At 36.3% G+C, this 72089-nt stretch overlaps 3 protein-coding genes across 3 annotated transcripts in view; all 3 read right to left on the bottom strand.

Moving 5' to 3' along the window:
- Positions 1-5150: 5150 nt before the first annotated feature.
- LOC132159274 (ribonuclease inhibitor-like) lies at positions 5151-45655 on the bottom strand. The gene is made up of 11 exons (XM_059568807.1): positions 45648-45655; positions 45251-45424; positions 39680-39853; positions 32816-32977; positions 28481-28654; positions 24322-24495; positions 17441-17602; positions 9623-9784; positions 6242-6344; positions 5426-5605; positions 5151-5309 (listed from the first exon to the last, which is right to left on the bottom strand). The coding sequence occupies exons 1-11, from the start codon at positions 45653-45655 to the stop codon at positions 5151-5153; spliced, it is 1632 nt and encodes a 543-aa protein (XP_059424790.1).
- A 2781-nt stretch (positions 45656-48436) lies between these two features.
- On the bottom strand, positions 48437-60185 carry LOC132159383 (NLR family CARD domain-containing protein 3-like; the record flags this gene model as incomplete). Its single annotated transcript, XM_059568884.1, has 7 exons — positions 60142-60185; positions 56405-56509; positions 56111-56195; positions 55646-55841; positions 53723-55553; positions 50110-50280; positions 48437-48596 (listed from the first exon to the last, which is right to left on the bottom strand). Coding segments are annotated over exons 1-7 (2592 nt in total), but the record flags the coding sequence as incomplete, so codon positions are not given.
- Positions 60186-65327: 5142 nt separating this feature from the next.
- Positions 65328-72089, bottom strand: part of LOC132159275 (NACHT, LRR and PYD domains-containing protein 3-like) — a 62113-nt gene continuing 55351 nt past the window's right edge. Inside the window, exon 13 of the mRNA XM_059568808.1 lies at positions 65328-65496. Coding sequence (XP_059424791.1) covers positions 65328-65496 — 169 coding nt within the window. The remainder of the gene's footprint in view (positions 65497-72089) is intronic.

The raw sequence follows: 72089 nt of genomic DNA on the forward strand, positions 1-72089 counted from the left end.
AAAGACTATACCACGATCTACGGCCACTGATGGACAGTTGTTTAATTCACCCTCACTCGATACTACTGCCTGGTTATCTTTTTAATTTTTTTTTTTTGTGTAAATATGTTTTTGTGTAAATATGTTTTTGAAATAATTGTGTTGTGTTATGTATTACGTTTTTGATGTTAATAAAAAAGATGGAAAAAGAGATCTGTCTATACATTGTCTTTATTTATACAGTACAACCATATTGTTAATACATTCAAGATTACATAGCATTTTATTTATTATTAAACATAAAATAATACCACAGTTCTAGGCGTACTACAGACACCTTTTACAATTTTGTACACACTTAATACAATTAAATGTATCACAGAGAGAAGGTTTCAGTCACTTTACAAATCGTGCAACCATGTTATCATTTTTAATCAGATCATCATGATAAATTTTAACAACATTTTCATAATCATAACCCTTTGACATGTGATACAGAAAAAACACACAATGTTGTCCGCAAGTGTCTGATGTGAAGTCTTGAACCTGTTTGTTAGAGTATTGTACACAGATAGAATTGTTTTTTAAAAAGGTTTGTACGGTCTTTGGAAAACGAGGGTCTTTTGGAGATCCTCCAAAGGTATCAAAAAAGCAGCTCACGCCATCCTTGGTTATGTAAATTGCTAACCAATGCAACCCCGGTTTTGTGGAGGGGTCCGAGTTAAAAATAAGCATAGACGGGGTATTCTTTACGGTCACTTTGGGTAGATAATCGCTGGGAAGCACTCCTAAAAAACTTGTATTGTAATTTTATCCATAACAGACGTTAGTTGAACCGTATTCATTTTCCCTCCTCCTCAGTAATAATCCACTAACACCTGTCTTCGATTGGATATTTCAACAATTGAATCAAAAATCGCATATACGATAATGGTTATGGATTGTCTGAGAGGTTGTCTGAATCGTGCTTCTAGTCTAATATTTCCCGATTTAATTAGTGAAACATGATTCGAACAATCTTCATCAGGGGACAAATTAAAGGCATAGAGCGTGTAGCCGTTTAGAAAATCCTGACGATCTATTACAAGAGGTTGATTTTTAAGATGTCTTCCGGTAGCCGTCACGAGTTGATAAAAGTCCCTAACGGCTGATCCGCTTTCATATTCCAGTTGAAACGGTTTGGATGGAATTTGGACGCCGTCTTGATATAAAGCCAAAAACTCCAGGTTAAAATGTTTAAAAGCAAAGGGGTTTTTATCATACGCTCCTGAAAAGGCTGAATTTTCGGTCATTGCTAAAATTATTGATTTTGGTAGTGTACCGAGAAAAAGATTTTCTTGATTAGATACGCGAGAACCAGCTGGGATAGAAAAATTCTTCACACACACACGGTCTATGGGGTATTTAGCAGTAGTGCTTAGAAGCGCCTGAGCATGCCCCAACCGGACTCCTGGTGAAACAGTAACTTTTTTGACAAAAAGAGATGCTGACACAATATTGAGTTTATAACCAACAGCGTCATCTCGCATTAGGCAGAACTCATCTTTAGCTCTTGTCATCCTTATTTTTATATCTACACCATTCAACATTAATTTTTCTTGAAAGAAAATGTTGCTGTGAATGGGGGCTAGTAATTCTATCACATTACTAGCATTGGTAAATGCAGCTCTCTTCATTAACCCCGTATTTTCTCCAGCAGGGTCAGTAGCATCCATGTGACCCGGTGTATCTTTGTAGAACAAACCGGCTGAAAAGAAACTTTCGAGTGTATCTTTTCCAAAATTAATCAGAGCTTCAATCAAACATCTGTAGGGGTAGGTACTGGAACTCTGGGTTATCAGACGACCCCCCAGAGAGACATCCACCTGTGAGAATATACATGCTCCCGGATAGTTTATTAAACCAACAGGCGATCCGTCTGGTATATTAGAACCGTCGGGTCCGGTTATTTTGAGTCTAGTATATAAAAGAGTGTTATTAAGATCCAAATAATCCTCTCCCGTGCCAGCGATAAAAAATTCTAATGGTGATGAATCGGTTATTGCGGATAGAGGCGGTATTTCGACGTAAGTATTTTTTTCAATGGACGTCTGTGTCATGGGGATCGTGAATAAATCTAACTCTGATTTAATACACTCCTCGGACATGCGATGGAATAGAGCCATGTTTAGAAAATAGTGTTCAGAAATCTTTTGGTACGGACGGTTTTCTTTACACGTTTAGTGCGGGGACGCCGGTTACATTTTGGGGCCGCGCGCTTGTTACTGCGACGTTTAGCTTTCTTCACACGGCCACTCCCCCTATGTAGACGCTCTCCCGGTGGTTTAAAAGAACCTCGTGACATCACCATTAACCCGTTGCCATTTTGTCCATTATTATTATTATTGTCGTTATACGATCTTGATAGTGCGCTGGTCACAACATCGCTAGCTATATTTCTAGCAGCAGTTTTTAGATGTGGTTTTACTATACTAAAACCTCTTTTCAACAGCGGTAGTGCCGTCCTAAAACCACCCGCGTAACCTGGTAACCCGTTACCCGCCTGGTTCCGGTAGTATGTAACATATCGCTCGGGATCCATAGTTGCGTAATAGTTTGCTAAAACTAAAACTTATTTCACCGGTCTGAAGTGAAGTTTAGCCACAACTTTACCATACGTGAAACGCACGTGTTTGTTCTGATCGTCTTTAACCTCAATGCAGATATCTGTAATATTAGATTTATTCACAGGTACGTAATGCGGCTTGTCGAATCTAACACTGACGCTGTCATTAGATGTACCGTCTATATGTACAGTTCTCAGTAGCGGTACGTACGAATCACCTACTGCTTGATATTCGATCATATCACTGTATATGTACATGCTATAAAATGCACCTCTTATGTCAGCTTGATGCGGTGCATATGTGACGACAGGTGCGCCGTCAGAACTATTTTTGGTGTGCTGTTTTGCAGTTCCTAGAGACACACCAGACTTTAATCCTAGAATAATAGCCAACTTCCCATAAAATATCAAAGATGTGTTTGTCGGTGCTTTTAGAAATATCCTGTTTTTGATGTGATTGTAACCAAGTGAGACTTTCGGGGGAAGGTTGGCGTTGATTTCTCTAACCAGAAATAGTACATCTTCATAATAACCCGGTTTTAACGTATTGCACACTTTAGATACATTTTGTCGATTTTTTTCTTTAATGTAGATAATCACATCGCTGTCCTCTTCGTAATGCGTCTCATCATATCCCAGTATATTAGGGTCGGTGTTAATAATAAAGGCGGCATCATCCTCATTAAACGTATACCAGGAAATAGGATAATAAAACTCGATTAAACCGACTTCCCATTGACCTTTGAGGTTCATACTTCTTGCTAGTCTCGTTTTGTAATTTGAGATACGATTGTCAGGGTAAACATCCATAGATGCATTACAAGGTAGCGTGATATAAAAGCCGCCCTCACTCATGGTGTAGTTTTTCACAAATGCTACTTATGACACCTCCGGTTGTTACTTTAATGGATTCTGTATGTCCACGATCTCCTTTTCTGGTAACCATGAGGAAAACTTAGTAGGCCAGCCCAGCCACTTGAGACAAAGCACTTGGCGGCCGCTTTTTTTTCGATCTAAAATCTTTTCTATTTTAAACGATTTGTCTTGGTTCACAATGATTTTTTGTAATTATTTTTCATAAAAGCAACCGTCGATAACATCACCGTCATAATCTTGTAGTCTGTACACTGGAGGGTTTCGTGGTATACGAGCGGCTATAGTGAAATATTCCTCGGTGTAATTCTGTTCATAACCCTTCGAAAATACACCTCTAACTTTTGAAACTCTAACTACATCCCCTATTTTATACTTGAAGACAGGTGTTCCTTTACATAACTTTCCATACAGATTATTGAACACATCTGTCTCATTTTCTTTATTGACGTCCAACGGTCGCATTTTAATACTTTTGTGATAACTGGCGTTATATCCTTCTATAAGATCTTGTAAGATATTGTAGTAACGCTTTGAATTGATAGCCGTTAAAAACCGAGCCATTTTCGATTTAAAAGTGCGATTAAATCGCTCCACACAAGACGATTTTACATCACTTGCTGTAGCAAAATGATGTATGTTATACTTTTTCATCAGTTGTTGGAAATGTTTGTTGAAAAATTCTGTACCTTTATCGGTCTGTAATTTTTGAGGTATATGGTCTTTTTTGAGTATGGAGTCGAATGCTTTCGTAACCTCTACACCTGTTTTATTCTTCAGCGGACGTACCCAAGCATACTTGCTAAAAACATCTATATATGTCAGTAAAAATTTGATACCGTCGTTTTCTTTCGAAAAAGCAGACATGTCAACAAGATCTGCTTGAAACTGTACATCTTTTCCGTACACTATCACTCTATTCCGTTTGTATTTGATAGGTGCTGTCTTGTGTAATGTATAAGTGTCCTGAGATGCTAGCCAATCTGATATTTCTTTATCCTTCAGAGTTACCCCGTATTCCTGTAGTACACCGCGTTTTAATCGTTCTTTACCTCCCAAAGAACCAGGGTGCGCTGGGTTGTAGTACACTTTTTTCATTAATTCAGACATCTTACCACCACTAATGTTTACACAAAACAATGACAGAGTTATTAGGGTCAAAAGCTTTTTATTAGCAATCGTTGCAGAAGACGCATACGAGTTCAATTTGATTGGTCATACATTATTTAATTATACATCATCTAGATATTGAAGGAATTTCACACACATTAAAACATTTTTCGCTATCATAAGCTCAACTAGCATGTCAATAATTTTATATACGTCTATCGGATCATTTCTTGACAACAACATTACACACACATCGGTTACATAAGTACAAAGACATAAAATGTTACCTATTTTAAGACTTTCTTCACATTCAGGCATAAGTTCAAGAATATTTTTAACAGTCATGCGCGGGTTATACGTGTTTGTGAGGCAGTGAGTTGTCATAACACACCACTCCTCCGACATTCCCCTCACAAATAACATTTGTTTTTTTAATTTCATTAAACGTTTATTGTCCACATAACATTCACTCTCATCATCTATAATCTTATACAATAAAAAAGTTATTTCACTCTTAATTCTTTGTTTAAATATGAGTTTTCCCAGACAGTTTGTGCTGCAGAGGTTACCCATGTTCCCACGGTTAATCAGAATCAGAAGGTGTACTCTTCTTCCAGCTGTCAACAGCATCGTAAATGGCCTGCTCGCAAGTTTCATCCACAAGTTTCGTCCGGAGTTCTGCCAGACCTTCCACTATGTACATCTCATCTCTGAGGTCACACAGAACACCATCGACAACCCCCTGAATTCTTGTGTAAATTTACACAATTTATGCGAGAGTTGTTCAAAACATCCCAGAAAATAGTATGTAGGTGCCTCATAGAGACATGAATGTTGTGTTTGCGAAGGATGATTGACCTGACATCCGTAACAATCTTTCTTCAGCTGTTTGTCAACCAGATGTTCCAGAATTATGGCAACAACAGCTTTAATGATCTTATGTCCGATCACCCCAATGCAACCGTCGACGGTGTCCGAGACGTTTTCAGAATTTGCTGTGCCAGATGGACCAACGTGGGGAGGTGGTGGCGGATTGTACTTTGAGAGGAAAGCGAGGTTATGGTATCCGAGCTCTGTACAGAATTTGTTCAGCCAGGCGTCATTGTCCGTCGCTGACCACGGTGCGGATGCGTTGTCATCGCATACAAATTGTGGAGCTGTCAAGGTATTTTCTTGAGTCATGTTGGTGGTGGTGATGTCGCTCGAAGTCTATTTCCACAGAGGCCCCTGACGTGCGTATTTAATGATTATAGATGGTAGGCGGGGCCACATGAACCCCTCTCCGGCTGGCCACACACCATTCAGGGTGAAACAGCTTCACTTGTATGTTGTTGTTTCTGTCAAACGTCTCGCACCACTTAAACATTTTGTCTATCTTTCCAAATATCTCCTCTAACGCAGGCACGTCTTTCCACTGAAACAAAAATTTTATCTTATAGTATTTAAGATGGTCCTCTTCAGATATTGGCCATGCTCATTCAGGTAAATCCAGGAGACGGTCGCTGCAAAGAATATATATATATAATCATCAGCATAGTTGTTAATGTGATCTCCGAGCACTCTGTAACGCATTCCTGGAGTGATACCGTTCCATTCGCCTATGAATAGAGGATCGTCGCCTCCATCTTTTAGATCACGCCAGACATAATTGTAAAATAAACACCAATCTTTTACTGTGAAAAACAGATCAGGATCCTCGGCTGTGTCGTACGTGACCCTTTCATTACTGTCCACGGTGCTCAGTCTGACCTCGCGGTTGCACTTGTCAAAATCGTAACTGCAAATACGATTACCGGATAGATGAAACTCACGCTTAACATTGTCCAAAGGTTCGTGGAGGAAATTGGCCAGACACGGCCCATGTTTTATCTTCCTCGGGGCCAACATTAGCTGTTCCATAGCTAACTCAACACTCTTCTCAGGAGTTTTAGGTGATGATGTCGTGGCCATTGTTACAGAATAGCTCTCCAATTTTTCCAATTCACAAAACACCGTTCGTATTTTACAACTAGGTACGGATAAATTAGTTTCAACAAAAACCTCTTTTTATACACTTGTTACAGCCAAATTGATGCTTCTATCACGCCTCCTGCCCGGCCCTCTCTAGCGCTGGAGGCGTGGTTTTTTCCGGAGCATTCCCGAGCCTCATTCTAACTGTGTTTGCGGTGGTGGTAGGTTGTTTTACGGACGCTTCACAACTCTGCCGGAGGATCTTTTTTTTTTTCTTTTGTCTAACAGTCTCGCTTTTTAAAATTGTAGTTAGTGGTAAAGTACTGCATAGATTTGACAAGTATCTTGTCCGATGTATTTTATTTTAGATCCGCGTAATGCCTACCATCTTTTTTCTTTTGTTTTAACTTTTCTCTAACATCGTGACAAAACTCCTACTTTTCTGGTTTGTATCGCTGCTTTACATTCGTTTCTTTTATTCAGTTTGAGGTAAGGTACAAATGCTAAAACACTATTACCTAGTTTTCTTTATTGTCTAACCTAGTTTTATTTCATTTGTAACAACTTTAACAACGTTGTTACACTTTTCCAACTACGAAAACGATCATTACATTGTTTCCATTGCTGCTATGTGTTTATAACCTTTTTCTTGAAATACACGGTTTATTTAAAACCTTAATAAAATCATCCCTTACACCATTTTCATGATTTCGTCCTTTTCAAAGTTTAAAAAAAGCACATAGCTTCCCACAACTTCTCCCCCCTCCAAAATTCCTCCTTGGTTCATAAGTTCATATTTAGGTCACTGGAGGGTGTACAGGGAGGGGAGGGGGGTGTACAAACAGGTGTCCAGAACAGATGGCTTTTATGACCCTCATCAATCAAATTTTTGGAGACAAGGCACCCTGGATCCTCTCTTATGTACATTAACAACACACACACACACAACTAAATATAAATGAAAATATAACAACAATGTGTAGAAAACATGAGAAGTTTCAAACATTGTAGATTTGCTTTATATCTTTTGATACATTTAAGCGCTGCATTTGACAATCACATTTAAACATCTGAATCATTATGAATGAGTTTAATAGAAATATTATTAAACTAAAGAGCCAGACAGACTCATCTGAGCTTCTTCCTCCTCTGTTCCAGCTTTACATTAAACACAATGATCATCTGCTTGAATACTAAAGCAACATTAATCATTCAATATCATGTTTCTAACACACATGCTGCATTATTTGATTGTAAAGTCTGAGTCTCTTCACCTGTATGGATCACATTTACACATTTATCACACATTTATTTCTCCTCATAGACACAGTAGTGAAGCTCTTCTGTGGATCTTCAGCTGATGTTTACTGCTCCTCTCAAGATCACTTCACTTTATGAGATACAGCTTTCATCAGCTTTTGGTAATTTAACTCTATCAGAGACTCTTGGAAATTAATCTTCCTCTTCGTCTACACTGTAAGGTGGAACAGAAAAGTAAAAAATTAAAATAAGTAAAATAAAATTAAAATTACTATTATATTTATAGTTTCTTTTTAAAATGTTATTTACATGATCTTGCATAGAAATTTCTAAAACTATATTTGTGTTTTAAATACATTTGAACAATTCCGTTCATATGTTTGTCTGAATGAAATACTAACAAGTGTACACCAAATATAATAAATGACAAGGAACAAACACAAATGTGATTTAGTCTTAAAACACAAATCTTTCAGTTAAATGTGTCACTAGTTAAAGCTGTTTGTCTCTAGTTGAAACATGTTTGTATTGGTCTCAGGAAATAAGTGAAATGATTGCACAGCTCGCTGGAATACTGGATTCTGATTGGTCAGTCGTGACATTCGGAGGTGTGTTATTCATTAGGTGTGTGTCATTAGCAGCAGAATAACACACAGTCATACGGTATTTGAGTCGGGCGTTTCTTTGACTTCTCTCGTATCACAGCACCGCGCTCTCACTCGTTTCATTCAAACACAACTGCTATTAGCTTGTGCCTCAGTTACTGACTGGATTTACCCTCAAACCAAACCGCAGGAGATTCCTGTTAATAGTAGACTTGAGGAGACATTGTTCAAAGTGTGTCTTGTTGTTCAAGTTGTTGCTAACGGAGCAGAAGTGTTTAGCTGAATCTAAATTGTGTCTAATTCTTCACTTGTGTGTCAAGAAAGCATATAATAAGTGTGATAATGCAGATGCAGCCGGATGTTATCACAGAATAAGTCTCTTCAGGAGGACACAAGTCCTGATCACCCTGTCGGGTTTATTCTGTGATAACAAGCGGCTGGAGGTACATTGGGAAGTCGTGGCCTAATGGTTAGAGAGTCGGACTCCCAATCGAAAGGTTGTGAGTTCGAGTCCCGGTCCGGCAGGAATTGTGGGTGGGGGGAGTGCATGTACAGTTCTCTCTCCACCTTCAATACCACGACTTAGGTGCCCTTGAGCAAGGCACCGAACCCCCAACTGCTCCCCGGGCGCCGCAGCATAAATGGCTGCCCACTGCTCCGGGTGTGTGTTCACAGTGTGTGTGTGTGTATTCACTGCTCTGTGTGTGTGCATTTCGGATGGGTTAAATGCAGAGCACAAATTCTGAGTATGGGTCACCATACTTGGCTGAATGTCACTTCACTTCACTTCACTCACTTCACTTCACTTCATTATCTCTTACAGAAAGTAAGTGTAAAGTAATGTGACGTGTTGCTTGTCAAAGTAAAAACACACAAGAGACAGAGACATCGATCATGTGATGCTGGACGACTGTGAGCTGAAGCTGAATCTGCTCTGATTTTACCAGCGTTTTCCTACAATCTGAACAAATCTATTTCAAACTCTAATGATTCACTATTACTGATCTCATTAATAAAGCAGCTGTTGCTGTAGAAAGCTGTGACAGTCTGCTTTTCTTCTCTTTCCTCCTTTGTGTTCAACATTTTTATCAACTTTACATTTCATTCTGACACAAACCCTTTGAAATAAAGCTTGATGATCATTTGATCAACTCTTTTCACTAATATCTGAAAGTATATATTTGTTCACATATCAGAGGTAAATGAATCTCTTTAATATCACAAAGTGAAGTTTACTCACCTCAGTTTACAGTTTGAGTCTCGTAGCACATCAATGAGCTTCTGCTTTGAGTCTCCAATCTCATTACCTCTCAGATCAAGCTCTTTTAGAAACTGCAGAGCTTTTGTGTTTGTCAAAGACTGAGTTAAAGAAGAAACATCTGTAATGTCACAGACATAAAGACTAGAAAGAGACAAACAGAGGAAGAGAGATCATCTTACAAACACATCATTAAGGTGAAGAATCTTTCACAAATATAATGTGAACAAATTCATCATGAGATATTGAGTATAAAGTGTTTTGTTGAACTCTTATGTGCTGTTCGTTTGGGGACGACACTCGTGCTGTTTTGGCTCTATATTTTTTTTTTATGTAATTTTACTCAGTTCATTAATGTTTTTACTCCACATTTATGTAGTTTAAGGATTTATGATATTTTTAAATTTATAAAATAAATTAAAAAATATATTTTAAATAGGTTTTTATATAAAAATAACTTTTTATGTAAAATTCACTTTATAAAAGACTGACATTCCTAATAGTGATTAATGGGGATAACAAGGTGTGTGTGTTTTTCCTCCATCGTGTATTCTGTGGTGGATTTATTGATTCAGAGAACACAGCCAACAAAAGGACATATTGTTACAAAATGTGAAGTGAAGTGAAGTGACATTCAGCCAAGTAGGTGACCCATACTCAGAATTTGTGCTCTGCATTTAACCCATCCGAAATGCACACACACAGAGCAGTGAACACACACACACACTGTGAGCACACACCCGGAGCAGTGGGCAGCCATTTATGCTGCGGCGCCCGGGGAGCAGTTGGGGGTTCGATGCCTTGCTCAAGGGCACCTAAGTCGTGGTATTGAAGGTGGAGAGAGAACTGTACATGCACTCCCCCCACCCACAATTCCTGCCGGCCCGGGACTCGAACTCACAACCTTTCGATTGGGAGTCCGACTCTCTAACCATTAGGCCACGACTTCCCCGTGTCATTTATTAATGTTTTTACTCTAAATTTATGTAGTCTTTTTGAAGGATTTATGATATTTTGTAAATTTATAAAATTTATTAATTAAAAATATATTTTTGAATAGGTTTTTAGATAAAAAGAATATAATTTTATATATATCATTTAGATAAAGGGAACATATGTTTTTATTTCAGCAAACATCATTTGGGGTCTGAAAAGATCTTGAACAGCACATAAGAGTTAAACAAAGTGATTTTCATCATTTTGATTCTTGTCTGTGAATGTTACTGACCTCAATCTCTCCAGTTTACAGCGTGAATCCTTCAGTACGTCACATAAGTGATTCACTCCTGTGTTTTTTATTTGATTCTCACTCAGGTTCAGTTCTCTCAGGTGTGATGGGTTTGATTTCAGAGCTGAAGTCAGGATGAGACACTGTTCCTCTGTAATACTGCATTCACGCAGACTGAAGACAGAAAGAGAAAACACAATGAATCAGACACGTTATGTTCATGAAGTCACAGCAGAACAACCTTCATCTGTCAAACCACACCATCTTAATCTACATTGAGAGAAGATAAAATATTTAATAAAGTCACAATGTCTTGATAAAACAAAAAACAGATGAAGAGAGTCTGAATATCTTTGGATAATTTTCCACAATTTGGTCTTCAAAGCAGAAAAACAAATAAGTTGTTCATTTAATCAAATAATTGACACTTCTCGTGATTTATGTACAATTTCTGCTGATTCTTGATAGAAATACAATGAAGTGTTAATTCCTAACAACCTTGTGTGAAAGGTGTTAAAATCTTTCATATCTTTTAATTTCCGTCATATAATTCTTATTTCATCTTTTGTCTAAAACGGATCATATTGTCTAAAATAAAAGTCCTGACTGCTGTGTATTTGTGTTTAAACTGATTCTGGTCTGCACATCCCTACAACGTAAATGCATTCGCTCTGCTCTGTCCAGTGACTTGATCAGCTTTGCTACACAGATTCAACTTTGCACATCTAAATAAAACTGTAGGTTTGTCTGTGTGTGTAGATGTGAAGTACAGTAATATTTCTCTGAAACAGGTCAGACTGAAGAAGCAATGCCTGCACAGAATAAAGCCCAGTCTGGACCGGTTCTGTTCAGTTGTGTTACACATTCATTAATCTGGTGTTTGATGACAGAGAGATGATATGAAGCATCAATAAACACTATGAATATGTTCTGATTCAGCAGCACACAACTATTCTGTTGTGTCTCATTAATAAACACAATGAAAACAGTTCTGTCCCACTGGATAAAAGAGAAATGTTTGTGTATTTTTGCTATTATTAATTGAAATGATTGGATATTGGGTTGTGTTTTTGACCTGCTGTATTAGCAGAATTTTCAAAAGTTCGATCACACAACAACTTACTTTACAAGTCTCTCTTACACAAACATGTTTAGTAAAGAATATAGACAGATGAACTATACAAAAATATATGAACATATACAAATCTACAAATACATATGGTGAAGGCGCAGTGGATAAGACACATGCCTTTGGTGTGAGAGACCCGGGTTTGAATCCAATGTGAGACACCAATGTGTCCCTGAGCAAGACACTTAACCCCTAGTTGCTCCAGAGGCGTGCGACCTCTGACATATATAGCAATTGTAAGTCGCTTTGGATAAAAGCGTCAGCTAAATGAATAATGTAATGTAATATATTGTGCTTCAAACAAGGTAACAGTCAGTGATAAAGGAAGTGAAGGAAGTGAAGTGACATTCAGCCAAGTACAGTGACCCATACTCAGAATTTGTGCTCTGCATTTAACCCATCCGAAATGCACACACACACACACACTGTGAGCACACACCCGGAGCAGTGGGCAGCCATTTATGCTGCGGCGCCCGGGGAGCAGTTGGGGGTTCAATGCCTTGCTCAAGGGCACCTAAGTCGTGGTATTGAAGGTGGAGAGAGAACTGTACATGCACTCCCCCCACCCACAATTCCTGCCGGCCCGGGACTCGAACTCACAACCTTTCGATTGGGAGTCCAACTCTCTAACCATTAGGCCACGACTTCCCAACGGTAATGGTAATGAGAAGTTAGTTTTTAAAGGGTCATGAAACCCCACACTACTTTTTCTGAGATTGTATCAGAGGTGTTTGTGTTGCACATCATAGAAGACAATGTTAGCATTCATTCATTTTAATTGTTGGACAATTCTAGTTCATTTTGAGATTTTTGCAATATTTTTGTCTTCCAGGTTTAAAATCTACTAAAATCAGTGTTGATGAGTTTGTGACGTGGTAAAGGACTATAATACTTTGATGACGTGTCAGTGTCTCATAATAATTCAGATCTGTAGCACTGAGCCCAGAATCACTCTGTGTTTCCACCGTCGGGTCAGAAACTCCTCAGCGCTTCATTAAAACACCCTTTACACGCCTCTCTGGAACAACGGCACACAACTCCATTTCACCAACAAAGAAGTTATCAGAAAACTAATAATAGATAAGTCACTGAAACCAGCGCGATCACAAAACAAACATGATAAAAGCAGACGTTTGTTTGCATGCTTTGTTAAAGATTTACATGGAGCGTAGATGAGTTAGGACCGATAAAACATGTTACTATACACTACACTAAATAATACACTATTGTGATCGTCTGAATGAGAAGCTGACTCTGATTTCTTCAAGCGGTCTTACCATGTTTACTATGGTAATGTTAATGGCTAGTGTGCATAGTCTTTATCTCTTATAAATATTTCAGCCTTGTAAGGTGATCATAATCCACATCAGATCTCAAACAGAAGTTATTTCAAACACTCGCTGCTGTCTGAAAGTGACTTCTGAGCTGTTATTATTAATGTCTTTAACTTTATGAAATGATCCTCTGCACTGATGCTCTCCAGACGCAGAGAAACTCCAGCTTCATTCATAACCTCCTCTAACCTAAACTCAGAGACCCAGTCGGCCAAAAAACCCTGGCCGTTGTCCCAGAGGAAGACTCAGAAGTGACAGTGGAAACCAGACTGCCTTTATGAAATTACATTTAAATATAGAAACATGCATACACATACACACATATAATTTTTTTTTAATTAGTCTTCAATCCTCAGTTTGTAGTCAGTAAACAAACACATTCAGCAGTCACAGCAGAAGTTAGAGACAGAATTTAATTGAAAGTCTATTCAAAAGTTGTATGAATCTATTCTAAGCTGTATTACAGGCAAACGATGGTAAACACATTAATAAAATACTGGATATTTCTAATGTGTTCACATTATTTTCTCCAACCCCTGTGCACTTAAAGGTATAGTTCACACAAAAATGAAAATTACTCCATGATTTACTCACCCTCTAGGACATCCTAGATGTATATGACTTTCTTCTTTCAGACAAATATAATCAGAGTTATATTAAAAATGTCCTGGATCTTCCAAGCTTTATAACGTGGAGTCGGACTCAAATGAGAATTAAAACAGACGACTGTAACATTACTAGTCATGTAACATGTGAAATGATGTAAGATACTCACTTCAGTGTGTTGAGTGTACAGTGTTTATCCTGCAGTAGAGCAGAGATCTGATTCACTCCTGTGTATCCTAGTTTACATCGACTCAGATCCAGCTCTCTCAGGAGTAACGGGTTTTCACCCACAATTCCAGTCACATACTGACAGCCTTCATCTGCAGCAGGACCCAAAAACCTGCAGAAGAGAAGATGAAGCTGGAATCAATTCAATGTGCAAGATTAAAGTAAATTTAAAATAAACTCAGGGGCAAAAGCTCACTAGATCATGATTCTCAAAAATCTGAAGATCGTTCTGGCTTTTAAGCAGGAGATGAGGAAAGTTAGCAAAGAGATAACTAGCTTGTGACAGCTAAGCATTCATAGAGATATATTAAGTTGATCTTTTGATGCCGGCTCTTCCTATTATTATCAAGCAGAATTCACCAAACACTGTGTTAAATGTGCATGAAGTTTTATTTGGTTTAAGTAATGGCATGTACTAATTATGGCTGCCCCTAGTGGCCAAGAGTTTTTTTGTTACATCTCTTTTGTTATTAGGTGCCATGGGTTCAGACCATCTCTGGATAGTTTTATTTATCTGATGTAATTCTGCAGGGGTCAGACAGGTGTGTGTGTGTGTGTGTGTCTGTGTGTGTGTGTATCACTGATCCTCTCCTGACACACATCACATGTTTGTGGCCTGTAATATATCTACTGTAGTAGATCTACAGCACTGATCTATATATGACTGGATCACTCATCACATTCTAAACTGCCAAAAGGCAGTGAAGTCAACAGAAGTGTTTGATCAGCCGTCTTACTATTCCCTACCAGCAGAGAGCACCATTGAGTCACATGCAAACCGCTGACCTAAAATCAGTGCTCAGCACTGATGACACAGGTAACTTGATCCAACACAAAATATAGCCCATTTCTTTATTTACGTAATTATTCAGGAATTATTAAATATGAACCTATTAGTATCAGAAATTGATTTGAATATACAATGAATAATACAATAGCTTCTGTAAATATTGTTCTTTACTAAAATGAAAAGCTTAATTTATATTTTATATATATTATAGCTTAATTTCATGTATGTACTGTCTGTATTCAGTTATTCTCTGAATAAATTATGGTGTGTATAATTTTAATGTCCTGATTGAGCAACATCTATTTCAGACTAGAGGTCTTCACAGTGTACCCGAGACCCGTCGACCCGAACGGGTTCGGGTCTATATTTTAAATGATCAGCCGGGGTCCAGGTCGGGTCCGAATCTATTACCTCGGGTCCCGGGTCTGTTTAACATTGTGTGTAATGCCCGTGCGATCATCAGACTCGGGGAACACCCGGCTGTGATCAGACACTGCTTGTTTTTTTGTAACTTGCCACTTGTAAAATTAGGAAAAGAAAAGTGTGAGCCAAAAAAAAAAGCAATCTCTCTCTCTCTCTCTCTCTCTCTCCGATGTTAGACAGCCAAACTGCGCTGACACACATCACATGTTTGTGGTCTGTGATAGATCTGCTGTAGTAGCTCTACAGTGTTGTGAATCTGAGCTTGATGGAAATTAATGTACAGTGCATTCAGTAACATTTAAACAATCAGGATAATAAATCACACTGAATATGTTTCATGAGAAATGTCCACAATAACACAATCATAAATGTTAACTATCGAGGCACCAAACTACTAAACACCAGCACATCTACTGACCCAAAATGTCTGATTAACCTGTAACTTTTAACACAACTAAACTGTGCTGACATTTATCATCAAACCAACAGCAGCTGCAGCATCTCATCTTTCATGTTTGATAATTTTCAACAACAAATTGTGTACCTGGCTGAATAAGTGTAATAATATAATATAATTTATACTACAGGGCCACTGAATGCTTGAATCTGATTGGCTGACAAACATTATTTTCTGGGAAACGCACGGTGAACGTAGTTCCAGGCAGCTCTCTTAACCTCATTACAGTTCATATCACTTCACATATAGTAAAGCTGTTATAACAGAAGTTACAGGACTAACAAAAACAACAACATGACAGATGATTTTCTGAAAGTAAACACACATGACATTTCTCATTAGCGAGGTAATAACAGCTGTTTAGAGACACTGCTGAAGAACACTGTTGAGGGAAGCACAGAGGAAGCCTAATTCACACAAGCTCTCTCTCTCTCTCTCCCTCTCTATCTCTCTCTCTCTGTGCGTCTCTGTCTTTCTCCCTCTCTTTTTAATAACTTCATTAATAACTGCATTAGAATGCTATCAAAGGCTCAAGCCTCCATTACCAGCTTTAAAATCATGTTTTGGATCCAGCAAAAGAGGCATTGGATGAGATGCGGAAGAAATAATCCTACTCACAACAGTGATTTAAGTACAAAAACCAGATGAATCCCTTTAAATCTATCATCTGATTGATGTCTTTAGGTGTGGCAACCGCAGTATAAGCTAAATAATTGACTCGACTTAGAAAAATATAATATAAATAACCCAAATGTGTATAATTTATTCAGCATTATTTCATCAGGTCTCACCTCAGTGTGTTGAGTTGACAGTTTGGATCCTGTAGTAATTCACTGAGCAGCTTCACTCCTGATTCTCCAGGATCATTTCCTGTGAGATCCAGCTCTATCAGGTGTGAAGGGTTTGATCTCAGAGCTGAAGACAGAGCTTTATAACCTTCTTCACTGATACTGCAGTCTGAAAGTCTATTAGAAAAGATGTTATTCTTCATTTTAACACATAATGTCACACAAGTACATGTTCTAGAATGAAGAAAAAAAAAAGATGCACTACAGAAATTTTTGCCTGAATTGACTCTTTTCACAGTAAAGCTGGGTAAAGTTATATATTGGTGAACGTAATCTGCAATTCTTGCATTTTAATTTCCCACAATTATGACCTACAGTTGCAATAAAAATTACTCAGTCCCCCAGAGACTGCAGTACTTTACAAATACAAGCTTTTCTGAAGATCCAGGATAAAATAAAAAAAATGCTGATGCATATTAAAAAAGAGATATTGTCAATATAATGTAACATTTGAGTCATAAGATTTTATAATAACAAAATTATGTAACTTTATTATAACCTTCTTCAGTGATACTGCAATCTGAAAGTCTTCAGAAAGACTAAATAAATAAATCACATTAAAAACATTTATTACACCATTAGGATATTAACATTTCCCATCATCTCCAAAAATCAATCTGTTTGTCAATATTTTATAAATGCATCTACACCAACACAAAAATTTCACATTACTGACCCATTCCTTGTGACACAGCACCAGTTTACAGACCAGCTGGAGCTTTACACTGATTCATGTTTAGATTGACCAAATTCAGACCTGAGCATCTGTAGTGTCTGTGAATTTCTCAGCAGACTGGAGATTTGTGTCACTCCAGAGTCTCCTATTTGATTCCTGCTCAGATCCAGCTCTCTGAGGTTTGAATTAAACACTGATGCCAGAGCAGCACAACCTTCATCTGTAATACTGATGCAGTTTAACCTGTAGAAGAGAGGACACAACTAATTAAGATATATACACACAATTACACAAATAGCAGCTTTAGCTACTAATTTTAGCTACTAATCCCATTTCTGACACATACTTTGTGGGGAAGTCGTGGCCTAGTGGTTAGAGGGTTTGTTTCCTAACCCTAGGGTTGTGGGTTTGAGTCTCAAGCCGGCAATGCCATGACCGAGGAGTCTTGAGCAAGGCACTGAACCCCAAACTGCTCCTCGGGCACCGCAGCATAAATGATGCTCACTGCTCCGGGTTTGTGTTTACAGTGTGTGTGTGTGTGTGTGTGTGTGTTTGTTTGTGTGTGCGCACTTTGGATGGGTTAAATGCAGAACATGGATTCTGAGTATGGGTCACCATACTTGGGTGTATGTCATGTCACTTTTATCCACCAATATGAGATTTGCATGATAATCACACTGTGAAATTATTATTTTAATTTGATTATTACAATATTTTGCATTTTAAAGTACAGCACTTAAGCCTAAACCATACTTACAATGCTGTCCTAATTTCTTTACATTAAAATGTAAGGCTTTTATTTTAGTGGAAAACTGAACAGTGAACTTATGTTTGTGTTTAGTTCACAACAGGTGTATAAACACCTTGTTGTACAAATCTGATGAAATCTGTTAACATCATCTGCCAAAAAATAAGGAAATTACAGGAGCGTACAATTTAGTGAACCTTCCTAATTCACGTTATGACCGAAAAATAACAGTTCAGTTTTACGACTTTTTGTTTGGAGATACAAATAAACAGAATAAAAACAATTCTTAACAAGAGGGTCCTCGCACCTCGGTGCTCGGGCCCTAATTACTTTCTTATAAAACAGCATTTATTTAGTTTTTATTTCCAAATATAGCTCAGTCCAAAATGAATGTTTAGTGGTAAACATGTTAAAGATTAACAGAGAGGCTGTCAGTTGATAAAGATCAGCTGTTTCCTCCCAAACATCTGTGTACTGAACTCACTGTTATCCTTTAAAAAAAGCCAAATCAAGGTCTTGTCTCCGGGAGCTCCAGAGACAAGCACTGTGACTCAGACATCTCACAGACGTTACACACCGGATGTGTCATCAGAACATGAAGGCTGACTTCTTCAGTGATCTTCAGAACATTATGAAAATAGCATTGTGACTGAAGGACAGAATCTGAAGCCAATGATAAGATATGCAAGTTTTTTTTCTTCTATATTTTGTCAGTAATGCCACGTCAGAGAATTAGGTACACTTATTTATACACACCGTATTTCTGATTCTACTATAAAATATTTAAATACCCTAAAACGTTTGATTTGTTTAAAACAATAGACTGCTTTGGCCAGTGGAAAAGAGATCCACTCTATTCTAAAAAGATTTTCTGAGAAGTATTTTATACAATTTTGTTTTTACATTAATTTTGATACATTTATTTGAAAACAAGACCAAGACAGTGAATGATTTTTAGCAATGTAAAGTACTATACAAATAGCACCTTTAGTAAGCATGTCATATTTTCCTATAAAGTCTTGTACCTTTGACGGTGTTAAACATGTTCATACGCATGGTTTTATAAATCTGAAAACTTTTGTGTGTATGCCAAATCTAGCTTTTGTGCGTATGTACATTTTTAGGATGAAATCTAAAGAAAGTTTTATACATGAGGCCCCTGGCTTTTTTTTTTTCTTTCTCAGAATTACCAAACTCACAGTTGTTTAGGTAAACCAAGCTATAAAGTCTGAACTTAGGAGCTATAAACTTGGATTTACAAGAAGAACTGTGAGATAAAATAGGTAGGCTAAATGTAATGTAAAGTGTTATTGGTTTAAATAGTATTTCATTCTTTAACTGTAAGTCTAATTCAATGTCCCCTGTGTGAATATTATATAGACCTATTGTTAAAAATGCAACTTATGCTTTAAAAGTAGGGTAATTACAGCAGGTTTCATCCATAGTTAGTCCATTTAAACGTCTGCATTTAGCTTCAAATGGCATCTTTGATTATTACATTATTATTAAACACAGGGCCGCATTAAGACTCAAAGGGGCCCCTGGGCTTTACCTCTAGGTTTTACCGAGGCTAGTGTGAATGACGCTCGGGACAGTAAACGGAACGGACACTTGCCCGATCGGGCCAGTGCTGTAGGGTGTGCGTTATATGTAGTCTATGATATCGTAATTGTTGATTTAACGATCTGATATTATCGAGTATGCAAAAACACACCCATTCTGTGCACGCATGCACTACATGACGTAGTCTATTAGGTTAGATTTGTGCATGTGCTTTAGTCTTAATGCCTCAGAATTCAAATATGCCCCTGTATATATTTCGTATTTATATAATTTAATATCCATGTTAACCAATATTACACATAGAATGCTGGTTTTCTCCAAATATTACCATGACTACAAATGTGATGATTTTATTCAGCGTACAGTTTAATAAACAAGAACTTAATATCAAGTGACTTACATTTTAGACACCAAATCGTCTGTTTCGCTGTATTTCGCCAACGAAAATGGTTCCAAAGTCCACAGAATTGTTTTGCGTCTCTGAGCAACACTTCCTCAGTGAATCAGCCGCTTGAATGAATCGGTTGAATCTCAATGATTTGCTCATTAACAGTGATTCCCTGCCACCTACTAGCGGGTTTAATTTCAGGTTTAAAGTGTCTTCATTTTTTTTATAATTTCACAGTATTTAACGTTTTGTATTTTCAACATTAAAAACATTTTTATGCATCTGTAACTGCTCTTGACTGATAAATTTTTAATAAAGTTTAATCTATTCTGTAGTTATACATTAGATTACAACTTCTGTACCTGAAAATCTCTCATTTAAACCTACATGAAAAACTTGAAAAGCACCATTTATTTCATTTGTTTTTTCTGTTGTATTTATTTGTGCTATTACTCGTAATTTGATTATTTGTAACTATTTTATTACTTACTGTTTATTTGTCTAATAATATTTAAAATATAAATTAATCTAGTAGCTTTTGCTGTCATTAACCTATTATATTATTGAGGTTAAATGTAACAAAGACAATGAAAACAATATCTATGCTTATTTTATAGGCCCATTTTCTTGTCTTTTACTTTTATTAATTTTTTGTTGGGGCAAGTAAAAATTTGAATCACTGGCCCGACCGGGGTTGAGCCCTGCCTTCATCCATTGAAACTGCATAATTAATCGTTAAAGGTTATGGTTCCACCCCTTTAACTGTTAGGCCGTTTGTATCTATTACACGTTATCCCAACCAGGTGGCAACAAGTGACTGTTAAAAATGCATTTGTCATGGAATCATTTTCAATTTAACTCACTCTTCTTAATCACAAACCCTTTTATTTTACGTGAATAAATGGTATTAAAAACATCCAAATCTATAGTATACACTTCCATAATGTACTTAAAGACACCATGAATAGGAACTAAAATGTGCTTTTAATATACTTTTTTTTTAAATACAGAGACAGTATATTAAAAGCACATTTTAGTTCATATTCAAGGTGTCTCAAAATAGCAGTTGAGTATACTTAGATGTTCTTAAGATTATCGTAGGAAGTACTAAAGAAGAATTTTAGTATATTAAGGCCCGGTTTCACAGACTGGGCTTAGACTTAGCCAGGATTAGATCATAGTTCAATTAAGACATTTAAGCAATTTTTATAAATGTGCTTAGAAAAAAACATTACTGGTGTGCATCTTGAGACAAAACAAATGCACTGATTTATTTTAAGATCAGTGAGTGCAAGTTTCTTTTAGTTAAAACCTCTCAGACTTACATTTTAGTCTAGGACTAGGCTTAAACCTTGTATGTGAAACCAGGGGAAAGTAAAGAAAGTTAAGAATATAAGGTGCACAAAAAATAGAACTTTAAGTACATTATGGAAGTGTACCTTTTCACTTGGGTATCACTATCAAGGAGTTAATTATTTTGATAGACTATCATATCTAGCTACTGCTGCCAGCCTGATAGTATATCACAACCAACCTGTAAATGGCGTTAAAATATGATGTTAGTTTCTGGATTTTTTTTAACAAACTGTTCTGACGTTCTACTTTATCTTGTGCGGTTTTTCTTTTTTGCGAACCACTTTCGTATTTATGGCACGTCACATTAGATTAGCTATTAGTTATTGTCATCATTAGAATAGGCGGCAATTATCTTACAAAGAATTCAACGTAAGTATGTCACGTGAGTTTGATACAGGCCAATAACTGAATGCTTTCAGACAATGATGAATTTTATTGGATTTCAGACAATTAAATAATGCCCACTGTGACTGATGATTGCAGGGTTCATTGAGTGAGAGGGTTTGACTGACTCTTCTCGAGCAGGACTTGCAACGCGCACGTGCATTCAAAGCAAAGCGATAAAGCGTAATTTTAAAGGGACAGCCAACGAATTATAAAATCTGATTACAATATTTTCCGGCATCATCGGGGCCCTCCCCCAGCCCTGGGCCCTGGGCTTAAGCCCAGGTAAGCCCGTGCATTAATGCGGCCCAGATTATACATTATTCTATAAATATTATTTCCATTCTGACATCCAGAAACACAACAACACATTTGTTATCTTATTCCGTTTACCCGTTAAGAACAAGTATACACAGCCTTGCTACTATTAGTGTTATCAGGGAGACCGTGCAACATTAGACAACTTCAAGCTGTCCGGTGTAGACATTACCATCCATCAAGCAATTAACATTATTATTGCTAACATAGCAGACTAGGGGTGTCCCCGACTAAGGATTTTCATAGTCGAATCTGAATTTTTGATGTTTGGGGGCGGGGCAAAATACAATGAGTAATGTCAGACATCCGACAGCCATAATTACTGATGTTAACACACAGGGAAAATGTGTAACAGATGCCTCACAGATACAAATGGGGTAAATAATGTTTTTATGTTTTGATCAAAAGATAGTTAACACTAAACGTCAGTGAAACCCTAATGTTCTGCATTTCTGTTTAGAGCTGTGTGCTGAAGATGACCAGTAGAGTGAGTATTTGATAGCAAGTTTTTAATCAATGGGATTAAAATCATAATTTCATGTAGAATACGCTTCGTTACTTATACAACATAACGTTAATATTAGGACTTATAGGCTATCTGCAAAAAGAGCCCGGATGCAAATGAACGTGTCTGCGCGGCTCTTAATGAACTCTTTTTGTGGACGCGTTCTTCACGCAACAATGTGCAGAAACACAGCAGCTAAACTCTAAAAATTCACAGCGTTTTAGTATAATGGTGTTCTCATTATAATGGTATGGGTGTGACAGTCCAGTCATAGTTATTAATAATCTGCATTGTAGTTTGACCTGCTCGCGCTGTGTGCTGAAGAGATATCACCATAGTACTAGGCTACAATGAAGTGCTTGAATCAAAACCACATGCATCTTATATCAGGTAAATAATATATCCAGGATATATATACACTGGCTGAAATGTTTTGAAAATCACTTGAACCCTACCTGTTTGGGGTCAACCCTATAGCAAACTAATCGAAAAATACATTGGCATCATCTGTATTAAAGAGAAATTAATTACTTCATATGCTGTTTAAGTGAATAAAATAGCCTTGACAGTCGATTTCCACAACTGTTGACTTTATTCTCTCTCACTGGTGTGTGTGTGTGTGTGTGTGTGTGTGTGTAGGTGATGCAGGATTGCTGGGTTTTTGCAACAAAACCCACCCAATTGCTACTCAATACTAGCACAATTAGGTTTCAAGGGGGGTTCCCCAGTAAAAATGTCATTCTGGGGGTAAAATACACATTTTGCTGTGGGGTTTCTCTGGTAAAATTTACATTCATAACATGTTATTGGGGTCGCTTCAACACAGAGAAACAGTGATAGGTAGCCCAGTTCCTCATGAAAATCACAAACTCGGCAACACTGAGGTGATTTAAAAGAGGAAAGCAGGCATTTGGATCAAAGCACTGTGAGGCAAAGGTGGGGGGGACTCAAAACATTTATAAACTTATAACACATTTTTGCCCAGTTTGCATTGTTTTACTACTTACAAGGTTAAAGCATAAAACTGTTATTTACAATACACATCATGCTGTTTAATCATATTTTTAGAGGGGACAACCAGGGATTGGGCAGCATATGCAGCGGTGCCCAGGGAGCAGTTGGGGGTTCAGATCTTGTTCAAGTGTCTCATCTCAGTCATGGTATTGAGGGTGAAAGAGAGCGCTGGTTATTCACTCACCCTACAGACAATTCCTGCCAGATCTGAGACTCGAACCCGCAACTTTTGGGTTACAAGTCCAACTCTCTAACCGTTAGGCCATGACTACCCCCAGTACATTTTTTAATGGGAAACTTTGCGAGTTGTGTTGTAGTTAATAGCCACTGACAGATTTTGAGTGATGCCACCAGTGTTTGAACGCACACAGAAAACAATAGATATGAATTTTAAAGTCATGGTGCTTCTTCAGTGTGCTGATGCTTAATGTTGGAGGTTACTGGTTGAAGAACCAGATTTATTAAAACTAACTCATGATCTGCTCACATGTAAATGCACTTCGCTCTTAAGCATGTGTTTTTAGTTAAAATGCAGCCTTTTGTGACCACAATAACTCGTATCACAATGTCAAGCATATTTAGATTAATTGTGCAGTCCTGATAAGTGTAAAATATTTTCAAATCTATGAAACTGTGGTGGGTCACTAGAGTCTGGGTAAATAATGGGATAAACTTAAAATACTTACTTCAGCTTTTCCAGTCTACACTGTACATTTTCAAACAGAGTCAAGATGATCTTCATTCCTGGGTTTCCTAGTTTATTCTCACTCAGATCCAGCTCTGTCAGATTTGAAGGGTTTGAATTTAGAGCTGCAGCCAGAACATGACAACCTCCTTCTGTGATACAGTTGTTCTTCAGACTGCATAAAGAGAAAACACTTCAGTTTTAATCTGAATATTTACTAGTATGTTTTAGCTGACAGATGACATATACTGGTGATGATGATGATAGTCATATAAAAAAAGTCACATATGGTTTTTCAGTCAGCAATCTCTTATACAAGACACATAAAGCAAGAATTAAAAAGTGTCCTTGTAACAATGTGGGAAAAAACATACATCAGTGTGTTGAGTTTACGGTGTTACTCCATTTCAGAAATAAATAACATCTGATTCTGAAACACTGTGAAAGGGATGGACATACAAACTGTTTTAATTAAATATTCTTCATAAATAAATTGCATGCATATGTTATTAAGATGGTATTCTTCCTTATAACACAGATTGTCACACAAGTACATGTCCTAGAGTGAAGAAAATAAAAAGATGCACTACAGGAATTTGACCTGAGTGGAATCTTTTCACAGTAAAGCTGGGTAAAGTTATATATTGGTGAACGCAAACTACAACAAATGCAATTTTTAATTTTTGCAGTTTTAATTTTCCACAATTATAACCTACAGCTGCAATCAAAATTACTCAACCCCTCAGAGATTGTAGCACTTTACAAATACAAGCTTTTCTGAAGACCCAGGATCAAATGAAAATCCCATCTATAACAGTTCACTGTCATACTTAAAGTGAGTCAATATATAATGCAATATTTTTGAGTTATAAGATTTTAATAACAGAGCTTTATCATAATTATTCAACCCCTATTCAACATTGCGGTTTTACTTGGCAGTCTTTGGGACAGTCACAAGAGTCCCGGATTTCATTCAAAATATTTTCAATTGTGTTCCAAAGATGAACGAAGCTTTTACGGGTTTGGAACGACATGGGGGTAAGTGATTAATGACAAAAGTTTCATCACAATTTATCACATATTTGCATGGTGGGGAACAAAATAGTCTCAAAGCAGAATTAAGCCTTTAGAAACCCAAAGTTAGCTCACGCTTGAGCTGAAGTTGAGTAGCAAAAATTGCAAAGTTAACAGAGATCTTACAAATGCTACAGAGATGCTACAGAGAATAAATAATTAGAAAGTCTAAGGCTATATGAAGATTTCCAAGACATTAAAAGTTCCTAGAGATACAGTCCTCAGCCTTAATCCTTAGCGTGTTGTACCAGAAAACCTCTGAAAGTGTTGAAGGAAAAGCACAATATCATAAAATGTTTAATCAGAGCAACTGAGAAAATCCTGCAATGTACAGCCAAAGACTTGCAAGATGACCCGATGAAAGGAGGAAAACCATTTTAATGCAGTGTGTAAGAAGAATACTAGACAAGTATGGACTTCATGTTGAGACTTCTTGATGAACACCACTCTTGAAAAATTTTTTTTTTTAAATAATCAATCTGTCAATATTTTATGAATGTATAAATCAAGGCCTTGTCTCCAGCAGCTCCAGAAACAAGCGCTGTGACTCGGACATCTCACAGACGTTACACACCGAATGTGTCCTCTGTACTCTATTCTGATGTTCAAGCTTCAACAGTGAATCTGATCACTAGTGCACTGGCAAAAGTTCACTTAAAGAATGAACAAAGAGGCATCAGTTTAGCTTGTATGAAGATGATGGAAAAACGAAGCAGTCAATCTTCCGGCTGAGAGTGAAATCAGTACACACTAACATTTTTCCCAAATGACTGCTAATGTAATTTAATGGGGAACTATGGGAGTTGTGTTGTAATTAATAGCCACTGACCCATATCACAATTTCAAGTTTATTTTGATTAATTGTGCAGTCCTACTGAGAAGTTTAAAATAATTTCACATTTATTTAAACGTGCAGTATGGAATTTTTGGCCACCTGGGGTCACTCAATCAAATCGATAACATGAGACGTACTTTGATGACGTCGGGAAAGAGCGTAGGCTCATGGGAGTTGTTGTTCATTGGAACACGCGCTCTGTCGCTCCCCACATTCCTCAGGCCTGGTTCACACCGGACGCCGCTTCCTTTCGGCGCCCATGTTAACCTATGATGTCGTTCACACCAGACGTGGCCGGCCCGCGCCGTGAAGCGCCAGTTTCGGCGTCTGGTCTATTTTTTGCGCGAGCCGTGAGCGATCCGCGTCAATTCCCACAGGAAGTCACACCAAGAAACACGAGACAATCCAGTCAATTGTCAAAATATAAGCAATTTTCAAATTAAAATACCGCGAGTGACAAATGCGATCATATTTGTGTATCTAAACAGACTAGAAAAAAAAAAACACAACACACACGCACATGCACACACAGAGCAATGGGAGTGGGCGGACTACAGGAGGGGTGGGGGTTATTTACTTACCCATGTGCTCTGAATAAACAACAACTAAGCAGAAGCGCTTGTCGACCGCCGCGGAGAATACGCGTCTGGTGTGAACAGGCAGGCGCCGGACCGCGTGTGATTTTCCGTTCCGCGCCGCTTCGGCGTCCGGTGTGAACCAGGCGTCACTCATTTTAACTGAGGCCGGCGACACACTGGATGCGTGGCGCAAGCATCTCAGCTGCGTGGCGTGTCAGTTTTTAATTCGGCTCCCATGTTAATAGGTTAGAGTTTGCAGACTGCCTGCGTGAGCCGCGCGGAAAACGTGTGCATGCTAGAAATAGAACCGACGCCTATTTTTCACGCGACGCGCGCGTGTTGGAAGCGTTTCCAGGCAAAATATAATAGGAAAATATGTTTATATGTAATTTTGTACACAAATACATATTAATTCATGACATTTTTTTGTTTGAAAGTCTATAGGTTGACATAAATTCAGATACAAATGTAATTTTAAAAATAAATAAATAATTATCGATTTTCAAATATTGCACCTGTCAAACATAAGTCTATTTTGCCGTCAATACTGTTGACGGTGTCCTTTATCAGTAGGCTTTATATTTATGTTCAACATGAAGTATAGATATTGTTGTCATGAAGACAAGAGCCTGGTCTGTCGGCGGTCTCCCTCTATGTCACCTACAGCAGCAGCAGCGCGCCACGCTTCTGGCACGCAGCAGAGACGCCACGCAGCCAGTGTGTCACCGGCCTTAGTATTTTGACAATCACGTATTTTCGAACAGAGAGATATATGAATTATCAGACCCCTATCAAATCAATATTCCATCTAGCTAGTAGTAATATATGTTAAAAAAAACACGGTTGCCTTTCGTTAATAATTAGGCTACGTTTATACTATGATATCGAACAAGATAGTGAACTGCATTTGAAGCTACTTTATCCAGCTAGATATAGAACACATGTAGATTTACATTATACTCTACATGAAAGCTAGTCTGTCTGCGTTTTACACAAGACATCATCGTTTCACAAAATATACGGATAGATATAGTTAGCTGAATGGATGCATACCTGTTTATTAGAATGCAAGCATCTCTCTGTAGTTTCAGCTCGTCACAAAGCTCTCTCTATCTTGGAAATGCAACTCCAATATTTACCCGTGTCTCGTTTCTTCTTCGTCCCAAAACCTTCTCAGGTAATTTATTTCACCCGTACGTTTGCGCTTCACAGAACGTGCAGGCAAAGCATAATCATGATCCATAACTAAGTTATTGATTGAGGTATAAATACGAATATAAACAATATAAATATAAAATATAATAGTCTCGACCAAGGCTAGCTACTACTTTTTCTTCTTCGTCTCGTCTTTGCTTCTGTTCACCTTTGTATTTGGCGGTTCCGCAGGAAGTTAGATAAACTAGAGGGGTCAAAGTTTATATGACGCCATAGACGGGCGACAAAACGGAAATAAAGAAACGTGCCGTGTCTTCTAATTAAACTATAATTTTCTCCGGATTTTAAAGTTCGTGGAAACTGTCGGGATAATGCAAGTACACAACAAAAAAATATATATAACATAGATATAGTGATATCTGCTATTTTTAAAGCAGAAAAATTATATATTGTGCCTTTAACTGTGGTGGGTCACTTGAGTCTGGGTAATTAATGGGATACACTTTTAAAATACTTACTTCAGCTTTTCCAGTCTACACTGTACATTTTCAAACAGAGTCAAGATGATCTTCATTCCTGGGTTTCCTAGTTTATTCTCACTCAGATCCAGCTCTGTCAGATTTGAAGGGTTTGAATTTAGAGCTGCAGCCAGAACATGACAACCTCCTTCTGTGATACAGTTGTTCTTCAGACTGCATAAAGAGAAAACACTTCAGTTTTAATCTGAATATTTACCAGTATATCTCAGCTGACAGATGACAAATACTGGTGATGATGACGAAGACACATAAAAAGCACCCAGCAGCAAGAAGCATAGCATAGGCTTTAGTAAAACAATTACACAAATTGTCTTCAACAATACAGTGCAAATGATTCACAAACTACACAAAATGAGTGAGTGAAATTAGATTTTACTGGAACATCGCCTAGCGACCTAAGACATAAATTCCAGTGCTTTATCAGATATGTACCACTGTTTCATCCTTAGTTTTGATTTGTTTTATGTCAAAGTTGTCTGTCGTGTGTTTTTCTGCTTTTTCAGAGAGTTTTTTCATGCAAATGTGTTAGTTGGCGTTTGTATCCATGCACTCGTGACAGACTTCACTTTCACTTTGTGTTCGTTCATATTTCAAAAGCAATATGTTTAGTAGTTGTTCAAATGACTACTTATTGGTTGAATATGGTACAGTTTGAACCAATCTTGGCTTGGGGTGGGGCTACGCGTCAATAATCATTTCTGTTTGGCTCAGAGGAACGAAAGCATTGGTTTCTTCTGACAAATCAATGTTGTCAAAATGTGATGACGTGATCACGTGCACTACGGCGCCTCTGAATATCCAAATGAGATAAATAGGACATCTCCAAAACGTGGAGAATCAGTTCTTTACATCACTTTAAAAGCATTCAGATTGGATTAGTGGTTCAAAAGTTATTAAACATTAAAAAACAACAGTTATTTTTAGCCGCGGGCGGCTATATCGGTCTTTGAGGGTTGAAAGTGTCCTTGTAACAATGAAAAAAACATACATCAGTGTATTGAGTGTACAGTGTTTATCCTGCAGTAGAGCAGAGATCTGATTCACTCCTGTGTCTCCTAGTTTACGTCCACTCAGATTCAGCTCTCTCAGGAGTAACGGGTTTTTACCCACAATTCCAGTCACATACTGACAGCCTTCATCTGCAGCAGGACCCAAAAACCTGCAGAAGAGAAGATGAAGCTGGATTCAATTCAATGTGCAAGATAAAAGTAAATTTAAAAGAAACTCAGGGGCAAAAGCTCACTAGATCATGATTCTCAAGCATCTGAAGATCTTTCTGGCTTTTAAGCAGGAGATGAGGAAAGTTAGCAAAGAGATAACTAGCTTGTGACAGCTAAGCATTCATAGAGATATATTAAGTTGATCTTTTGATGCCGGCTCTTCCTATTATTATCAAGCAGAATTCACCAAACACTGTGTTAAATGTGCATGAAGTTTTATTTGGTTTAAGTAATGGCATGCACTAATTATGGCTTCCCCTAGTGGCCAAGAGTTTTTTTGTTACATCTCTTTTGTTATTAGGTGCCATGGGTTCAGACCATCTCTGGATAGTTTTATTTATCTGATGTAATTCTGCAGGGGTCAGACAGGTGTGTGTGTGTGTGTGTTTTATCACTGATCCTCTCCTGACACACATCACATGTTTGTGGCCTGTAATATATCTACTGTAGTAGATCTACAACACTGATCTATATATGACTGGATCACTCATCACATTCTAAACTGCCAAAAGGCAGTGAAGTCAACAGAAGTGTTTGATCAGCCGTCTTACTATTCCCTACCAGCAGAGAGCACCATTGAGTCACATGCAAACCGCTGACCTAAAATCAGTGCTCAGCACTGATGACACAGGTAACTTGATCCAACACAAAATATAGCCCATTTCTTTATTTACGTAATTATTCAGGAATTATTAAATATGAACCTATTAGTATCAGAAATTGATTTGAATATACAATGAATAATACAATAGCTTCTGAAAATATTGTTCTTTACTAAAATGAAAAGCTTAATTTATATTTTATATATATTATAGCTTAATTTCATGTATGTACTGTCTGTATTCAGTTATTCTCTGAATAAATTATGGTGTGTATAATTTTAATGTCCTGATTGAGCAACATCTATTTCAGACTAGAGGTCTTCACAGTGTACCCGAGACCCGTCGACCCGAACGGGTTCGGGTCTATATTTTAAATGATCAGCCGGGTCCAGGTCGGGTCCGAATCTATTACCTCGGGTCCCGGGTCTGTTTAACATTGTGTGTAATGCCCGTGCGATCATCAGACTCGGGGAACACCCGGCTGTGATCAGACACTGCTTGTTTTTTTGTAACTTGCCACTTGTAAAATTAGGAAAAGAAAAGTGTGAGCCAAAAAAAAAAGCAATCTCTCTCTCTCTCTCTCTCTCTCTCTCTCTCTCTCCGATGTTAGACAGCCAAACTGCGCTGACACACATCACATGTTTGTGGTCTGTGATAGATCTGCTGTAGTAGCTCTACAGTGTTGTGAATCTGAGCTTGATGGAAATTAATGTACTGTGCATTCAGTAACATTTAAACAATCAGGATAATAAATCACACTGAATATGTTTCATGAGAAATGTCCACAATAACACAATCATAAATGTTAACTATCGAGGCACCAAACTACTAAACACCAGCACATCTACTGACCCAAAATGTCTGATTAACCTGTAACTTTTAACACAACTAAACTGTGCTGACATTTATCATCAAAACAACAGCAGCTGCAGCATCTCATCTTTCATGTTTGATCATTTTCAACAACAAATTGTGTACCTGGCTGAATAAGTGTAATAATATAATATAATTTATACTACAGGGCCACTGAATGCTTGAATCTGATTGGCTGACAAACATTATTTTCTGGGAAACGCACGGTGAACGTAGTTCCAGGCAGCTCTCTTAACCTCATTACAGTTCATATCACTTCACATATAGTAAAGCTGTTATAACAGAAGTTACAGGACTAACAAAAACAACAACATGACAGATGATTTTCTGAAAGTAAACACACATGACATTTCTCATTAGCGAGGTACTAACAGCTGTTTAGAGACACTGCTGAAGAACACTGTTGTGGGAAGCACAGAGGAAGCCTAATTCACACAAGCTCTCTCTCTCTCTCTCTCTATCTCTCTCTCTCTCTCTCTGTGCGTCTCTGTCTTTCTCCCTCTCTTTTTAATAACTTCATTAATAACTGCATTAGAATGCTATCAAAGGCTCAAGCCTCCATTACCAGCTTTAAAATCATGTTTTGGATCCCGCAAAAGAGGCATTGGATGAGATGCGGAAGAAATAATCCTACTCACAACAGTGATTTAAGTACAAAAACCAGATGAATCCCTTTAAATCTATCATCTGATTGATGTCTTTAGGTGTGGCAACCGCAGTATAAGCTAAATAATTGACTCGAGGCCGTTAAATTATTAGAAAAATATAATATAAATAACCCAAATGTGTATAATTTATTCAGCATTATTTCATCAGGTCTCACCTCAGTGTGTTGAGTTGACAGTTTGGATCCTGTAGTAAATCACTGAGCAGCTTCACTCCTGATTCTCCAGGATCATTTCCTGTGAGATCCAGCTCTATCAGGTGTGAAGGGTTTGATCTCAGAGCTGAAGACAGAGCTTTATAACCTTCTTCAGTGATACTGCAGTCTGAAAGCCTATTAGAAAAGATGTTATTCTTCATTTTAACACATAATGTCACACAAGTACATGTTCTAGAATGAAGAAAATAAAAAGATGCACTACAGGATTTTTGCCTGAATTGACTCTTTTCACAGTAAAGCTGGGTAAAGTTATATATTGGTGAACGTAATCTGCAATTCTTGCATTTTAATTTCCCACAATTATGACCTACAGTTGCAATAAAAATTACTCAGTCCCTCAGAGACTGCAGTACTTTACAAATACAAGCTTTTCTGAAGATCCAGGATAAAATAAAAAAAAATGCTGATGCATATTAAAAAAGAGATATTGTCAATATAATGTAATAAGATTTTATAATAACAAAATTATGTAACTTTATTATAACCTTCTTCAGTGATACTGAAAGTCTTCAGAAAGACTAAATAAATAAATCACATTAAAAACATTTATTACACCATTAGGATATTAACATTTCCCATCATCTCCAAAAATCAATCTGTTTGTCAATATTTTATAAATGCATCTACACCAACACAAAAATTTCTCATTACTGACCCATTCCTTGTGACACAGCATCAGTTTACAGACCAGCTGGAGCTTTACACTGATTCATGTTTAGATTAACCAAATTCAGACCTGAGCATCTGTAGTGTCTGTGAATTTCTCAGCAGACTGGAGATTTCTGTCACTCCAGAGTCTCCTATTTGATTCCTGCTCAGATCCAGCTCTCTGAGGTTTGAATTAAACGCTGATGCCAGAGCAGCACAACCTTCATCTGTAATACTGATGCAGTTTAACCTGTAGAAGAGAGGACACAACTAATTAAGATACATACATACAATTACACAAATAGCTGCTTTAGCTACTAATTTTAGCTACTAATCCCATTTCTGACACATACTTTGTGGGGAAGTCGTGGCCTAGTGGTTAGAGGGTTTGTTTCCTAACTCTAGGGTTGTGGGTTTGAGTCTCAAGCCGGCAATGCCATGACCGAGGAGTCTTGAGCAAGGCACTGAACCCCAAACTGCTCCTCAGGCACCGCAGCATAAATGATGCTCACTGCTCCGGGTGTGTGTTTACAGTGTGTGTGTTTGTGTGTGTGTGTTTGTTTGTTTGTGTGTGCGCACTTTGGATGGGTTAAATGCAGAACATGGATTCTGAGTATGGGTCACCATACTTGGGTGTATGTCATGTCACTTTTATCCACCAATATGAGATTTGCATGATAATCACACTGTGAAATTATTATTTTAATTTGATTATTACAATATTTTGCATTTTAAAGTACAGCACTTAAGCCTAAACCATACTTACAATGCTGTCCTAATTTCTTTACATTAAAATGTAAGGCTTTTATTTTAGTGGAAAACTGAACAGTGAACTTATGTTTGTGTTTAGTTCACAACAGGTGTATAAACACTTTGTTGTACAAATCTGAGGAAATCTGTTAACATCATCTGCCAAAAAATATGGAAATTACAGGAGCGTACAATTTAGTGAACCTTCCAAATTCACGTTATGACCGAAAAATAACTTGCTCACCAGCATTTCTTTTAAATGAACTGCAATTCAGAACTTCTACTAGCCATAACAAAAATATCAGAAATAGATCAAGAGATTTAAGACATAAAATTACCAAAACCACATCTTAGATTAAAATACATTTCATATTAAATATTATTCTGAATTATTGAATGCTTTCAGTTTTACGACTTTTTGTTTGGAGATAGAAATAAACAGAATAAAAACAATTCTTAACAAGAGGGTCCTCGCACCTCGGTGCTCGGGCCCTAATTACTTTCTTATAAAACAGCATTTATTTAGTTTTTATTTCCAAACATAGCTCAGTCCAAAATGAATGTTTAGTGGTAAACATGTTAAAGATTAACAGAGAGGCTGTCAGTTGATAAAGTGATCAGCTGTTTCCTCCCAAACATCTGTGTACTGAACTCACTGTTATCCTTTAAAAAAAGCCAAATCAAGGTCTTGTCTCCGGGAGCTCCAGAGACAAGCACTGTGACTCAGACATCTCACAGACGTTACACACCGGATGTGTCATCAGAACATGAAGGCTGACTTCTTCAGTGATCTTCAGAACATTATGAAAATAGCATTGTGACTGAAGGACAGAATCTGAAGCCAATGATAAGATATGCAAGTTTTTTTTCCTCTATATTTTGTCAGTAATGCCACGTCAGAGAATTAGGTACACTTATTTATACACACCGTATTTCTGATTCTACTATAAAATATTTAAATACCCTAAAACGTTTGATTTGTTTAAAACAATAGACTGCTTTGGCCAGTGGAAAAGAGATCCACTCTATTCTAAAAAGATTTTCTGAGAAGTATTTTATACAATTTTGTTTTTACATTAATTTTGATACATTTATTTGAAAACAAGACCAAGACAGTGAATGATTTTTAGCAATGTAAAGTACTATACAAATAGCACCTTTAGTAAGCATGTCATATTTTCCTATAAAGTCTTGTACCTTTGACGGTGTTAAACATGTTCATACGCATGGTTTTATAAATCTGAAAACTTTTGTGTGTATGCCAAATCTAGCTTTTGTGCGTAAGTACATTTTTAGGATGAAATCTAAAGAAAGTTTTATACATGAGGCCCCTGGCTTTTTTTTTTCTTTCTCAGAATTACCAAACTCACAGTTGTTTAGGTAAACCAAGCTATAAAGTCTGAACTTAGGAGATATAAACTTGGATTTACAAGAAGAACTGTGAGATAAAATAGGTAGGTTAAATGTAATGTAAAGTGTTATTGGTTTAAATAGTATTTCATTCTTTAACTGTAAGTCTAATACAATGTCCCCTGTGTGAATATTATATAGACCTATTGTTAAAAATGCAACTTATGCTTTAAAAGTAGGGTAATTACAGCAGGTTTCATCCATAGTTAGTCCATTTAAACGTCTGCATTTAGCTTCAAATGGCATCTTTGATTATTACATTATTATTATACACAGGGCCGCATTAAGACTCTAAGGGGCCCCTGGGCTTTACCTCTTGAGGGGCCCTTCCAGGGCTCGACAATAAGGACTGCCCGATTGCCCGAGGCTAGTGTGAATGACGTTCGGGACAGTAAACGGAACGGTCACTTGCCCGATCGGGCCAGTGCTGTAGGGTGTGCGTTATATGTAGTCTATGATATCGTAATTGTTGATTTAACGATCTGATATTATGGAGTATGCAAAAACACACCCATTCTGTGCACGCATGCACTACATGACGTAGTCTATTAGGTTAGATTTGTGCATGTGCTTTAGTCTTAATGCCTCAGAATTCAAATATGCCCCTGTATATATTTCGTATTTATATAATTTAATATCCATGTTAACCAATATTACACATAGAATGCTGGTTTTCTCCAAATATTAGCATGACTACAAATGTGATGATTTTATTCAGCGTACAGTTTAATAAACAAGAACTTAATATCAAGTGACTTACATTTTAGACACTAAATCGTCTGTTTCGCTGTATTTCGCCAACGAAAATGGTTCCAAAGTCCACAGAATTGTTTTGCGTCTCTGAGCAACACTTCCTCAGTGAATCAGCCGCTTGAATGAATCGGTTGAATCTCAATGATTTGCTCATTAACAGTGATTCCCTGCCACCTACTAGCGGGTTTAATTTCAGGTTTAAAGTGTCTTCATTTTTTTTATAATTTCACAGTATTTAACGTTTTATATTTTCAACATTAAAAACATTTTTATGCATCTGTAACTGCTCTTGACTGATACATTTTTAATAAAGTTTAATCTATTCTGTAGTTATACATTAGATTACAACTTCTGTACCTGAAAATCTCTCATTTAAACCTACATGAAAAACTTGAAAAGCACCATTTATTTCATTTGTTTTTTCTGTTGTATTTATTTATGCTATTACTCGTAATTTGATTATTTGTAACTATTTTATTACTTACTGTTTGTTTGTCTAATAATATTTAAAATATAAATTAATCTAGTAGCTTTTGCTGTCATTAACCTATTATATTATTGAGGTTAAATGTAACAAAGACAATGAAAACAATATCTATGCTTATTTTATAGGCCCATTTTCTTGTCTTTTACTTTTATTAATTTTTTGTTGTGGGCAAGTAAAAATTTGACTGGCCCGACCGGGTTTGAGCCCTGCCTTCATCCATTGAAACTGCATAATTAATCGTTAAAGGTTATGGTTCCACCCCTTTAACTGTTAGGCCGTTTGTATCTATTACACGTTATCCCAACCAGGTGGCAACAAGTGACTGTTAAAAATGCATTTGTCATGGAATCATTTTCAATTTAACTCACTCTTCTTAATCACAAACCCTTTTATTTTACGTGAATAAATGGTATTAAAAACATCCAAATCTATAGTATACACTTCCATAATGTACTTAAAGACACCATGAATAGGAACTAAAATGTGCTTTTAATATACTTTTTTTTTAAATACAGAGACAGTATATTAAAAGCACATTTTAGTTCATATTCAAGGTGTCTCAAAATAGCAGTTGAGTATACTTAGATGTTCTTAAGATTATCGTAGGAAGTACTAAAGAAGAATTTTAGTATATAAAGTAAAGTAAGTTAAGAGTATAAGGTGCACAAAAAATAGAACTTTAAGTACATTATGGAAGTGTACTTTTTCACTTGGGTATCACTATCAAGGAGTTAATTATTTTGATAGACTATCATATCTAGCTACTGCTGCCAGCCTGATAGTATATCACAACCAACCTGTAAATGGCGTTAAAATATGATGTTAGTTTCTGGATTTTTTTTAACAAACTGTTCTGACGTTCTACTTTATCTTGTGCTGTTTTTCTTTTTTGCGAACCACTTTCGTATTTATGGCACGTCACATTAGATTAGCTATTAGTTATTGTCATCATTAGAATAGGCGGCAATTATCTTACAAAGAATTCAACGTAAGTATGTCACGTGAGTTTGATACAGGCCAATAACTGAATGCTTTCAGACAATGATGAATTTTATTGGATTTCAGACAACTAAATAATGCCCACTGTGACTGATGATTGCAGGGTTCATTGAGTGAGAGGGTTTGACTGACTCTTCTCGAGCAGGACTTGCAACGCGCACGTGCATTCAAAGCAAAGCGATAAAGCGTAATTTTAAAGGGACAGCCAACGAATTATAAAATCTGATTACAATATTTTCCGGCATCATCGGGGCCCTCCCCCAGCCCAGGGCCCTGGGCTTAAGCCCAGGTAAGCCCGTGCATTAATGCGGCCCAGATTATACATTATTCTATAAATATTATTTCCATTCTGACATCCAGAAACACAACAACACATTTGTTATCTTATTCCGTTTACCCGTTAAGAACAAGTATACACAGCCTTGCTACTATTAGTGTTATCAGGGAGACCGTGCAACATTAGACAACTTCAAGCTGTCCGGTGTCCGTTGTAGACATTACCATCCATCAAGCAATTAACATTATTATTGCTAACATAGCAGACTAGGGGTGTCCCCGACTAAGGATTTTCATAGTCGAATCTGAATTTTTGATGTTTGGGGGCGGGGCAAAATACAATGAGTCATGTCAGACATCCGACAGCCATAATTACTGATGTTAACACACAGGGAAAATGTGTAACAGATGCCTCACAGATACAAATGGGGTAAATAATGTTTTGATCAAAAGATAGTTAACACTAAACGTCAGTGAAACCCTAATGTTCTGCATTTCTGTTTAGAGCTGTGTGCTGAAGATGACCAGTAGAGTGAGTATTTGATAGCAAGTTTTTAATCAATGGGATTAAACTCATAATTTCATGTAGAATACGCTTCGTTACTTATACAACATAACGTTAATATTAGGATTTATAGGCTATCTGCAAAAAGAGCCCGGATGCAAATGAACGTGTCTGCGCGGCTCTTAATGAACTCTTTTTGTGGACGCGTTCTTCACGCAACAATGTGCAGAAACACAGCAGCTAAACTCTAAAAATTCACAGCGTTTTAGTATAATGGTGTTCTCATTATAATGGTATGGGTGTGACAGTCCAGTCATAGTTATTAATAATCTGCATTGTAGTTTGACCTGCTCGCGCTGTGTGCTGAAGAGACATCACCATAGTACTAGGCTACAATGAAGTGCTTGAATCAAAACCACATGCATCTTATATCAGGTAAATAATATATCCAGGATATATATACACTGGCTGAAATGTTTAGAAAATCACTTGAACCCTACCTGTTTGGGGTCAACCCTATAGCAAACTAATCGAAAAATACATTGGCATCATCTGTATTAAAGAGAAATTAATTACTTCATATGCTGTTTAAGTGAATAAAATAGCCTTGACAGTCGATTTCCACAACTGTTGACTTTATTCTCTCTCACTGGTGTGTGTGTGTGTGTGTGTGTGTGTGTGTGTGTGTGTAGGTGTAGGTGATGCAGGATTGCTGGGTTGCTGGGTTTTTGCAACAAAACCCACCCAATTGCTACTCAATACTAGCACAATTAGGTTTCAAGGGGGGTTCCCCAGTAAAAATTTCATTCTGGGGGTAAAATACACATTTTGCTGTGGGGTTTCTCCGGTAAAATTTACATTCATAACATGTTATTGGGTTCGCTTCAACACAGAGAAACAGTGATAGGTAGCCCAGTTCCTCATGAAAATCACAAACTCGGCAACACTGAGGTGATTTAAAAGAGGAAAGCAGGCATTTGGATCAAAGCACTGTGAGGCAAAGGTGGGGGGGGGGGGACTCAAAACATTTATAAACTTATAACACATTTTTGCCCAGTTTGCATTGTTTTACTACTTACAAGGTTAAAGCAGAAAACTGTTATTTACAATACACATCATGCTGTTTAATCATATTTTTAGAGGGGACAACCAGGGATTGGGCAGCATATGCAGCGGTGCCCAGGGAGCAGTTGGGGGTTCAGATCTTGTTCAAGTGTCTCATCTCAGTCATGGTATTGAGGGTGAAAGAGAGCGCTGGTTATTCACTCACCCTACAGACAATTCCTGCCAGATCTGAGACTCGAACCCGCAACTTTTGGGTTACAAGTCCAACTCTCTAACCGTTAGGCCATGACTACCCCCAGTACATTTTTTAATGGGAAACTTTGCGAGTTGTGTTGTAGTTAATAGCCACTGACAGATTTTGAGTGATGCCACCAGTGTTTGAACGCACACAGAAAACAATAGATATGAATTTTAAAGTCATGGTGCTTCTTCAGTGTGCTGATGCTTAATGTTGGAGGTTACTGGTTGAAGAACCAGATTTATTAAAACTAACTCATGATCTGCTCACATGTAAATGCACTTCGCTCTTAAGCATGTATTTTTAATTAAAATGCATTCTTTTGTGACCACAATAACTCGTATCACAATGTCAAGCATATTTAGATTAATTGTGCAGTCCTGATAAGTGTAAAATATTTTCAAATCTATGAAACTGTGGTGGGTCACTAGAGTCTGGGTAAATAATGGGATAAACTTAAAATACTTACTTCAGCTTTTCCAGTCTACACTGTACATTTTCAAACAGAGTCAAGATGATCTTCATTCCTGGGTTTCCTAGTTTATTCTCACTCAGATCCAGCTCTGTCAGATTTGAAGGGTTTGAATTTAGAGCTGCAGCCAGAACATGACAACCTCCTTCTGTGATACAGTTGTTCTTCAGACTGCATAAAGAGAAAACACTTCAGTTTTAATCTGAATATTTACCAGTATGTTTCAGCTGACAGATGACATATACTGGTGATGATAATAGTCATATAAAAAAAGTCACATATGGTTTTTCAGTCAGCAATCTCTTATACAAGACACAAAGCAAGAATTAAAAAGTGTCCTTATAACAATGTGGGAAAAAAACATACATCAGTGTGTTGAGTTTACGGTGTTACTTCATTTCAGAAATAAATAACATCTGATTCTGAAACACTGTGAAAGGGATGGACATACAAACTGTTTTAATTAAATATTCTTCATAAATAAATTGCATGCATATGTTATTAAGATGGTATTCTTCATTATAACACAGATTGTCACACAAGTACATGTCCTAGAGTGAAGAAAATAAAAAGATGCACTACAGGAATTTGACCTGAGTGGAATCTTTTCACAGTAAAGCTGGGTAAAGTTATATATTGGTGAACGCAAACTACAACAAATGCAATTTTTAATTTTTGCAGTTTTAATTTTCCACAATTATAACCTACAGCTGCAATCAAAATTACTCAACCCCTCAGAGACTGTAGCACTTTACAAATACAAGCTTTTCTGAAGACCCAGGATCAAATGAAAATCCCATCTATAACAGTTCACTGTCATACTTAAAGTGAGTCAATATATAATGCAATATTTTTGAGTTATAAGATTTTACTAACAGAGCTTTATCATAATTATTCAACCCCTATTCAACATTGCGGGTTTACTTGGCAGTCTTTGGGACAGTCACAAGAGTCCCGGATTTCATTCAAAATATTTTCAATTGTGTTCCAAAGATGAACGAAGCTTTTACGGGTTTGGAACGACATGGGGGTAAGTGATTAATGACAAAAGTTTCATCACAATTTATCACATATTTGCATGGTGGGGAACAAAATAGTCTCAAAGCAAAATTAAGCCTTTAGAAACCCAAAGTTAGCTCACGCTTGAGCTGAAGTTGAGTAGCAAAAATTGCAAAGTTAACAGAGATCTCACAAATGCTACAGAGATGCTACAGAGAATAAATAATTAGAAAGTCTAAGGCTATATGAAGATTTCCAAGACATTAAAAGTTCCTAGAGATACAGTCCTCAGCCTTAATCCTTAGCGTGTTGTACCAGAAAACCTCTGAAAGTGTTGAAGGAAAAGCACAATATCATAAAATGTTTAATCAGAGCAACTGAGAAAATCCTGCAATGTACAACCAAAGACTTGCAAGATGACCCGATGAAAGGAGGAAAACCATTTTAATGCAGTGTGTAAGAAGAATACTAGACAAGTATGGCCTTCATGTTGAGACTTCTTGATGAACACCACTCTTGAAATTAAAAAAAAAAAAAAAAAATCAATCTGTCAATATTTTATAAATGTATAAATCAAGGCCTTGTCTCCAGCAGCTCCAGAAACAAGCGCTGTGACTCGGACATCTCACAGACGTTACACACCGAATGTGTCCTCTGTACTCTATTCTGATGTTCAAGCTTCAACAGTGAATCTGATCACTAGTGCACTGGCAAAAGTTCACTTAAAGAATGAACAAAGAGGCATCAGTTTAGCTTGTATGAAGATGATGGAAAAACGAAGCAGTCAATCTTCCGGCTGAGAGTGAAATCAGTACACACTAACATTTTTCCCAAATGTTCTGTCGCTCCCCACATTCCTCAGAACGGAGGCCGATTCCTTTCGGCGCCCATGTTAACCTATGATGTCGTTCACACCAGACGCGGAGCGCCGCGGCGCGTCGCGGCAAAGCGCCAGTTTCGGCGTCTGGTCTATTTTTTGCGCGAGCCGCGAGCGATCCGCGTCAATTCCGACAGGAAGTCACACCAAGAAACACGAGACAATCCGGTCAATTGTCAAAATATAAGCAATTTTCAAATTAAAATACCGCGAGTGACAAATGCAATCATATTTGTGTATCTAAACAGACTAGAAAAAAAAAAAACACAACACACACGCACATGCACACACAGAGCAACGGGAGTGGGCGGACTACAGGGCGGGCGGGAGGGGTGGGGGTTATTTACTTACCCATGTGCTCTGAATAAACAACAACTAAGCAGAAGCGCTTGTCGACCGCCGCGGAGAATACGCGTCTGGTGTGAACAGGCAGGCGCCGGACCGCGCGTGATTTTCCGTTCCGCGCCGCTTCGGCGTCCGGTGTGAACCAGGCGTCACTCATTTTAACTGAGGCCGGCGACACACTGGATGCGTGGCGCAAGCATCTCATCTGCGTGGCGTGTCAGTTTTTAATTCGGCTCCCATGTTAATAGGTTAGAGTTTGCAGACTGCCTGCGTGAGCCGCGCGGAAAACGTGTGCATGCTAGAAATAGAACCTACTTTTCACGCGACACGCACGCGTGTTGGAAGCGTTTCCAGGCAAAATATAATAGGAAAATATGTTTATATGTAATTTTGTACACAAATACATATTAATTCATGACATTTTGATGTTTGAAAGTCTATAGGTTGACATAAATTCAGATACAAATGTAATTTTAAAAATAAATAATTATCGATTTTCAAATATTGCACCTGTCAAACATAAGTCTATTTTGCCGTCAATACTGTTGACGGTGTCCTTTATCAGTAGGCTTTATATTTATGTTCAACATGAAGTATAGATATTGTTGTCATGAAGACAAGAGCCTGGTCTGTCGGCGGTCTCCCTCTATGTCACCTACAGCAGCACGCAGCAAGTGTGTCACCGGCCTTAGTATTTTGACAATCACGTATTTTCGAACAGAGAGATATATGAATTATCAGACCCCTATCAAATCAATATTCCATCTAGCTAGTAGTAATATATGTTAAAAAAAACATGGTTGCCTTTCGTTAATAATTATAATTAGGCTACGTTTATACTAGGATATCGAACAAGATAGTGAACTGCATTTGAAGCTACTTTATCCAGCTAGATATAGACAGAGGTGGAAAGTAACGAGTTACATTTACTCGCGTTACTGTAATTGAGTAGCGTTTTTGTGTACTAATACTTTTTAAAGTAATTTTTTTAATCTGTAATTTTACTTTTACTTAAGTATATTTTGTTTGAAGTATTGTACTTCGCTACATTTTAAAACACATTAATTACTGAGTAAAAAAATAAAAAAAATAAATCGCTCCCTGGAAACTACGGCAGTAAATGGGCAGGAGGGCAAACTGGCGCTAAAATCACAAGAAAGATGCAGACGGGCAAAACAGGCGTTAGTGGTGCAGACACCGCTGAAAACGAAACCCCGTCATATTCTGAAGTTGAACTCGAAGGAAATGAAGTGAACCCCTGGCCATATGTATGCTCTATTATGCAGTGTAAGCTGTACTTGCCTAGGAAGACCAAACTAGCAGCTTATAAAATCTCGACAAGACATCAACCCTTCGCAAGAATGTAGAGGTAAGCTAAATAATTGCATCGTTGCATTGGTGGTTAAAATGAAGCTTTGACATTTTAGCAAGAGGTTTTGCACAAATTAGCCAAAAAGACAGTGGTGAGGAGTGTGCTATTTTTGTTTTAATGATGTGCGCGCGCATTTATAGTGCGTTCTTTCACTGTGTGATTCAGTCTCCTAAAATGCATTTAGAATGATCACAGAATTGAAGATATAGGGGCAGAAAATTCACATATTTATATAATTTCATATATTAAATCAAAATCACACAAAGAATGCCATCTTTTCCTCCAAAAATCATCATGAATATATACATACATATATATAACAGTTCAGTAAACAAGTTAATTAAGAGACTTGCGTTTTAGACACCATATTGCCTTTTTAGCTCTATTTCTACAACAGAAAATAATTCCAAACACAGCCACCAAAGCACAGTTTTGCGTCTCTGAGCAACGTGACAGTGTCTCGTTCCTGAATGAATCAACCGTTTAAATGATTCGGTTCAATCGCAATGACTCACTTATTAACAGTGACTTGCTGACACATACTGGCCATTTTAATTTCACATTTAAAGTATCTTTTGATTTTAAATAATTAATTTCTTATCATTTCAAATGAGTATTCAACATTTTATGTCTTGTATATCAAAACATTATTCATGCATTTGTAACTGCAGGTTAAATGCATTCTTGTCCTGCACTAAACAGTGTAATACATCTAAATGCCACTTCCAATGAATATTCTGCATTTCCTCTGCATTAAAAGATGAGTTTGTTGATACTGATTTGCCTGGTAACAGCCCAAATGTTTTATTATTCTAAATAACTGATTCCTTTAATTAAAAACAACTAGTATGAGATTAATAGACCTATCCCAGGGGTGTCAAACTCAGTTCCTGGAGGGCCGTAGCCCTAACCCTGCTCCAGCACACATATCATGTAGTTTTCAAATAAACCTAAATGATTAGATTAGCTGGATCAGGTGTGTTTAATTAGGGTTAAATCTAAACTGTGCAGGACTGTGGCCCTCCAGGAACTGAGTTTGACACCCTTGGCCTGTCCCATTATTGACTCCCTCCCACTGTTAAAATGTAAGTAATTTTTAAATGAGCTACTTTTTACTTTTACTTGAGTAGATTTTTAGACTGGTACTTTTACTTGTACTTAAGTAAAATTTCATTAATTGTAATGGTACTTTTACTTGAGTAGAATATTTTTGTACTCTTTCCACCTCTGGATATAGAACACATGTAGATTTACATTATACTCTACATGAGAGCTAGTCCGTCTGCGTTTTACACAAGACATCATCGTTTCACAAAATATACGGATAGATATAGTTAGCTGAATGGATGCATACCTGTTTATTAGAATGCAAGCATCTCTCTGTAGTTTCAGCTTGTCACAAAGCTCTCTCAATCTTGGAAATGCAACTCCAATATTTACCCGTGTCTTGTTTGTTCTCTTGTCCCAAAACCTTCTCGGGTCATTTATTTCACTCGTACGTTTGCGCTTCACAGAACGTGCAGGCAAAGCATAATCATGATCCATAACTAAGTTATTGATTGAGGTATAAATACGAATATAAACAATATAAATATAAAATATAATAGTCTCGACCAAGGCTAGCTACTACTTTTTCTTCTTCGTCTCGTCTTTGCCTCTGTTCACCTTTGTATTTGGCGGTTCCACAGGAAGTTAGATAAACTAGAGGGGTCAAAGTTTATATGACGCCATAGACGGGCGACAAAACGGAAATAAAGAAACGTGCCGTGTCTTCTAATTAAACTATCATTTTCTCCGGATTTTAAAGTTTGTGGAAACTGTCGGGATAATGCAAGTACACAACTAAAAAATATATATAACATAGATATAGTGATATCTGCTATTTTTAAAGCAGAAAAAATACATATTGTGCCTTTAACTGTGGTGGGTCACTTGAGTCTGGGTAATTAATGGGATACACTTTTAAAATACTTACTTCAGCTTTTCCAGTCTACACTGTACATTTTCAAACAGAGTCAAGATGATCTTCATTCCTGGGTTTCCTAGTTTATTCTCACTCAGATCCAGCTCTGTCAGATTTGAAGGGTTTGAATTTAGAGCTGCAGCCAGAACATGACAACCTCCTTCTGTGATACAGTTGTTCTTCAGACTGCATGAAGAGAAAACACTTCAGTTTTAATCTGAATATTTACCAGTATGTTTCAGCTGACAGATGACAAATACTGGTGATGATGACGAAGACACATAAAAAGCACCCAGCAGCAAGAAGCATAGCATAGGCTTTAGTAAAACAATTACACAAATTGTCTTCAACAATACAGTGCAAATGATTCACAAACTACACAAAATGAGTGAGTGAAATTAGATTTTACTGGAACATCGCCTAGCGACCTAAGACATTAATTCCAGTGCTTTATCAGATATGTACCACTGTTTCATCCTTAGTTTTGATTTGTTTTATGTCAAAGTTGTCTGTCGTGTGTTTTTCTGCTTTTTCAGAGAGTTTTTTCATGCAAATGTGTTAGTTGGCGTTTGTATCCATGCACTCGTGACAGACTTCACTTTCACTTTGTGTTCGTTCATATTTCAAAAGCAATATGTTTAGTAGTTGTTCAAATGACTACTTATTGGTTGAATATGGTACAGTTTGAACCAATCTTGGCTTGGGGTGGGGCTACGCGTCAACAATCATTTCTGTTTGGCTCAGAGGAACGAAAGCATTGGTTTCTTCTGACAAATCAATGTTGTGAAAATGTGATGACGTGATCACGTGCACTACGGCGCCTCTGAATATCCAAATGAGATAAATTGGACATCTCCAAAACGTGGAGAATCAGTTCTTTACATCACTTTAAAAGCATTCAGATTGGATTAGTGGTTCAAAAGTTATTAAACATTAAAAAACAACAGTTATTTTTAGCCGCGGGCGGCTATATCGGTCTTTGAGGGTTGAAAGTGTCCTTGTAACAATGAAAAAAAACATACATCAGTGTGTTGAGTGTACAGTGTTTATCCTGCAGTAGAGCAGAGATCTGATTCACTCCTGTGTCTCCTAGTTTACGTCCACTCAGATTCAGCTCTCTCAGGAGTAACGGGTTTTTACCCACAATTCCAGTCACATACTGACAGCCTTCATCTGCAGCAGGACCCAAAAACCTGCAGAAGAGAAGATGAAGCTGGAATCAATTCAATGTGCAAGATAAAAGTAAATTTAAAATAAACTCAGGGGCAAAAGCTCACTAGATCATAATTCTCAAGCATCTGAAGATCTTTCTGGCTTTTAAGCAGGAGATGAGGAAAGTTAGCAAAGAGATAACTAGATTGTGAGAGCTAAGCATTCAGAGAGAAATTTTTAATTGATCTTTTGATGCCGGCTTTTCCTATTATTATGAAGCAGAATTCACCAAACACTGGATTGCTGATCCACTAACAGAGAACATGATCTGGGTTCAGACCATCTCTGGATAGTTTTATTTAACTGATGTCTGTGTTGATGCTACAGTAATTCTTCTCATTATGAGAGGAACTGCAGGTTCAGACGTGTGTGTGTGTGTGTGTGTGTGTGTGTGTGTGTGTGTGTGTGTGTGTGTGTGTTATCACCGATCCTCTCCTGACACGCATCACATGTTTGTGGCCTGTAATATATCTACTGTAGTAGATCTACAGCACTGATCTATATATGACTGGATCACTCATCACATTCTAAACTGCCAAAAGGCAGTGAAGCCACAGAAGTGTTTGATCAGCCGTCTTACTATTCCCTACCAGCAGAGAGCACCATTGAGTCACATGCAAACCGCTGACCTAAAATCACCCGATTTGAAGCAAATCAGTCAAACGGGATTATTTTTTATGTTGTGTGTATGTAAATTTATTTTTAATTCATGTTATCTGCGGTGTTTATGGTCTTTTTGGGCAGGATAAGTATATATTTAAACTGTTTAGGTGTGTGTGTGCTGCGCACTGACAACACAGGTAACTGATCCAACACAAAATATAGCCTATTTCTTTATGTACGTAATTATGCAGGAATTATTAAATATGAACCTATTATAATCAGAAATTGATTTGAATATACAATGAATACAATAGCTTCTGTTAAAATTGCTCTATACTGAAATGAAAAACTTAATTAACCATCTTGAAATAAAGTTTCATGTCTGTAATCAGTTATTTCTCTGAATAAATTATGATGTGTATATTTTTAATGTCCTGACTGAGCAACATCTATTTCAGACTCACCAAGATCACGCATATGTTTACTATCATTATCTACTGTTTCCATGTAAAATGTTGAATGCTAAATTAATAATTTAACCACCATTTAAATCATTACCTGCTTCAAAATTAATGCTGTTAACGAAAGCCGTGTTGAAACATTTGCAGTTAGCAGCTACTGTATGAATAAAAACAGTATAACATAATTATATAAACAATGAATAACTGTTCAAGGCGAAAAAAGGTATACGTGTATATGAAGCCTAAATCTTTCTTCAGATTTCAGAATGAGCACTTTGTCATTTGTTATACGTTGAGGTCGTGTCTGTCTGGTATTTATCATGTTCATGATGTTCGCTAATGTAATTTAAAAAGGCTGACTTATCTGATGTTTTCTCGTTAAAATCATACAATTTCCTATTAATTCAATAGAACGTTTACACACACACTAGGGATAACTAATATGGCGGCGCAGTGGCTTCACTTTCATGACGTCATGATCAATCCAGTTCTCTATTCTAGATCAGTGATCGACATTGTTGTGAATCTGAGCTTGATGGACATTAATGTACAGTGCATTCAGTAACTTTTAAACAATCAGGTTAATAAATCACACTGAATACGTTTTTCATGAGAAATGTCCACAATAACACAATCATAAATGTTAACTATCGAAGCTCATCCAGCACATCTAGTGACCCAAAATGTCTGATTAACCTGTAACTTTTAACACAACTAAACTGTGCTGACATTTATCATCAAAACAACAGGAGCTGCAGCATCTCATCTTTCATGTTTGACCATTTTGAACATTTTTCATGCAACAAATTGTATACTTTACTTAATTATTGAAATATTATAAAATTTATACATAATATAAGTAATTTACATGTGTATAACTTATTTAACATTATTTCATCAGGTCTCACCTCAGTGTGTTGAGTTGACAGTTTGGATCCTGTAGTAAATCACTGAGCAGCTTCACTCCTGATTCTCCAGGATCATTTCCTGTGAGATCCAGCTCTATCAGGTGTGAAGGGTTTGATCTCAGAGCTGAAGACAGAGCTTTATAACCTTCTTCAGTGATACTGCAGTCTGAAAGTCTATTAGAAAATATGTTATTCTTCATTATAACACAGATTGTCACACAAGCACATGTTCTAGAGTGAAGAAAATAAAAAGATGCACTACAGGATTTTTGGCCTGAATGGACTCTTTTCACAGTAAAGCTGGGTAAAGTTATATATTGGTGAACTGAAACTACAACAAATGCAATTTTAATTTTCCACAATTATAACCTACAGTTAAATCAAAATTACTCAACCCCTCAGAGATTGTAGCAAAAATGGCAAAGTCAACAGAGATCTAGCAAAAGCTATAGAGAATAAATAACTATTACTTTAGAAAGTATAAGACTATAAGAAGATTTCCAAGACATTAAAAGTTTCCTAGAGACACAGATCAATGGACTTTCCTGCAGGACAGTCATCCCAAAGTACATCATCCAAATATACTTCTGCTTGGTTCAGGGATGAGTCATAAAATGTATTTGAACAAGCGGCTTGAAGAAGGATTTCAATTTTGAAGGATTGAATGATAGATTAATTATTGTAATTATTATGTCTCAATTTATTTACTTTCAAATGTTAGGCCATCAGGCTTTTATTTTGGTGGAAAACTGAACAGTGACCTCTAAATTTCTGTGTTTAGTTCATAACAGGTTTATAAACACTTTGTTGTATACATCTGGTGAAATCTGTTAACATTGTCTGCCAAACAATGTTGGAAATTACATGAACACAAAACTAGGTGAACCTTTTAAATTTATGTTATGAACTCAAAATAACTTGTTCAACTGCCTTTTTTTATTTTATTTAACAGCCAATTAGAACTTCTGCTCTTCTAACTTAAAATGCAGCCTTTTGGGATTTGATAACTGCATTACCCCATATCACGATTTATAGTTTATTTTGATTAATTGTACAGTCCTGGGCCGGGTTTCCTGACTTTAGAGATTAAGAGCGTTTTCTACGAGTAATTTTGTAATCGTTCGTTATTGTTTCACGTGCGTTTCGTAACAATGCAATAAACACAGTTGCATGTAGCTGTGCTTTAAGTGCTACTTAGGAGTCGCTGTCCGTTTTTCAAGTACTGAAATGTCATCTTATAGAATGGCTCTTAATTGGAGTAAACTATTGTTTATTAACGTTAACCTAATGCTGTGTTGCAGAAAGACAGCTTGTATATAATAACTATAACACAATACAATATTGTATTATATTTCAGTCTTTAATATTATACTGTACATAATAATATATAACATACTTTATATATTTATATATAATGTTAGGTAAAAAAAAATGTTAGCCTGAATGCACTGTAAGTCGCTTTGGATAAAAGCATCTGCTAAATGCATGAATTTAAATGTAATTATTTATATATAGTAGAGAGATAATGTAGAGTTGTAGAGAATGTAGAGAATGTGGAATGTAGAGTTCATGCTGCAAATTTCACTGAGTTGAAGCAGTTCTGTCCTCAATTATGTGGCAAATGATCTAGGTTGATGTTAACAGATGGATCTTCTAACCAAACACTACAGATTGTCACAAAACTTACCTGAGTATCTCTAATTTGCAATTAATATTTTTCAATCCAGTGCAGAGCATTTTAACTCCATAATCCTGCAGATTATTATTGTTCATGTTCAGCTCTTTCAGACTGGTATCTGATCCAAGAACTGAAGCCAGAGCTGGACAGCTTTTGTCTGTTAAACCACAATCATTTAACCTACAAGAGAAATAAATCAAATCACAGAGTTAGATACATGTAATACAATTGTAAATATATATATATATATATATATATATATATATATATACCAATTATTTTTAGATGAACAGTAAATACACTGCATATATATTAAGATTGCATTGATTCAAATTTCCTACTTAATAAAATATGTAAATTAATAACAGGTTTATATCATTAATGGCAATGAGTTATACATTTCAAAGTGCTGCTCTATTTTCTGGATGACTGTCTTGAGGTGTAGAATCTGGAGGTTAATCATTTATGCATTGAGGATATGCAAGAGTACATCTTTTTTATAGCAGAAGTTGTAGAAGTTGAACTGCATATTGGAGTAGAAATAACTATGGAACAATGTGTTTTATAATAACACGATGTGCTTCTTCTGTAGCTAACTAAACAGGGTCAGGGTTCTCAAAAGCTTTGTAAGCCTAAGAAGTTTGTAAAAATGATCGTACGACTGATCTTAATATCACTGTCTGTTTCCCAAAAGCATCGTAACTTAAGTAGCACTTGAAAATAATCGTAGATCTACGAGTGCTCTGGAGTAATCGTTAAGCCCTAAATGCATCGTAAGAAGACAGATTTAATCAGTCACCTGCAGGACAATCGGCAGATTAAACCTTTAACTTGATTCAAGTGCAGTGTGATTATAATATAAGGATTTTATTGTACACCTTATGACTCGTCTTTATTTTTTTTATTAAATTTATAATAAATGAAATAATTAAAAAGGGCTGAAAAAATAGAAATACACATTTAAAGTAAATGACTGAAAAAAAATAAAAGATGTAGGAAATGCTTCAAAGACTGGGGAAAAATATGTCAATGACTTGCTGAAGTGCACGAAAAATAGCTGTGTATTGGACCCGGAAATAACGTCTCTCTCTCTCTCTCTCTACTGTATATGAATAAATACATTTAAATAAATGTATGCATTTAGCAGACGCTTTTGTCATGATCCGGTCACTGCACATCTGTTTATTCACCACAGACTTTCACACGACACAGTACACCCTGGACTACATTTCCCATAAACCCCTGCCTAGGAACTCATTATTGAACCACACCTGTTTCCTATCAGTGAAACATCACTCACATTGCGAAGTCTTGTTTAGTTCTGTCAGGCATTTCTGAGCGTTTTCCTAGTTTTTGTTCCTTCCTTGTTTGACTTCGGATTATGTATACCAACTGATTCTCTGCCACCTGCCCCGACCTTTGTCTGGTATTGTTACTGATTTCTGGATATCCCTGGACACTCTTGATGCTGTTTCTGATTTCTGCCTGTCTGACCACTTAAAACTGCAATTTAGGGCTGCAACTAACGATTATTTTGATAATTAATCTGTCGATTCTTTTTACGATTAATCGGTTTATGTACCTCTATTTTAGTTTTGCCCATTTTTTTAATAAAGGGTATTTATCATTCAACAGACTTTTTAGAGATTTTAACAATTTTGCATTGTCATATCCTCATCAAAAAATACCTGGAGTTGTGTTTTATTATGTGCTAGTAATCCTTTGTCGAACTCTTCTGCAATCAAAACACTGACCCATACGTACTCTAGCAAATTTCACAAGGAGATTTCAAATAAAGTTTTCACCATGGCCGTCCTTAGGGCTCCTAAAGTAGTTTAACATCCCGAAACAAAGCTTATTAAGGAATCTTTCAGAACATATTTTCACTAAGAATAAGAATAAAACTGAATTAAATTGTAGTACATTGCATTTTATACCTGGGAAACAGCTTCATAGCTTATGCTGTGAAATTGTAAACAATCATTCGAATAAAGTGCCAATGGCATGAAACCTGAATGGAACTCACATTTTAAAGTAAAATCCATCAGAAAAAAAAAGTATTGAAAAAATATGAAAAAAATTGGACAGACAAAAAACTTGCTGTGTGAAAAAAATCAGTGCATTTCAAATACATTTAAACATTTACCTCTCTCATTCAGTCATAATTAGGCTGCAAGACTGAATTATGAACTGGTAAACGACAAACTGATCACAGAACATGTTTGTAAAGCTTTAAATGTTAACTGTTAAAAAGCAATGTTATCAGCTTTTACGACTAAACATTTGCAAACAACATTGTACTGGAGAATCTGAAAATATAAAAGTCAATTCAGTAGTGCAAAGTTTACAGGTTACTCTTTTTTTTTTTTGAAGGCTCAAAGTAAAGTACTCCCACACTTTGGATGACTTCGTTCGATTAGTTTTATCTTCCGCTTTTTTCTTTTTCTTTCTCGAGCTTACTCCACTGCCGTCTGTCTCCACCATCCCGCTGAATGCTGCAGAGAACTGTTCGGGAAGCACGTGACATAAAACGAGGCCAGCTATTGGCTATTCGCTACTTCTCCTGCTGTACTGGCTGAGTAAAACCTGCGGTGGCTCATTACTGCCACACTGAGGTCACCACAGATTTAAAATATGCACGAAATGAGCCACTTATGGCAAATAAATGTTATTTAGCAACTAAATGATGATTAAATTAGTTGACAACTATTTTAATAATCGATTTTAATCGATTAAATCGATTAGTTGTTTCAGCTCTACTGCAATTGGATCCTAGCGTGTCTGACTCCACATTACAGCTTTCAAAGCGACTTACAGTGTATTTAGGCTAACTTTTTGTTTTACCTAACATTACATATAAATATATAAAGTATGTTATATATTATTATGTAAAGTATATTATTAAAGACTATAATATAATACAATATTGTATTGTGTTATAATTAGTATATCCAAGTTGTCTGTCTGGAACGCAGCATTAGGTTAACGTCAATAAACGATAGTGTACTACAATTAAGTATAGTATCGCAATATTTTCCACGGCAATACTGTATTGATACATGGATGCCAAGTATCAATCTTTTAGTATACTATTTGGTAGAATAATAAAATCAATTTCTAGACAATCCACTAGACGGTTGTGTTGAGTTTTCTGGTGAGGTCAGCTGGGTCGCCTTCAGCATGCAGCAAGTTAGTAAAATAAAGATGACGCCATCGCAGAAAGTTATCAGGAAAGCCCCTTCTGCATTTAAATGCGGATGTATGGACTTGCTTTGGATTTGTAAACAAGGAGGGGATGTAGGTAGGTATGCACTGAATTTTCGGCATCCGCAAATTATCAAAGAGAAAACGGACCAAAAATGTGAGCAAAAAAGCTACATATAATAATAGTAATATTATTAAATAATAAAAGTGTGTGTGTGTGTTCGCTGCTGTGTGTGTGCACTTTGGATGGGTTAAATGCAGAGCACAAACTCTGAGTATGGGTCACCATAATTGGCTGTATGTCATGTCACTCACTCACTCACTAAATCAGCAGTGTCCAAGCCTGCTATATATCAGTGTAGATTAATGTAATTTTAAGATGAGAACAAAACATGACAAAATATATTAAATAACTTACAGAGCTCTTTTGCAGGTTTTGATGACTGCTGATAATCTAATGAGACACTCGTCTGATTTCTTGAATTTCTGAAGCTCAAACTCCTCCAACTCCTCCTCTGATGTCAACAACACAAAGACCAAAGCAGACCACTGGGCAGGTGAAAGATCAGCAGATGAGAGACTTCCTTTGCTAAGGTGGGTCTGAATGTCTTTCACCAGAGTTTGGTCGTTCAGTTCATTCAGACAGTAGAACAGATTGATGGATCTCTCCGGAGACAGATTAGACTTTAATTTCTGCTTGATGTACTGAACTATTTCCTTTTTGCTCTGGTCATTTCTATTTTTCTGTGTCAACAGACCCTGTAAGAGTCTCTGATTGGACTGAAGTGACAAACCAAGGAGGAAGCGAAGAAAAAGATCCAGGTGTCCATTATCACGCTCTAGTGCCTTGTCCACTGCAGTCTTGAGCAAATCAATCATTGTTTTACTTTTATATTTCCATTTTGTAGACGCATGAACAAATATACTTTTCTTCTTCATGTCTAGAAACAGATGTGCATAAAGGGCTGCAATAAACTCTTGAATGCTCAAGTGAACGAAGCAGTACATGGTACCAAGAGTGATCCCTGTTTCCTCCTTAAAGATCTGGGTACACATGCCTGAGTACACTGATGCCTCATAGACGTCAATACCACAGGCTTCCAGATCTGTGTCATAGAAGATCACATTGTTTCTTTCCAGCTGATCAAACGCCAGTTTCCCCAGTGAAAAGATGGCATCTTTATCCCAGGAAACATCTGGTGTATGTTCTCCATCATACTTTCGTCTGCTCTGCTGGATCTGAAATCTGAGGAAGTGTGTGTACATTTGTGTCAGAGTCTTAGGAGTGTCTTCAGTATTTGACTCCTGCAGTGTTTTGGAGACATCATCAGCCTGATTGTTTTTCACAACATTATTTCTTTTCTCCTCTAAAATGTTCTGGAGAACAGTGGCTGAAATCCAGCAGAAGACTGGGATGTGGCACATGATAAAGAGACTCTTTGATTGTTTAACATGATCAATGATTTCTTTGGCCAGATTCTCATCCGTGAATCTTTTTCTGAAGTACTCCTCCTTTTGTGCATCATTGAATCCTCGTATCTCTGTCAGCCGGTCGATACAGTCAGGAGGAATCTTACTGGCAGCTGCTGGTCTGCTGGTGATCCAGATGAGAGCAGAAGGAAGCAGATTTCCCTTGATGAGGTTCGTCAGGAGAACATCCAGAGAGACTGGTGATGAAACATCAGACCACGTCTCATTATCCTTAAAGTTTACAGGAAGTCGACATTCATCCAATCCATCAAGAATGAACAAGACTTTGAACTGATTTCTTCTCGTAAGGTTCAGTCCTTTTATCTCTGGGAAAAACTGAGTTATAAGGTCCATCAAACTAAGTTTTTCTTGCTCCTTTAAGTTCATCTCTCTGAATGGAAGAGGAAATATGAAGCTGATATCTTGATTTTCTTTTCCTTCGGCCCAATCCAGAACAAACTTCTGCACAGAGACTGATTTTCCGATGCCAGCAACTCCTTTTGTCAGTACAGTTCTGATCTGCTTGTCTTGTTCAGGTGCTTCAAACAAATGTTTGCACTCAACCTGTATCTCCTGTGATTCATGACGTCTGGAAGCAACTTCAATCTGTCTCACCTCATGTTCAGTATTGACCTGTTCACTACAACCCTGAGTGATATAGAGATCTGTGTAGATGTTCTTCAGAAGTGTAGAGTCACCTTGCTTTGCAATTCCTTCAGACACACATTGATACTTCTTCTTTAGGCTACACTTTAGCTGATGAATGAAGACCAGCTCATCTAAACAGAAACAAAAATACAGATATTGTTTAATCTTATTTTCTCTCTACATTTATAATTGACAATCTAACAGATGATCACGAGTCTCTTACCTTCTAGAGTATCAGCAGCTTCATCTTGCTTCATCTCTCTCAGGAAGTAGAGCGTGAGATCAAGAGCTGCTTCTTTCATACTGCATCTGTTCTCATTAAAGTCCTTCACAAAGTACTGCATGTCCTCTTTTTGTAATATTTTCTTAAACTTTTCCAGTTCTTTCTTTAGAAATGTCATTATTTTGCTCTCAAGATCCTACAAAGCAAGACAAAAATGAATGAGAGAAAAATCTCATTTGGTCAAAATTATTTATTCATTAATGAAAAATATTCATAAAAAATAAAGTTGAGATAAACTTTAAATAGCTGTAACTATTAATAAAAATAGGTTTTTGTTCTTATTTTATGGGTTCTTAAGAAGAAAAAAATAGAAATAAAAGTTATAGCATAACACAGCATAACAAATATTCATTGCATATTTGTTTATTATAATTATTAAATATTCCTGAAAATGTGTTTTATTACCTGGAAGATCTGCAGGAGACTGTCTGTATAATTCTTGTGGTTCCTGTGAGACTGTAAATCTGGATCTAATGTTTCATACTGAAGCCTGATCGTAAATAAAATAAATCAAAATACTGCATTTTTAGGGGAAAAAATATATATATGACCAAAGTATATTTTAAACATTTTAGCAAAGAGAAAAACAATAAATAAGTGATAAATTTATGGACTACAAGTAGTTTTATGATAATTATTCTCTGATACACTTTCTGACTCAGTCTATGTTTAAAGAAAAATAAGAAACAGATCAAATACCGTTTGGTTCGTGATGTTGTTTCTTCACTGAAGTTTGGTACTAAACCCTTTGACTCGTCACTCTTCACAGACACAGAGCTGGACACATGTGAGTCTGATCTTACACTAATGACACAAAGAACAAAACACTTTACTACAGGAGCTCCTTCAGTCTCATTTAAAGAGCTTCACTGTTGAGGATGGTAATGAAGCACACTATAGACATGCATTTGTTCATCTATGACTATGGAGAGATGGAAAGACATATTCATGTTTGGCTGCATGATCTATTTTCCATGGTTAATTTATACCTCCTTGTGTCTGCTTGTGTGATTGTGTTACTGGAAAGAAGCTCCAGACTGAGTTCAATAAAGAGGAAATCAGTGAATTATTGTTTTATTTCATTCATTTCTATCACAAGCATCTTAGTGGAGAAATAAGCCAACACAACATTATAATGTCAAAGATAATAAATACCTTTTGATAGATGTTTTTTTCTCACTGAACTTCGGCATGTCATCATCCTTTGACCGGTCACTCTTCACAGACACATGTGAGCCTGATCTTACACTAATGACACAAAGAGAGAAGAGAAACGTTTCTACAGGAGCTTCATCTGTGTTTTATATCGACACACATTCTCTCTAGTCCTTCACAGAAACATCTGCAGAGATTTAAAGATAGTCATTCTTGTTTACAGACTCACATTTGTTTAACAATTTCTGTAAAGTACTTAATGTGAGAATAAATATATTTGTACAAATATTTGACTGATCTTTTTGAGATTTTTTTTTTTGACTAAAATAGAAAGTAGAAATGTCATTGCTACACAGTTCTGACACTATTTTAAAAGTTTATCACACTTAGTTTATTGGGTGTAATAACAGTAACAATGTTGTTGTAAAATGTACTGCATCCTTTTGACCGCGAGTCCAAGTCTGAGCTGAACGTTTAACAGAGATAAGCTTTTATTTTGCAACTCTCTTACATTTCAGATACAAACTCATAAAGTTATAAGTTTTCTTCTTCACTGTAACAACTATGTTCGGAAGTGTCAACATAAAATACAGTTATTTAGGTGTGGTTTATTGTATTTTATGTACAGTTATTTAGGTGTGGTGTATTGTATTTTATGTGCAGTGTATTTAGGTGTGGTTTATTGTATTTTATGTGCAGTGTATTTAGGTGTGGTGTATTGTATTTTATGTACAGTGTATTTAGGTGTGGTGTATTGTATTTTATGTACAGTTATTTAGGTGTGGTGTATTGTATTTTATGTACAGTGTATTTAGGTGTGGTGTATTGTATTTTATGTACAGTTATTTAGGTGTGGTGTATTGTATTTTATGTGCAGTGTATTTAGGTGTGGTTTATTGTATTTTATGTGCAGTGTATTTAGGTGTGGTTTATTGTATTTTATGTACAGTGTATTTAGGTGTGGTGTATTGTATTTTATGTGCAGTTATTTAGGTGTGGTTTATTGTATTTTATGTACAGTGTATTTAGGTGTGGTGTATTGTATTTTATGTACAGTGTATTTAGGTGTGGTGTATTGTATTTTATGTACAGTTATTTAGGTGTGGTTTATTGTATTTTATGTACAGTGTATTTAGGTGTGGTGTATTGTATTTTATGTACAGTGTATTTAGGTGTGGTGTATTGCATTTTATGTGCAGTTATTTAGGTGTGGTGTATTGTATTTTATGTGCAGTGTATTTAGGTGTGGTGTATTGTATTTTATGTACAGTTATTTAGGTGTGGTGTATTGTATTTTATGTACAGTTATTTAGGTGTGGTGTATTGTATTTTATGTACAGTGTATTTAGGTGTGGTGTATTGTATTTTATGTGCAGTGTATTTAGGTGTGGTGTATTGTATTTTATGTACAGTTATTTAGGTGTGGTTTATTGTATTTTATGTACAGTGTATTTAGGTGTGGTGTATTGTATTTTATGTGCAGTTATTTAGGTGTGGTGTATTGTATTTTATGTACAGTTATTTAGGTGTGGTGTATTGTATTTTATGTACAGTTATTTAGGTGTGGTTTATTGTATTTTATGTGCAGTGTATTTAGGTGTGGTGTATTGTATTTTATGTGCAGTTATTTAGGTGTGGTTTATTGTATTTTATGTACAGTGTATTTAGGTGTGGTGTATTGTATTTTATGTACAGTTATTTAGGTGTGGTTTATTGTATTTTATGTACAGTTATTTAGGTGTGGTTTATTGTATTTTATGTACAGTTATTTAGGTGTGGTGTATTGTATTTTATGTACAGTTATTTAGGTGTGGTGTATTGTATTTTATGTACAGTTATTTAGGTGTGGTTTATTGTATTTTATGTACAGTTATTTAGGTGTGGTTTATTGTATTTTATGTACAGTTATTTAGGTGTGGTTTATTGTATTTTATGTACAGTTATTTAGGTGTGGTGTATTGTATTTTATGTACAGTTATTTAGGTGTGGTTTATTGTATTTTATGTACAGTTATTTAGGTGTGGTTTATTGTATTTTATGTACAGTTATTTAGGTGTGGTGTATTGTATTTTATGTACAGTGTATTTAGGTGTGGTGTATTGTATTTTATGTGCAGTTATTTAGGTGTGGTTTATTGTATTTTATGTACAGTGTATTTAGCTGTGGTTTATTGTATTTTATGTACAGTGTATTTAGGTGTGGTGTATTGTATTTTATGTACAGTGTATTTAGCTGTGGTTTATTGTATTTTATGTACAGTTATTTAGGTGTGGTTTATTGTATTTTATGTACAGTGTATTTAGCTGTGGTTTATTGTATTTAATGTACAGTGTATTTAGGTGTGGTGTATTGTATTTTATGTACAGTTATTTAGGTGTGGTTTATTGTATTTTATGTACAGTGTATTTAGCTGTGTATATCTGATGTTGTACACAGGAAGCTGGGAGGAAATGCACTGCAGCTTCATAAAGCGTGCTGTACACAAGCTAACCTTTGGGTAGTACGGTTCAGGAACAGAGTTATTAATAAATCTTAAACACTGAATCCAAACAAAGAGGGTTTGCTTTCTCATCCAAACACACAGCGTCTCCACAACATGACGACAACACTACAACTCACTGAAGACTCGTCTTCTCTTTGTGTAAAACTTTGGACAGCATTACGCTAATATTTCACATTGTGATGCACACATTTGTGAAATTAATATCTGGACTTCAGTCAAGGCATTTTAATCATTTCTGGATCAGTGTTCTCTGTTAGACAGAATAAATCCCTTTACAGGAGACTGTGACCTTTGTAACTTTGAAGATCTTACATGAACAGATACATTACACACTAAAGAAAGATGAAAACATTCAAAAGTATCATATAAACCTTTAAAATAAGTGTGCAATCATTTTTTTAATGTCTGACAATCAATTTATGACCTAAAAACCAAAATCACTGATATGGAATAATTTACTTAAGTACAGACTCAGTGCTGAAGAGTGTGAATTGACTGCAAATGATGATTTGGATTTTCTATTCTGAGATATTTAAAATCTATTGGCTTTTTTTTTTTTTTTTTGAGCGAGATTGAGGGACTGGAAATGATGATTATGATATATATATATATATATATACACAAATGTTATTTTTAAGTAGGAAGTTATGAAGCTCTGAGGTTCTGCAAATCATTTGTAAATATAACACAAAGTTTATTAAGGTTTTGTTTTTTTCAGCAAACCTCTGAAAGTGCAGCAGTGTTTAAAATGATTGTCTGAAAGCAGACTCAGTGTTACCTCTGTTTCTGTGAGAGACTCATCTTTCCTCTCTTCTCTGACATACTGCAGATGAACAGCTCAACACTGAGATCTTTGTGTCTCTGAAGACGATCAGATGCTCATCATGACCTGGACATGACAATCAGATCAAGATCATGAGAGTTCAGAGGAACAAATGATGAAGAAAATAACTAGTGCTGAATCTCTGAGTTATCAAGCAATCAATATACAAATAAAATATGATGCAAATATACTGCCATGTAATAATCTCTTCAGATCACTCACAACACACGTCTATATTTACTTACACATTACTATCAGTAATAAGTTACTATATATTAAGCTTCGGATCATTAAAAAGTTTAAAAGAAGATTTGTTTTGCTCGTGTTTATCAAGCTGTCTGTCCAGAAGAACAGGTTTGATTTGACCACAAAACACTTTCGGTCTTAAAATACGGCTTAAAATACAAAAAGGAGGAAATAAAACAACACTTTTAGAATTATTTTCGGACTGCTATCCTATATTTTTACAGATATTTTTACAGACTTGCAAAAATGTTTTAACATTCATCATCTTTAAACGGTTTGTTTTATTAATATCTCTCTGTTTCTCGGTGGTTTGTTTCTTCGTCGACAGACAGGTATAAGTTATAACTGAACAAATCCCGCTTCATCCAGCTCTGAAATGCGTTCATCATTCTCCTAAATAAGTGTAATGGTGAAAGTATTCAGACTTACTTGCAGTAGTTCAGACGATCTTGTGCTGCAGGAACAGAATCCAGAAGTCTTTCAAACACTTCCGGTTTGTGATCGCTGTTAAACACCTGTGCGATCTTCACGATTGATGTTTGTCACCTGACACGACTTCATCTTGGAGAAAATCAAAGTCCAGTTAACAACAGATCTCGTGCATCAGCGCCACCAACTGGACAGGAATGTGAAGCACAAACACACCTGCTTTCTCCTTCTTCTTCCTTCTAACAGCAGATCCCAAACTAAAACAGTGCACTAGCGCCACCTGCTGTTTCTTCACATTCTCCCTCTCAATCTGCTCCATTCACCTCCTTCTGATACTTTTGACTACTCTGAAGGGTTAATGAATAATGACAGACAAACCATATCAAATAATCCAAACCAAACATATCAATCTGAAAGGTGATGATTATTATATAACAGAATTATATACAGTCCTGGTTTTATTTTCATTTCTTTCATTACAGCAATAGTCTATGAATTCAGATTGAATGATTTATTCAGTTATTCTGTAGGTTATGATGAATAATTAAGATATATGAAATGTATCATTTATTGAATTAGTTCAGAACTCAATTAATTATAATGAACTTTCAGTCTCTACATACAAATAGAAAATGCCTAGTTATTTTCATCTTATTTTCTGAATTTATCATCTCTGTTCAGTTTTACAGGTCGCTGTGATGTAGATATATGTGCTTTTCACAATCTGTCATTTAAGATTTAAATAGTTTCGACTCTTATGTCTATTAAAAGAGAAAAACTGAGACTGTAACTCATAAACTTGAGTTTGAAAAAGACAAAACAGCACTTTACCTATTATTTACAGCTGAAATGAACATTTTTATCATTTTACAATCAAATATTTAGTTATAATTTATGTATTTTAAATCGCACATTTCAGGAAATATTAGACTGACTAATGAATTTAGAGTCTTCTTCATTATTTACTGTCTTTCTGTACTCGTATTCAACATTTATAACACTGATTTTATGTAATTTAAGTTTAAATGACAAATATCACAGCTGTCTTATTTTCTCTCAATGTAATTTATTCTCTAATATTTTGAGCTCATCTACATATTCCTGTCTTTATCACTGTCCTCAAAATCCTGCATCAGAATCAGAAAAACAGAAGAGAAGTGGATAAGATAAGTGCTATATATATCCATTTCAGAAGAATCCACAACAAATAATAATAATAATAATGTTTATTTTCCAGACAATGTTATAAAAGTCAGGTGACAGTAAAATGAAGATGATAGTGAGACTGAAGAACAAACAATGACAAGCAACGATACAATGATAACACGACCAACATCAGCAGATCTGACCTCAGCACCTTTCAGAAAATAGAGAGATTGAGTTACATTAAAAAATAAGTTATATGTGTGATTTTTGATAAATGGTTAGGAATGTAAAAGAGTATGTGATGTTTATCTGATAGACAGAGACATTTCTGGATCTGATGAAGAGAAACCCCAGGAACACAGAAGAAAGATCTTGTTTGAGACTCGAATCTCAATCATTAGACTGTAAAAAGTGTGAGAGATGAGAGAGATCGACCTTTATCTGTTCTCACATGGACAGATATTCAATGAGTACGGCAGAAATTTAGGCAGCACCTCACCATTGTGAAGCAGAGTATTAATGATATTATAAAAGATATGATGCTTAGAGACGATGTGCTGAAACCAAACAAAGGTCAAATTTGGATTAAAGTGTTCAGGATTGTTATTGAGAAAATGAAGATCACTATAAGAGGCAGATATACACTGAAACAAGTTTTTCAAGCAGTACTTCATCCAATTAATCATTTGTCTTCCAATTTAATTGACTTTTTTTTTTTGCAGTAATATTTCTTTTAGTTCAAAACATTGATAAATGTTCATATTTGTTCATGAAGAGCTGAACTGAGACATATTTGTTTTGTGGAATGTAAAATATCAGGTTAGATGAACTCATATGATTTAGTTTATGTGACTGTGTGTGAACTCAACGAGCTGTGGATGAGAAGCTGGAAACTTTGTTTTAGATCAGTTAGGACCTTATTTTCCATCAATTCCCTTATTTGGCTCTTTCTTTTCCTCGAGAGATTGTTTGTGATCAGTCTTTGTCTCTTGAACCCGGACCAGCGACATCGACTGAGATTATTTTCATCTTTTCCTTGTTCACTCGATGTTGTTTACGAGGAGTGTAACTATTTAGTTAATTTGACTCTTACAGCAGCTGTGTTTGCAGCGGAGGAGAGATGATGGTGACACTAATATGATGAGTGCAATCATTTAACGATCACGTTTAATAGACATGACTGTTGTTTGAAAGAGTAAGTTTAAAGTAATTAACTCTATAAATACATGAATAGACTTCTGTTGTATCTAGGTTCAGAGCCCTTTTCTTGTTTTTGAAGGAAGAAGAAATGTTAGAGATGCTTTGGAAGTGTAAGTATGGCCTCATAACTGAAAGGAGAGCACAGCTAACGGTAATTAAACATTATCCCCAGTTTCACAGACAAGTTTCAGACTGAAATCCATGTTCAAGCTGTTCTGAGGAGCATCACTTTATTGACAGCTACACTGCACAATTCAGTGGAAACCCTTCAGTCAGATGCCCTCATAAAGACTGTAACTTGAATGTTTGCTCTTCACAGAAAAGTTGTCAAGGACAAGCCTGACATCAGCCAAAGGCAGCTCTTCTTACGGTAAACCAGGTGTGTAGAAGTGCATTCATCCCGTGTTGTGTTTGATATAATTACAACTTGGAAAAAGAATCCATGTCCTGGTAGAACTCATAATTATCATCTGTAATCTGGGGATTTTCTGAGAGCTTCTACTTGTATCACGTGACTGTACCGGACTGCTGCAGATTAATTTAGACATCGATAGTGTTTCAATAGAAACACACAGTTCCCGCTCCGAGGAGATGAACAGCTCTTCACAGAACACAGTGTGAACGCAGCATATGATCTTGAGTATCTGACAACAGCATCATCTGACTGACTTGATCATGTGTTTCTGGATCTGTTTGTTCCTCTGTTAGGATGCAGCTGACAGCACAGACTCCAGTAAGAGTCCTCAGTGTTGATCAAGTCCACATCTAACACATCTAGAGCGGGAATATTTAATGTCTGCCTTTATTAATATTAATAAAACATGATCAAATCATTCAAAACTTTAGCAAGTTACAATAAAACTATAAAAATAGTCTGTAAATGTATTAATAGTCTGTAAGTACTATTATTATTTTTATAGTTTAATTATTTATGTACATAGGTATTGAATAGAATTATTACAGAAAATGAAATGCAACCATAAATTGTACTAAAAACATTTTTTTATTCAATGAAAAATAAGACTTTACAATATTAAGAAGAGTAAATATTTGAGCAAGATTTTTTTGTTAACAGTTGTACTGCTTAATTTTTTTATTAATATTCTTTGAATAGAAAAATAGAAACAAATAGATTCTTTGGATAGAAACAAAACCAATAAAACACATTTAAAGTAGTAACCTTGTATCTTTCTGTTACTGTAACTGTTGCTATTTGAAATGAATCCTTCAGATCACTGAAGTTCAGAATGAAACTCTGGAGAACTCTACTGTTGTGTGTTCACAGTGGGACGCTTCCCATCAGCTGCAGACTGAACACCGCACTGTGTGTTTTATCATTTCATCATCACTGACTCATCTCACGACTCTTTCTCACAGCACCTGGAACACACAAGCAGATTTTCTTTAAAAACATTCATTCACATTGAAGCTACCAGTGTTTTTAAGGATACACAAAACCACTGCCTTTAAAACAAAAGTGTAAACCTGACATTTATTAGGTACACTATGTAACTTTTGGTGCTCTAGCATAGGGCTGTGCCGATAAACCATATTATATCTATATCGATAAAATATATGTCAATAATGATGAGAAGCTCGAGGCATTTTTACTCTATATGGATTAATATCAGAGCCAATCATACAGCAGAAATATGCGACAACAGCCAATCAGCATGCAGCTTTAAACGTTCACGTCCAAGAAAAAAGTCAATTTCCTCCAGCACTTTACAAAGAAAACTCGCCAAGGACGACAAAAATGAGTGAAACTAACCTCGAGTTATTATTCACAAATTATTTAATTGTCGACAAAAAGGTAGCACGAATTCAGTTATATGAAAGTGGTTTGGTTATTAGAAAAAGCGACCAGGCGCAGATTAACCCGATCTGTAAAATATGTTGTGGGATGGAGAAAAACACAATGAACCTCCATCCCAGTGCTTCCACACACACCCTGCGTCTCAATCTGCTTCCCAAGTGGTGAATCAGTATATCATGAATGTGAACGACTCCCTGATCAGTGTCCTGACTCCTGAACTAGGAGCTGATTGAGACGCACTCATAGACTTTACTTGAGCAGCTGCCCAGGTATATTAGGAGAAACATTTATGCTTTTATTACTTTTATCCTCTCAGACTGTTGTATCCGCCCGAGATAATGAAACCCTCCGCGATCGATGAACTAGTGGAAATCTCCCCTCGCTGCTGGTTATGTGTGGTCAGAACTGTTTCCTCGCGCTGACATTCACACGCGCTGCAGAGCAGGTTCACGCAGAGACCTCTGGAGGAGCAGCTGCTCAAAGTATGAAAGGAGCACATGGAACAAGGCTTTAAATATCACTGTTCAAAATATCAATGCAGCAATATATTGTGATGCATTCCTTGCTGATTCACGTATCGATACCGATGATTATGTATTGATACGGCAGCAAATGCTGTGATGCAGTCTTGAAAAAGACACAGAATAGAAAAGATAATTTTAGGTTTAAAAGTTAAAACAATATTTTCTTTCCACCTAATAATAGCTCTGTCATCATCAAGAAAATGTTTTTGGAGTTGCAAGCTTGTATTTTGTTTCTCTCTCTCTCACAAAAACAACAAAACCTTCTCAAAATCTTCCTTGCAGGTGCATAAATCACAAATTAAGAAATTCACAGGCTGTGTTTATTCATCTTTGTTAATGTTAGCTAATGAAAATACAGTTTTTCATTGTTAGTTCATGCTAATTCAGAGTGCATTAACTAATGTTAACAAGCACAACTTTTGATTTGAATAATGCATTAGTTAATGTTGAAATGAACATCAACTAAGATTAATAAATGCTGTAGAAAGATTGTTCTTGCTTAAATCATGTTAACTAAAGTAGTTCACTAATATTAACTAATGGACCATTATTCAAAAGTGTTACCGATTAAGTTTATCATCACATGATTATAAGGATTTCATTGCTTTTCATAAAACTGAACTGATTCTATGTATTCTTTTTTCTTCCCTTTTAGCCATTTGCAAACAGGACAAGGACAGCCTCAAGGAAAGCTGAGGAAAGCTGTTCTCTGCATTTCCAAGAGACAAGACTATACCTCCCTCGACTAGTGTTGTGTTTGTACTAAACCCAGAGCAGCCCTGAATGAATCGACAGAATGACCCAGCTCATATTCTGATACTATAAAACTACACGACAAAAACATGATGTAAATAGCCTAGAAATAAAAAACACAGGAACTCATAGTGAGTCCAGCTGCAATATCACGATGAACTCATTGTGATGTTGTTATAATGATTATTAATTTTGATTAATCTAAAGTTTTTTGAGGGGAGCATCTCATATTCTGGTCTGTGATAAACATAACTATACTTTGAGATTTTGTTGTGCAAGGTAAACCTCACACACACACACACACACACACATTCATATGCGTTAACATACATGGAAAAATAAACCACTGTTTCAAAACGTGTGTGTTTTCTGCATGAGTGTGTGTATTATTGTATGTATTGTGTGTGTGTATTGTATGTGCATTATAGAACAAAATGTCAACATGTTTTAACATTATTTGACTCTAATGAATAAAATAGAAAATCTTGAGGGAAGCGGTGAAGAATGAATCTTTATTAGTCAGGTTTTGTCTTCACAACTCATTCCCAGAGAAAGACAGAACTGAAAACTGAAATAAAATGTGTTTCTTGAGCTGAGATTGATTCATATATATATATATAATGTATGTGTGTGTACATGTATATATTATACTTAAGGAGCTCTTTAATTAAACACAGTTAGGAACTCATGTCCACAATTTTTTTGTGTGTTGTGTCATTAGTTGTGTCTTAATTTGATTAATAATTATTACACAAATAGTATTTTAAAATTACATTTTTTATATTACTCTTTAATTTACTATTAATTTATTCTTCATTTTTGTCTATTCTGTATTATTACACCCTTGATATTACATATTCTTGCTATTATTAACCTATTGTTGTTCAGTTATTTATTATGGTATTATTCATATTATACATATAATTGTATGCTGTTATAAATCTATTATATCACATACCGGTATGTTATTGTACCGTTGTACTCACGTTTCATATTATTCACTGTACTTTAAGTTGTACTACATATACTTTTTAATATAACATATCACTTTTACTATATTTCTACTGTGCACTGTATCAGTGCATATTTCATTTTCACTGAATCCATAAAGCCTCATCAGTTACATGTGTTATTATTTGTTGTGGAGTGCATCTGTAGGCTAAAGTGCTATCAAAATGAAAAGCAGACAAGTGTGTCACTTTTTGATTTGTATTTACTTGTTTTATTCAATTTTCTCAACGGTAGTAAATTATTAGTGTTTAAAGATGTATTATTATCCCAGTATTTCAAAGGGAATGAGCTGTGTTCTGACCTGAGACACAAGAAAGAGAAAAAAAGAAAGAAAAATGTTGAAATTGAACACAGAGAAAGCAATAAAACAACTACATTTAATCTAATGTACATTCAAATTACATTACATGCATATGTCACAGTTATACTAAATTAACATTAGAATTGTAAACCGAAAAAATCTGCGAAATCAACAAGTGAAACAAATGTGAGCTTTCACAATTCCTTACGAAAATTAATAATTTTCCAAACCTAACTAAATAACTGGAGGCAAAGTTTTTTTTTTAACTGCACGTAGATCACAAACCTCTGAATGGGTTGATAAATGTGAACGTTATCGTGGTTTTATTCAGTAAAAACCGCAGCTCCCCGTTTACTTTCATTTGTTTTTAAGGCAGTCTTGCCCTCACTAACATGGCGGACTCGTGATGTATCGCAGCAATGCCTCAAAGCGGCCAATGGGGCGTCTAGGTATTTATATGTCTATGGCTACGAACTCCCGAACTGACTCAAATGATTCGCGATCCCCAAACTGACTCAAATGATTCGCGAACCCGCTTTGAACTCCCGAACTGACTCAAATGATTCGCGAACCCGCTTTGAACTCCCGAACTGACTCAAATGATTCGCGAACCCGCTTTGAACTCCCAAACTGACTCAAATGATTCGCAATCCCGCTCCGAACTCCCAAACTGATTCAAATGATTCGCGAACCCGCTTTGAACTCCCGAACTGACTCAAATGATTCGCGAACCCGCTACGAACTCCCAAACTGATTCAAATGATTCGTGATCCTCAAACTGACTCAAAAGATTCGCGAACCCGCTTTGAACTCCCGAAGTGACTCAAATGATTCGCAAACCCGCTTTGAACTCCCGAACTGACTCAAATGATTCGCGAACCCGCTTTGAACTACCGAACTGACTCAAATGATTCGCGAACCCGCTACGAACTCCCGAGCTGATTCAAATGTTTCGCGATCCCGCTCCGAACTCCCGAACTGACTCAAATGATTCGTGAACCCGCTTTGAACTCCCAAACTGACTCAAATGATTCGCGATCCCCAAACTGACTCAAATGATTCGCGATCCCGCTCCGAACTCTCAAACTGACTCAAATGATTCGCGATCCCCAAACTGACTCAAATGATTCGCGATCCCGCTCCGAACTCCCGAACTGACTCAAATGATTCGCGATCCCCAAACTGAATCAAATGATTCGCGAACCCGCTCCGAACTCCCGAACTGACTCAAATGATTCGAAATCATTTCAGAGCTGTAACAACTGTGAAACCGTGATATGTTTGCTTAAGGTTATCATACCATCAAAATCTCATACCGGCCCATGCCTAATAAATATATATATTCCATTTGTTGTTATTAACATGAAGTGCATTAAAGATTACATTACATCAAGGTTTCCCAAACTAGGGTTTGTGACTTTAATAAAAAGCTAATTAATTAAATCATAAAAAATGATACATTAAAATAAATAATTTTAAAACCAATCAAACTAAAATAAAATCTTACTAAAAAAGTTTAACATTTCATTTCTTTACCTGCATGTCATGTGGACATAACCAACATCAGAGAATCATGAACATGCAAATGTAATAATTTTTAAAATATATATTTTTTAAATCTCAGGGGTACTTCAAGTAAATATATTTGGTGAAAGAGGATCAGATGACAAAACTTTGTGAATTTGAGTGTTATAATGTGTTTGAAAGACAAACGCCTTCCAAATACACAATAATACATGATTAAATAAACTACAGAGTGATGATTCAAATAAAAATCAATGTGTTCATCAGTAGCTGATGCAATGTTGAAACACTTCTTAAACCTGAAATGATTTTTATAAATCAATCTTCAAATGCTGTCACTGACAATGCAATGCTGCAATTTGGAAATAGTGGAATAACTATTAGGGATTTCACTGTTATCATATTTTTCTTTGTTTCACCAGTTTTCATAATGTAGACAGACTGAGTGCATAAGTCTTTGGTGTTATTTTATATAATAAAAAGCCTAATAAATCAGCACATTACATGAGATTAAATAAACCATGTGTATGAGTCCACATTCTGTTGCTTTGTGTTTACTGGTGAAAGAGCAATACCTGAAACACAAAAGTACATTTCTCAAAGAACAACAAACTTTACGATTATAATTTAGAGCAAAAATAATTCTGATCGGTTTAGCCATTATATGTGCATATATATATATATATATATATATATATATGCTTCTCCAATGTAAGAAGTGCTTAGCCTCGATACTTTTACAACTGTAAAGTCAAAGTCTCCACCTAACACTAATCAAAATGATACAGCACAAGAACTGAAATACACTGAGTGTAGGAGATGATTTTAGTGACAGAGGAAGGTCAATCCAAAGCCCTGGAGCTGCAGCAGAAAAGACTCGATCACCTTTGCATTTTAAGTGAGATCGAGGAACTAGAAAGTGCAATTGATTCTTTGAATGCAGAGACTGATTCAGTCAGAAACATACTCTTCGAAAACATATAGCAGCGCTTTGTAATAAATTCTGTATTGTACAGGTGGCCAGTGTGAGATGATAAGCACAGAAGTAATGTGCTCTCTCTTCTTAGTGTCTGTTAAAAGCTGAACGAGCTGCAGCCGAGAGAGAGAGAGAGAGAGAGAGAGAGAGAGTTAGAGAGAGAGAGAGAGAGAGAGAGAGAGAGAGAGAGAGAGAGAGAGAGAGATAGAGAGAGAGTTAGAGAGAGAGAGAGAGAGAGATAGAGAGAGAGAGACTTGACTTTTAAAACACTTTAATTATATAAATCAATACAAGTTTAACAGCAAATCCAAAAAAACAATCAAAATAATTAAACCATTACCAATTAAAAACCAAACTGCCTGAATTACACACAGTCACCAAAGCTCCACCAACACCCCATTTCCATTCAAAATAAAGAACATTATTATTATGTTGATAGTAAGTATATTCAATCACCACTCTTGACTCTACTAGAGACTTAAACAGAGTTACTATATTCACATTTTCACCAGTATTTTTACACCGATGAGACTTTAAAATAACAAGTTTAGCTTGTCCTATTAAAAAATGAGCAAGTGTGCACTGTTGCTGCCAAGACCTTTTATATCTGCAACCCAAAATAAATAAACTGTTGGTGAATGTAAAACCCAATCTTACAATCATTTTTTCCAATACTGAAAATAGTGAGTTAAGTCTAAAACACTCACAAAACATATGAAAAACATTGTCAAGAGCATTACAAAAAGGACATACTGGTAAAACAGTCTCGTTAATTTTAGACACAAAAGAGTTTGTGGCTATAATACAATGTAGTATCCTCCACTGAATATCTCCACATCTCTTAGAGATAGGAGGCTTATACAGCAACCTCCATGATGGATAGATCTCATCTGAAAGAGAAAGGCACGACCTCCATTTTGTATCTGATCTATGCTTTAACTGGTCAAAATGTACAGTTTTGACACAAACATGGTATAACATTTTTTTCCCAATACAATGAAATACCATAGCACTATAACCTTTCAGCAATTTGGTCTGACTGTTATAATCAGATTCCCAGTCTTTGGGAACTACCCTGAACTCAGGAAAGGTCTGAGAAATAAAACCATTCATAAAAACATTATTAATAAAGGAAATGAAAGTCTGAGGGAAAGATGACTTAAGATCCCCAATTAATCTCTCCACAATTCTTACGGAATTTATTCCAACTTGATCCGCAATTGCATGTACAGTTCTCCATTGGCCATTGTTTAAATCAATCAAGTCCATGACTTTTGTTACCCCAGCCTTCAAAAACTGATTGACTAAAGATGACGACACATTTGTCGATAACTGAAAAAGAGGATTAAAAAAAAGAGGTTCTGAAAAGCCATAATGCTCATCTTCATGTCTCAATATTTTAAAACAATTCCAAGATTTAATCACTCCTAAATAAAAACTGAAAGGTAAAGAATGCACGTTCTCCACCAATGTCTTCTGCATTAAGAACAACTGTTTATCAAGACCAAATCCTGCAATATTCTTGAGTATATATAAACCAAACCCACCCCAAGACAAAGGGTCTGGACTGTACAGAAGTTTTTGTAATGTTTGCAACCTCATTGCCAGGACTTTTGATTCCAAATGTATTAATCCCTGTCCTCCCTCTGCCACAGGAAGATAAAGGATACCTGGAGGAAGCCAATGGCAGCCATCCCATAAAAAATTAACGAATGCTTTTTGAACTCCAGAAAGTAACTCCTTAGGGGGATCTAACACAGTAAATTTATGCCATAACGTAGAAGCTGCTAAATTGTTAATAACCAGGCATCTCCCCCTAAAAGAGAGATGTGGAAGAATCCATCTCCACTTCTGAATTCTGAGAATTACCTTGTCCGCTAACCCTTCCCAGTTCTTTTCTGTATAGCTATTAGTACCGAAATATAAACCAAGGATTCCAAACCCATCTCTGGCCCATCTGCATTGCTGGGGCAGCTT

The sequence above is a fragment of the Carassius carassius genome, chromosome 16 (genome assembly GCF_963082965.1).
Source record: "Carassius carassius chromosome 16, fCarCar2.1, whole genome shotgun sequence".
Classification (NCBI taxonomy): domain Eukaryota; kingdom Metazoa; phylum Chordata; class Actinopteri; order Cypriniformes; family Cyprinidae; genus Carassius; species Carassius carassius.

Excerpts from the sequence above, each read along its gene's own strand:
- LOC132159274 (XM_059568807.1), bottom strand. Across the intron at positions 39,854-45,250 it reads TGTAGACTGGAAAAGCTGAA|TCTGAAGAACAACTGTATCA; the intron begins GTAAGTATTTTA and ends CTCTTTATGCAG. Across the intron at positions 28,655-32,815 it reads CAGACACTACAGATGCTCAG|TCTGAAGAACAACTGTATCA; the intron begins GTCTGAATTTGG and ends CTCTTTATGCAG.